The sequence below is a fragment of the Cervus elaphus genome, chromosome 1 (genome assembly GCF_910594005.1).
Source record: "Cervus elaphus chromosome 1, mCerEla1.1, whole genome shotgun sequence".
NCBI lineage: Eukaryota > Metazoa > Chordata > Mammalia > Artiodactyla > Cervidae > Cervus > Cervus elaphus.
The window spans coordinates 95,391,539-95,463,627 of NC_057815.1; the positions used below are offsets into that span (position 1 = coordinate 95,391,539).

At 41.3% G+C, this 72,089-nt stretch overlaps 1 protein-coding gene across 1 annotated transcript; it reads left to right on the plus strand.

Moving 5' to 3' along the window:
* The first annotated feature begins 17,636 nt into the window (after positions 1–17,636).
* On the plus strand, positions 17,637–57,052 carry LOC122700605 (fatty acid desaturase 2-like protein FADS2B). Its single transcript, XM_043913592.1, has 12 exons — positions 17,637–18,218; positions 28,966–29,076; positions 36,131–36,328; positions 38,856–38,957; positions 42,181–42,306; positions 46,447–46,507; positions 49,120–49,196; positions 49,359–49,456; positions 50,875–50,971; positions 52,849–52,928; positions 54,171–54,296; positions 56,647–57,052. Exons 1-12 carry the CDS (start codon positions 17,898–17,900, stop codon positions 56,705–56,707), a joined length of 1,458 nt encoding a protein of 485 aa, XP_043769527.1. The 5' UTR covers positions 17,637–17,897; the 3' UTR covers positions 56,708–57,052.
* The last annotated feature ends 15,037 nt before the right edge of the window (positions 57,053–72,089 follow it).

The window sequence follows — 72,089 nt, forward strand, 5'->3', positions numbered from 1 at the left end:
CTTCAGTCATTCCCTGTAGCTCAAATTGTAAAGAATCTGCCTGCAACACAGGGGACCAGGGTTCGATCCCTGGGTTGGGAAGATCCTCTGGAGAAGGGATTAGCAATCCACTCCAGCATTCTTGCCTGGAGAATCCCATGGACAGAGAATCCTGACGGGTACAGTCCATGGGTCTCAAAGACTCAGACATGACTGAGTGACTTAGCACACACATATGCATTCAGTCACTGCAACATTTAAACATATACCACCTCAGGGAGCAAGAAGTGTTATGAAAAAAAGAAGGAATCTCAGTTCAAATGTCACTGTCTGTGGCAGACAGTATAGTGGAGGGGATCATGACAAGGCTGGAACCAAAGGGATTTAGAGTTAAATGCTGACTCTGCTCTACTTTCTCTGTTTTCCCTGGTGGCTCAGATAGTAAACCGTCTGCCTGCAGTGAGCGAGATCTGGGTTCAATCCCTGGGATGGGAAGATCCCCTGAAGAAGGAGATGGCAACTCACTCCAGGACCCTTGCCTGTAAAATCCCATGGATAAAGGAGTCTGGTGGACTACACTCGGACACAATGGAGCAACTTCACTTTCACTTTTCACTTACTGCTTCTTTTTATATACAGATATACCTTTGTATTACTAAAGTATGTTAAAAAGTAATAAAGAATAATTAACTCAGAGAGCTGTTTCTGAAAGAGTGGATTAATATATTAAGTGCTCACTAAAACTCACTGCTGCTTTTTTTCTTTCCTCTAGTAGGTTTTTCGCAAATCTGAGGTCACCATTCATTTCTCCTTCGCTGTGATTCCATGGCTTCATAACATACCTTTATTCAAGAATTTCAAATCATATTATTATTTCCCAACATAAAACAATGTGGGCTTCCCCAGTGCTTATCAGAGTACTTGGTGGGAGGGGGAGATGTGCTAGATACTTGAATAAATAAATTAGAAAAAAAGAAAATTAACATTATAATTTCAACCATACTTTCACCAATTACGCATCATCCCTGGACGGTATCATTGTGCAATTGTGAAGACAATATATATGTCTGATTCTCACCAAAGAAATGTGGAGAGAGCAAGCATACCAACAAAAGTACAAACAACAATAAAGTCAGTAACGCAATCTTAGGTGATGCTATGATCTTACTGGAAATATGAGCTTTGGGCTAGAGATAAGATTCAAAGACATGCCATCTTGTCTTCAAATACTGAAAGAGCTATTATGACAAACGGCTGTTATGAACAACAGTGGTTTCACTTTTTTCTTTGAGCAGCCCCAAAAGACAGATGGTGTCCCTGAGGATTTCAGCCGTAAGATCATTGACTTAAGCTAAGAAGGTAAGGATATTTTCCACCTTTAGAAAATTCCAAGAGTAGTTGCTTTTGGAGGTACAAAGATCCACGACGTTTTAAGGGACCCAGTCAGGCAGTGATTGGATGGCAATATAACAGCAACATTTCAGAACAAATGAGGAAAAGGAGCTGAGAAATTTATCAGCAGGACTTGAGTTTCTGTCCTCTTATTAAGTATGTTATTCTAATTCAGAGTTTGTTTTCTCAGTTCTATCTGAACACAATTCAAGACATAATGGATACAGAGCCTATGAAGATAGATAAATCCCTAATCAGTGTTTTCGACTCATCCAAGAGGAAAAGGAAAAGAGGGATGGATTATTTCAAAGGACCAACAGGAAGTCAAGGCAGAGGATGCTGTGAAGTCATCCGAGCCCCGGAAGTCTCAGTACGCAGTGAGTAAGTCAGCTGCACCACATCACTTGGAAGTGTGTCAGAAATGCAGAATTTGAAGCCCCGCTCCAGTTTAACTGAACCTACATTTTAACAAGATCCCCAGATGATACATACACACACTAAATATTTAAGCACAAGTATAATCACTTGCATTTCCCTACATGTGAACTTCCCAGTGAATCACCTGTGTAAACAAGGACACTATGAAATGTCATTGTCTTATGACATTGAACAATGTTAAATATAAAATCGAATTCCCTTTATAGCATAACTGTGGTAGGCCAAAGTATCTGCAGTTGCATATTTCATCTCTGCCATAAATTATCTGTGGGAGATCCATACGATTGTGTTTGCTGTAGTCAAATGGTGACTGCCACTTAGTGACAGCTCTTACAGAAGTCTTAGCTTCCAACAGAAGCATGAGCCATTTCCGATTGTATTTGTATTTGTTTGCAAATTAGTTCATATAATATAGGAAAAATAATGAAATACAGTTTTTAAATAATCTGTTTTGACAAAGCATATGTCAAAAAACCACCAGCAATGGAATACCAGTCAAGTTACATCCCTAAATCCTCATTAAAATGGAGCAATTTATAAATATTTTAACAACTCAAATAGGCCAAATTAACATGCTATCCATGTTTAAGAATCACTTGTTTAGTGTGAAGCATACAAGAGAATATCTAAGTTAAGCTGTTCTATTTGGAGGATTTTAAAAACTAATTTTGGCCAAGTACTCATCATATCATTTTATGAATTTGGCTTCTCAGTGAACTCACCTCTTTGGTAAAGTCCTTTATTCATCTATTTTAATTACTTCAGAATGATACCAAAATGTGTGGACTTCCAGCCTCAGACAAGAATAATTGTCTCTAACACACTGTTCTTTAAGCATCATGAATTCTGACTGTATTCCCTCCACGATGGGTGACCTCTGTCCTGACTCACCTGAGGTCTCCTAACTCACACGTATGAAATAAGTCCTTGCCCTTTTCTGGCTCCCGTACGGCACAGTATGATGCACATATTTTCCTTGAAAGTTTTGAGTCAATTGCACTTGATGCCCGAAGAACCCTGAAACTCAAGGGTCTACATCCATAGAAGAGAAATTAAAGTGAAACAGATATGGAGTTTGACCCAATATTACTTTACAATGGAACTTTTTTCTCAAAGACAGATCTCTAAAGAAAAAAAAAAAATACTCTCATCTTGGGGCCATCTTTGAGAAGTGAAGCAGATTTCTACTGAAAAAGAAGCACTGCATGCTGAGATAAAAACTCACAGTTAAAAAGCTATTTCTGAAAGTTGATACAGATTGTTTTGGGAGATGGGACATAAATGAGGGAAAATCAAATATATAACACTAACTATACACAACACTTGGGAATATCTCACTTTAGGTTTATTTAGACTGACTAGGGAGTAGTCAGGTATGGATGTAGTAGTCATGTGTAGATGTGAGAGTTGGACCATAAAGGCTGAGCACCAAAGAATTGATGCTTTTGAACTGTGGTGTCAGAGAAGACTCTTGAGAGTTCCTTGGACTGAAAGGAGATCCAACTAGTCCATCCTAAAGGAGATCAGTCCTGGGTGTTCATTGGAAGGACTGATGCTGAAGTTCCAATACTTTGGCCACCTGATGTGAAGAGCTGACTCGTGGGAGAAGACCCTGATGCTGGGAAAGGTTGAAGGTGAGAGGAGAAGGGGACGACAGAGGATGAGCTGGCTGGATGGCATCACCCACTCGATGGACATGAGTCTGAGTAAACTCCGGGAGTTGGTGATGGACAGGGAGGCCTGGCGTGCTTCAGTCCATGGGGTCGCAAAGAGTCGGACACGACTGAGCGACTGAACAACAACAGGGAAAATCCCCAGTTGAGGAATGGGCTCCCAGAGACCACTTGCCAATATACTTTTAAGTATATAATATAGTCATGCTAAGTTGCTTCAGCCGTGTCTGACTCTTTGCAACACCATGGAGTTGTAGTTCACCAGGTTCCTCTGTCCATGGGATTCTCCAGGCAGGAATAATGGAGTGAGAAGCCATGCCCTCTCCCAGGGGATGTTCCCAATCCAGGATCAAACATGCATCTCTTGTGTCTCCTGCATCGACAGGCAGGTTCTTTATTACTAGCACCACCTGGGAAGCTGTTAGGGGTCAAAACTTATTTTCAAATATATCACAGCACTTGGTACTTCTAGGAGAAACTAGTTAATCAAAGCCTAACCTGACAGGGTATTATTAGGGCTTAACTGACCTGTGGGGAGGGAGAGGGCCAACTTTATCTTCCTCTGAACTTCCACATGGGGGAAGGGAAATACCCAACTCCAGCCCACTCTAACCTTCTTATACCAACTTATGGGGGGTGAGGAGACCCTGTGAAACAATTGTGAAGTTTATAATTCAGATACCTCAGTTCACTAAAAGACTGAGACCTAATCATAGGACATAGAACACGTCTCTTCCCCTCACACCTCACATCACAGTTACTAGAGACCCATTTACAGCAACTCCTTTTACTCAGCACACCATGTCTGGCTATCAAGAAAAAATTACAAGGCATACAGAAAGGCAAAAAATACAACTGGACAAGACAGAGCAAAGGTCAGAACCAGAACCGGCAGGGATATAGGAGTGATAAGACCAGGAATTTAAATCGGCTCTGATTAAAATGCTAGAGATCAAATACACTGTGACAAAAAAAAAAAAAAAATTTGATGAGATGATTAGTAGACTGGATGTGGCTGAGGAAAGGATCAGTGTACTTGAGAATGCAATAGAAACTTCAGAAACTGAAAACAAGAGTGAATGAGGACTGAAAAAAAAAAAAAACCAGAATGTCTAAGGACTGTGGAATAATGCAAAAGGTGTAACATATGCACAGTGGTAATATCTAGAGAAGTATTTCAAACAAAATGACTAGGAATTTCCCCATTAATGTTAGACGCAACCACAGATCCAGGGAACCACAGATCCCAACCACAGATCCAGGGAACTCAGAGAACACGAAGTGGGATAAATGCCAAAAATGAACAATAACTATACTTAAATTTTTCAAACTATGAAAATCAATAGTAAAGAAAAAATCTGGAAAGAAGCCAGGGACAAAAAATATCACCTACAGAGAAACACAAGTAGGGATTACATCAGAGTTCTTCAGAGTATACAGTTTAAATTAAGCCTCCCTCTGGCCCCAGTGAGGTTGGATGGGGAGAAATTGAGTTCAAGGGAAGAAATATGTGAATTAGAACTTAATTTACACCACTGAACACATATCGGGCTTCCCTGATAGCATATTGTGTTTAGGGTCTAATACTTTAAATATTTCTCTATAAAATCAGAAAACCAGGGTTAAAAAAAAAAAAAAAAGCTATTTATATGAAAAAAGAAAAAATATGTTTGGTCTTTTTTCTCTCTCTTCTACTTCCCCAAGGTGAAATTAAGCTCAAAGACATTACTCTTCTTGGGGGCGGGGCGGGGGGGGGGATAGTTTCCCCTCCAGAGAATTTGTAGAGGGAGAAGATAATTAGACTCCTTTCTGATAAGATATGCAGATGGATTGTGAGTGATTATCTGACACCAAGGTGCAAGCAGCTGCAGAGCTGCCTTACCCCTGAGCTTGCACCTTAGAGAGGACAAGGTTCTTTGGTTTCTGTCTGTTGTGGAACAAAGCCAGAATGAGATTGTAATGCGACTGGGGAAACACTGAAAGTCTTATTAAATGTAGAAGGTCAATCTAGGGAGCAGGAAAGTGGCCTTTCTTTGAAAAATTCTTCAAATTTTATTTAATTCTTCCTCCAAAAGCAACTGAACAACAACTCCAAATGCTTCCTATGTGAGGTAAGTCATGCTGCTAAGGTTAAAGAAATAACCTGAGAAAGGACCTGAAAAAAGTATCTGGAGAGATAATAGCTGAAAACGTCCCTAACATGAGAAAGGAAACATTCACCTAAAGTCCAGGCGGCAGAGTCCCCGGCAGAACAAACCCAAATAGGAACACACTGAGACACATAGCAAGCAAACTGACCAAAATTAAAGGTGAAGAAAAATTATTAAAAGCAACAAGGGAAAAGCAACAAATAATATACAAGGGAAATGTCATAGGATTATCAGCTGATTTATCAGCAGAAACTCTATAAGCCAAAAGGGAGTGGCATGACATATTAAAATAATGAAATGAAAGGCCCTAGAAGAAAGAATCCTCTAACCAGCAAAGCTCACACTCAAGTTTGATGCAGAAATGAAAAGATTTACAAACAAGCAAGAGCTAAGGCAATTCAGCACCACCAGAACAGCTTTGCAAACAAATGTTAAAGGAATTTCTCTAAGCACACACACACAAAAAAGACCACAACCAGAAACAAGAAAATTGCAAATGGAAAAGCTCACCAGTAAAGGCAAACATAGAGTCGTTGCAATTATTTAGTTGCCAAGTAGTGCCTGATTTTTTCTGACCTCATGGACTGCAGAATGTCAGGCTTCCCTGTCCATCACTATCTGTTGGAATTTGCTCAAACTCCTGTCCACTGTCAATGATGGCATCCAATCATCTTATCCTCTGTTTCCCCTTCTTCTCCTGCCTTCAATCTTTCCCAGCACCAGGGTCTTTTCCAACGACTTGGCTTTTTGCATCAGGTGGCCAAATTATTGAAGCTTAGGCTTCAGCATCAGTCCCTCCAATGAGGGATTTCCTTAAGAATTTCCTCTCCATTCCCCTCCAATGAGTTGATTTCCTTTAGGATTGACTGGTTTGATTTCCTTGATGTTCAAGGGACTCTCAAGAGTCTAGTCCAACACCACAGTTTGAAAACATCAATTCTTCGGTGCTCAACCTGCATCATGGTCCAACTCTGCATTTCTACATGACTACTGGAAAGGTGTGAAATCATTTGCACAGAAATATAATATCGAAAGCAGCAACTGTGATAGAGGAGAGCAGAAATGCAGTATATTGGAAATGCGTTTAGAATTAAAAGACCAACAGCTTAAAGCAAGCTTGTTTATATACAGACTGCTATATCAAAACCTCATGGTAACCTGAAATCAAAAATCTATTGGGTTGGCCAAAGAGTTCATTCAGGTCTTCAGAGAAACCCAGTTGAACACTTTGGCCAACCCAATACAACAGATACACACACAAATAAAGAAAAAGGAACTCAAACGCAACATTAAAGTTAGCCATCAAATCACAAGAGAAGAGGACAAAAGAGGAAAGGAAGAAAAAAGGCCTACAGAAACAAATCCAAAGCAGTTACCAATAGTGGCAATAAGAACATGCATATCAATAATTACTTTAAACATAAATGGATTAACTGCTCCAACCAAAACACAGACTGGCTGAATGGATAAAAACACAAGACCTGTATATATGTTGTCTTTAAGAGATCCACTTCAGACCTAGGGACAAATACAGACTGAAAGTGAAGAGCTGGAAAAGGGTAGTCCATGCAAATGTGAATCAAAGGAAAGTTGCAGTAGTAATACTGATATGAGACAAAATAGACTTTAGAATAAAGATCATTAAAAAAGACAAAGAAGGACACTACATAATGATCAAGTGATCAACCCAAGAAGAAGATACAATAATTGTAAACATATATGCACCCACCATAAGAGCATCCCAATACATAAGTCAAATACAGCCAAAACAGAAGGGTAAATGACAGTAACACATTAATGGACAGATCATCCAGAAAACAAATAAGGAAACACAGACCTTAAATAACATGTTAAGCCAGATAAACTTAGTTGATACTTATAGAGCATTCCATTCAAGAGTAGCAGAATACACATTCTTCTCATGTGTACAAGGGAACAGTCTCCAAGATTCACCACATGCTGAGCCACAAAGAAAACCTCAGTAAATTTAAGAAAAATCAAAATCACATCAAGCATCTTCCCCCACCACAGCACTATGAGATTAGAAATCAACCACAAGAGAAAAAAAAAAAAAAAACAACTATAAAGTAGATGGAGGCTAAATAACAGGCGACTAAACAACCAGTGGATCACAGAAGAAATAAAACAGGAAATCAAAAATCACTTGGAGACAAATGAAAATAAAAGCACAATCATGCAAAACCTGTAGGATGCAGCAAATGCAGTCCTAAGAGGAAAGTCTATACTGACACAATCTACCTCAGGAAGGAAGAAAAATCACAAACCTAAGAAAACCTGACATTATTCTTAAAGGACTAGAGAAAGAACAAGCAAAACTCAAAGTTAGCAGAAGGGAAGAAATCAAAAAGATCAGGACAAAAATAAATGAAATAGAAATGAAGAAAACAATAGAAACAAATCAATGAAACTAAAAGTGGTTCTTTTAGAAGATAAACAAAGTTGATAAACCTTTAGCCAGAGTCATCAAGAAGAAAAGGAAGGGGCTCAAATTGATAAAGAGATAAATGAAAAAGAAGTTACAACAGACACCCTAGAAATAAAAAGAATCATAAGAGACTATTACAAGCAACTATAAACAACTTACCAATAAAATCGACAACTTAGAATAACTGGACAAATTCTTAGAAATGAACAATCTCCCAAGACTGAAGCATGAAGAAACAGAAAATATAAACAGACTAATCACCAGTATTGAAATTGAAACTGTGATTATAAAATTCCCCCTATATGCTACATCTTTATTTATTCATCTATGTATGGATGGGCACATAGGTTGCTTCTATAGCTTGGCAATTATAAACAAGGTTGATGTGAGCATTCGGAGCATATATCCTTTTTGAAAGTGTTTTTGTTTTCCTTGGATATATACCCAGGAGCAAAACTGAGAGTTAATGTGGTAGTTCTACTTTTACTTTTTTTCTTTTTTTCCCCATAGATGTCAGAAATTAAAGAAAGATTCCTTTCTGAAATACCCAATGGCTCTACTCAAACTCAGGGGGAAAGTTGGAGGTTCACTAGGATGCAGATTGACAATAAACTGGTATGTAACGAAATTAGTCATAGTGGAATAACACTGTGTCAAGCAGAAAGAGCTTCAGCTATGAAGCCAACCACAACCAAGTTCATATCCTAATTGAGTCACTTTCCAGCTATGTGACTTTGAGGAGTTCATATCTATTCTGAAACTCATCTGCAAAATGGGGCTAAGGATCAACTGTTAAGACTGACTGAGAAATTGTAATTAACATTTTGGAACACAGCAGTTGTGCTATAAAAGGTAAAAACAACCATAAGAATCAGATCAACTGCAGTACTGAATGCAAAGGCATGAATCTGTCACTTGCAACAGCAAATGCTCCTTAGAAAACCACAGTTTGGGTCTTTAGTTTGTCACCTGAAGACTGTTAGGCCTTCAGAAATCACCTTTTGCCCTTCATGAGAATTTGCTTAGCAGACTTTTCAACTATCTTCAGACTTAAAGATTATGTAAATGATACAAGAATGCAAACAGCACATCCAAAGATAAATGAGTGCACCGAGAATTAAAGACCTAAGGACACTCTGACCAGGTGAGAAAGAGCAGGCAGGGATCTCACTGAAATCAGTCACAAGGCTTGGCACTGCTAAGGTGAGACAGGAGCTGGGGGTTTAAGTGGGGCTTGCACTCACCCCCTCACCTCCATCACAGAAAGCATATATGACAGAGTGGAGTGTGCACAACTCTGGGCCTTAGCCATCCACTGAACCAGTCATTCACTCTGTAAGCGAATACTGAACACGAGTTAGTGCCTGGTTTGAAAAATGCAGAAGTGAAAAAGGCATGCTCCCTGCCTCCAAACAACTGATGATCTAGAGGAGGAAAGAGACAATAGTGGCGACAGAAATACAAACAAGACGTGCCCAAAGCAATAATCTCACTGTGCCGAAGGAATCGTGAGAACACAAAGAAGGAGTTTCTCTCTATCAAAATTGAGCATGAAACAATACAAGTGTTTGCTTAAACTGAATTCTGAAGAATGAGCAGGAGTACCCTAGAAAAGCAGGGTGCTGTGGACTAACATAGGCATGGTGACTTTGTGATGTCACACATAGACCTTAACAGGAGTGCAGAAGGAGTGAGCGGGTGGGGACGGGAAACCACTGTGAGCAGAGGTCACACACGCGGCCTTTCCTGTGTGTCACCTGAGAACGCCTAGCAGGCTGTTTGGCAGATATGTTCACAGGAGGTAAATATTTATTATGAAATGTCATATTATCTGACGATTTAATCCCATAAACAATAGAGCAGAATCAGAAGTATACTTTGTCTATGGTTAAGCGAGAACAATGAAGACCTAACTTTACCAGAGCAAGGAAAACAGGGCTTCTTTTTATCTAAGAGCTGGAAGGAATCTCAGATATTATCCAATGCAGTGTTCAATGATCAGCCAAAAAATTGCTTTTGATTTCTAATTCAGTTTCCTTTGGGATCACTGAGTCCTTGAGAACAACATTAATGCATCACTCAATGCAAGATGAGGACACGGAGACCCCAAAAAGAAAAATGGTTGTGCAATGCATCCAGCTAATCAGTAATGTTCAAACGACCGTGCAATTGCACTCATTTCACATGCTAGCAAGGTAATGCACAAAATCCTTCAAGCAAGTCTTCAGCAGTACGTGAACCAAGAAATTCCAAATGTACAAGCTGGAATTAGAAAAGGCAGAGGAACTAGAGATCAAATTATCAAAATTTGTTGGATCATAGATAAAGCAAGGGAATTCCAGAAAAACATCTACTTCTGCTTCATTGACTACACTAAAGTCTTTGATGTGTGGATCATAACTGTGGGTAATTCTTAAAGAGATCAGAATACTAGACCGTTTTACCTGCCTCCTGTATGTAGGCTAGAAATAATAGAACGGGATGGGAAAATGAACTGGTTCAAAATAGGGAAATGAGTACATCAAGGCTGTATATTTTCACCCTGCTTATTTAACTTCTATGCGGAGTACATCATGTAAAATGCCAGGCTGGATGAATGACAAGCTAGAAGCAAGATTGCCAGGAGAAATAACAACCTCATGTATGCGGATGATATCACTCTAATGGCAGAAAGTGAAGAGGAACTAAAGACCCTCTTGATGAAAGTGAAAGAAGAAAGTGAAAAAGCTGGCTTAAAACTCCACATTCAAAAAATAAAGATCATGGCATACAGTTTCATCACTTCATGGTAAATAGAGGAGGAAAATTAGAAACAGTGTCAGATTTTATTTCCTTGGGCTCCAAAATCACTGCAAATGATGACTGCAGCCACACAATTAAGATACTTGTTCCTTGGAAGAATAGCTATGACAAACCTAGACAGTGTCTTAAAAAGCAGAGACATCACTTTGCCAACTAAGGTCCATATAGTCAAAGTATGGTTTTCCCAGTAGTCATGTATGGATGTGAGAGTTGGACCGTAAAGAAGGCTGAGCACCAAAGAATTGATGCTTTTGAACTGTGGTTTTAGAGAAGTCTCTTGAGAGTCCCTTGTACAGCAAGGAGATCAAACCAGTCAATCCTAAAGGAAATCAACCCTGAATATGCATTGGAAAGACTGATGCTGAAGTTGAAGCTCCAATAGTTGGGCCACCTGATGTGAAGAGCTGACTCATTAGAAAAGATCCTGATGCTGGGAGAGATGGAAGGCAGAAGGAGAAGGGGATGACAGAGGATGAGATGGTTGGATAGCATCACTGACCCAATGGACATGAGTTGGAGCAAACTCCAGGAGATGATGAAGGACAGGAAGCCTGGGGTGTTGCAGTCAGTGGGGTCACAAATAGTTGGACACGACCGAGTGAACAACAACAACAATCAATAATGAGGGTTAGAACCCAGATGCCTTGAGTAATATTTGCTTTATCACAGTTTAGGCACCACCTGTTTGAAAAGGCAGCCACCAGCACCATGACTCTCAGGATCTCTAAGTACAGACCCATTCACAATTCACAATGGTGCAATTTATGTTTATGGTCAGAGTTTCAGCTTCCAGTTTATCTTGAACTAAACCTAAGTCTGTAGAAAGCAAACAGAAACAGTCAGGATGAATGGGGCCAACTTACAATGATAAACAGAGGGCTTTTACAAATCCCACATTCTCTGGCCTTGTCATATTACTGATTTGTGCCTTCACATGTAAAAGAGGGGTTTGTCTTACATTCTGATTAGATGGTACCTTGAGACTTCAGAGCCAAAAGTAAAAATTGTTGTTTTCTTCATTGAAGGATGGTGGTAACTGAATTTTCACCAGGGAATTTTAAAAGCAGAGCAATCAGTTTGTGCTATTCTTTACATACATTTGATCATTTCATCAGTAGTCCCTGATGAATGGCAATTTGATGTTATCTAAAACACACTTAATGGAATAAAAAATCTAGTACTAGAACTGGGAGATGAATGAACCATAGGGTGTGGGAATTCAAGAAACTCTAAAAATCTATTTGCTCAATAGAATCATCTGGGGAACTTTCAGAAAATGCAGAATCTGGAAACACGACCTTGAACTAACTGAATCAGAATTTCCACAGGCTGATACCCAGAATTCAACATTTACAAAAGCTTTCCAGGTAACTCATAATTATCTAATCCACCCAAGTAAATTCTTGCAACATTTTTCAGAACAGAAGATTCTAAATTCAAATGATGGCATCAACTGTGGTAATCAATTATAATCCTACACGAGATATAAGGACTAGACCTGCTGTCCCTTTCCTTCCTCCAGGTATTTCTTCTTTTTAGGACCCTGCCTATTTATTGATTAAACAAATAATTATTAATGACCTAGTCTGCTAGACTTGAGAATGTGATAGTGGACACAACAAAAATGATTATTTTCTCATGGAGCTTATTGCTCTCAGTCACTGGAATACTACAAGAGATCTAGCCAGGAAATTTTCCTGAATTTATATCTTGAGTTTTTTTTTTATCTCACTTTTTGCACTTGTTACAGACAAGCCTTTGGGCTTCCTGGCCCAAGTGGTGGAGAGCAACTGTGGTCAATAACTTAAGTCTACATATCCTCCATTCAAGATAATAGCTAATTCCAAAAGAAGTTCTCTGGCTCAGCTGGAGCTGAGTAGCTCTCCTGAATCAGCCTCTGTGGCTTAGAGGTGAAGGGTCACCTTACAGAGACATAGTTGCTCCAGTTGAACTACATCATCAGAGGCCAGGGCAATTCTATTAGAAAGAGATGATGGATAGACAACTAAATACATTTCAACTGCACTTCTCTGAGGACAATTCATTTGGGCTGCTTACTGTCTGAATTTTGGCTCTGCTCAAATAATTAAGCTCTTATCGTCATTCTTTCATTATTCACTGATAAAACATTTATTATGCATTGACCTGGTCCCAAGGATAAAGAGAAGCAAGAATTGGTTAGAGATTAGCAGTGAAGGCAAACAGGCCCATATGAACATTAGTCTGTAACGAAATATTCTAAGTACCAAGAAAACACAAGAAACTTAAAGAAATCTTCATGTTTCCTTAAATGAGTCTTAATGGATATATAGACCTTTTCCTGGCCAGGTAAAGAGAGAAGGTTTCCAAACAAATCATACTGTCGAAACAAAGCTTTTGTGCAGCAGAAGGCAGTTTCATGGTTGAGAAGTGTAACAATGGCTAGAAGATTAGTCATTGTGTAAGTGATTTGCCAGTCCTGCCACTGTGCGTTATGTAAATTAACAGCAAGTTACTCAAGTTTTAGTGCTTGTCTCAGAGGATTGTTGTGAGGATTAACTTTTCTAATGCATGTGAAGGGTTTAGAATACAGTTAGCACATCTTTGGGGCTTAATAAATGATTTATTATTATTACCATTGTCAAATCATGATCACCATCATTTCAAAGAAATGTACTGTTCCTGGGAGTGTTTCTCTTACTTGTGAGAGGAGAGCCCATTTTATTTACCATCATACCACAAATATTGTGATTTGGATGTGGCCCAGGTGCAAAGGAGTAAGTTCCAAGATCATGTACATTAGGTTGCTGACAAGGTCATGGTAGATGCCATAGACTTAGCAGAGGAAATTCCATTCTTCAAAAAACCACATGCTGTTTTTACATAATCATATACTCCTACCATGAATTACCAATTCTACTTGGTTTCATGAAAGATTTTTACTGACTATACCTGTCATTCAGCCCAGTCCCCACCATGGAGTCTATAAACCAGGATCTAACTTCATTATTTCAGAATAATGTTCCAAAGCATGAACCAATCTCAAAAACACAACACCACACCACAGAGACAGCTAAATTCCAACTTTAGAATTAGTTCCTGCATATTCTCAGGACTTTGGCTCAAGGGATGAGACCAAAGTTCCCTTAGGTTTTAGTAGGAGTTAGAGAATTGTTTCTATTCCTGCCAATCCTTTATCTCTTCAGTAAATTACCAAGCATGAGGACAATATCATTTGGAACCAGAAAAATCCATCCCCAAACCACTATCTTTGTTGATTCTTTTATTTCTAGCTTTGCCAAGGACCCCAACCTTGCTTCTTCTGTACAAATAGGGCTCTTTCTGTTAAAATTTGCCAGTCACTGTATAGGTGGTTAGAAATGCAGATATAAAGGTCATGGTCCTTAGTAAGTACCCCTGGGTGAAAGTCAGATGATTAAAATGAACACATACAAAGTTGTAGGATTCAGCACAATGCTGGCACAAAATAGACGCTCAACATGAGCATGCTCACGTGAATTTTGTTTCCTACACTGAGCCATAAGACACTAATTAATTTGGCTTGACATTTAAAAAGCAGCGATTATATGTGATTCCAACTAATGAGGGTTCTGATGGGATTAATCACTGGGTATTGTTGGAGCATGGGGAAATACCTACATGGAATAAAGACCTGGCTTTTTAAATTCAACTTTTTTTTTCCTTGTTAGAAAAGCAATATATCAGAGAAGAATCTTAAAGAATAAGTTCATTTGCACAATCTCTCCACTTTTATTGCCACTCCTCATGTGTAATCCATCATCACCTCTCCCTTGGAGTACTGCAAGAGCTTCTTAACTGGCTTCTCCACTTTCATTCTTCTTGAACTTGGGCATGAACTTGGGTGAACATACATGTTCACACATGTACAATGGACAGGCATTTGAGCAAGCTCTGGGAGATGTCGAAGGACAGGGAAGCCTGGTGTGCTGCAGTCCATGGGGTCACAAAGAATTGGACATGACTGAGTGACTGAACAGCATAAAATAAAAGAAATAAAAGCAAAAGTAAACACACAGGAGACTTCCCTGGTGGTCTAGCAGTTAAGGGTTTGCCTGCCAATGCAGGGGACACAAATTCAATCCCTTGTCCAGGAGGATCCCATGTGCCATGGAATAACTAAGCCACAACTACACACAACTACTGAGCCCACACTCTAGGGCCAACAAGACACCTGCTGAATCCTGTGAGCCTGGAGTCCACACTGCACAGCAAGGAGGCCACTTCAACAAAGAGCACCCCTTGCTCACTGCAAGTCGAGAAAGCCCGTGCTCAGCAATGAGCCTAGAGTCCATACTCCACAGCAAGAAGGCCACTTCAACAAAGAGTATCCCTTGCTCACTGCAACTCAAGAAAGCCCGTGCTCAGAATGAGCCTAGAGTCCATACTCCACAGCAAGGAAGCCACTTCAACAAAGAGTATCCCTTGTTCACTGCAACTCGAGAAAGCCCATGCTCAGCAATGAGCCTAGAGTCCATACTCCACAGCAAGAGAAGCCACTTCAACAAAGAGTATCCCTTGTTCACTGCAACTCGAGAAAGCCCGTGCTCAGCAATGAGCCTAGAGTCCATACTCCACAGCAAGAGAAGCCACTTCAACAAAGAGTATCCCTTGTTCACTGCAACTAGAGAAAGCTCATGCTCAGCAATGAAGCCCGAGCACAGTGAAAAATAAAATAAATAAATAAATAAAAATAAGCAAATGGGACCTACTTAAAAGCTTTCCACTACAAAGGAAACCACCAACAGAACAAAAAAGACAACTTACTGAATGGAAGAAAATATTTGCAAATGATATGAGCAAAAAGGGATCCAAACAACATGAACAGCTCATACAACTCAACCTCCAAAAAACAGACAACCCAGTTAAAATATGGGCAGAAGAAATGAATAGACATTTTTCCAAAGAAGATATGCAGATGGCCAACAGATGTATGAAAAGATGCTCAACATTGTTAGTCATCCGCCACTGCCAAGTCATTTCAATCATGTCAGACTCTGTGCGGCCCCACAGACTGCAGCCCACCAGGCTCCCCCGTCCCTGGGATTCTCCAGGCAAGAACACTGGAGTGGGTTACCATGTCCTTCTCCAATGCATGAATGTGAAAAATGAAAGTGAAGTCACTCAGTTGTGCCCGACTCTTAGTGACCCCATGGACTGCAGTCTACTGGGCTCCTCTGTCCATGGGATTTTCCAGGCAAGAGTACCGGAGTGGGGTGCCATTGCCTTCTCCTGTTAGTCATCAGGGAAATGCAAATCAAAATCCTTTAATGAGGATTAAAGAAAAGGAAAAAAGAAAGAAAAGACAAAGCCCCAAATTGTAAATAGAAACAAGAACAAAGTAACACATACACACAGAAGAAACGAAAACAGAATGAAAACCAAAACAAAACACAAGAGAACAACCAGACAAACTAAAGAAGATAAAAAGGAAATCAAACAATTTTTTAAAAGCTAAAATAAATAAATAAAACAAAACCAAAGCAGAGTGCTAACTGAAGAATAAAGCAAAGAAAACAAAACAGATAAAAATGATCAGAAATCATTAAAAGATAATTAAAATGATTGAAAGATAAAATCTTAACACTTTTGGAAATAGCGATGACCCTTGAGAATTTGGACTTCCCTGGTGGCTCAGATGGCAAAGCATCTGCCCACAATGTGGGGGAGACCTGGGTTCAACCCCTGGATTGGGAAGATCCCCTGGAGAAGGAGACAGCAACCCACTCCAGTATTCTTGCCTGGAAAATCCCATGGACAGAAGACCCTTGTAGGCTACAGTCCATGGGGTTGCATGGACTTGGACATGACTGAGCATCTTCACTTTCTTGAGAATATTATACTAAGTGAAAAAAATCAAGCAGAGAAAGACAGCTACCATATGATTTCACTCCTTTCTGGAATATAAACTTGAAATGTTAAAACCAAACATACAGAACTGTGAAGTGGCTACTCTAGTGGAAGAGTTGGGAGGATGATAAAATGGGTAAAGAAGGTCAACTGTATGCTGACTGATGGAAAATAAAACTTTTGGTGGTGAGCATGCTGTAGTGCTTCAGAAGTTGAATTATAATTTTCCACACCTGAAGTTTATATAATGTTATAAACCAATGTAACCTCAATAGGGTGTTACAAACATGTTAAAGTCAAAAATGATTTTTTCAGAAATTTAAAACCCTTCAGGAGAAAGAACAGCTGTCAAAAGAACACTTTGCTATGTGACTCAGGGAATTCAAACAGGGTTCTATGACAATCAGAAGGGTGGGAGGGGGACGGAGATACAAGGGATATGGTCGTACCTGCGGCTGATTCTTGTTGATGTATGACAGAAAGCCACAAAATTCTGTAAAGCAATTATCCTTCAGTTCGAGAAAAAAAAAAAAATTTTTAAGTAATCTGAGAAAACCAGAACAAAAGGTAAATTTCCAATCTTAACAACAACAAAGAAAGAACATTTCCCAATTCCAGGAGGCGTTCATATCCTCCTAAATGTTTTGAAATCTTCTGCTCATGTGTTGAATGAAAACAACTGTTCCTTTCAGAGACATGGGGGAGAGCTAATGCACCTGACCCAGCATGATGCCAGTGTAGGCGGTCAGCAGAGAGGGAGCCCAGCCTCTCCTTCCAGGGTCAGGCCACACCATCCTCTGGGCTGTGATTGGCTCCAGCTCTTGACTAAGGGACATTTAATGATGAATAAGAACGCTGCTAAAATATCAGCCAGCAGAGAGAGAGGAGAGAAAGGTAGACTAATGTTCTGGGGTGAGGGGAAAGGTAGTCCAGTCTTCATCAGGACAAAAAAGACTCAGGACAGAGAAGTGAGAGGCTGAGAAGGAGCTCAGCATCAGGTTTGCCAAGAGTCAAGTTGGCTAAAAAGTTTTCTGTGTAGGTTCTTACTTCATGGAATAAAAGGAGAGGGAAAAGGTCATTCTGTAGTTCAATCAGGTGAGAATTAGAAATTCCAGGTGTCAAGCCAGAAATTCTAAAAGTACAGAGACAATGACATTTGAAGAAAAGCCTGAGGGCAATGGGAGCCTTGTAGACGAGAACCAGCTGTACCTAGGTGCGAGGCATCAGGCAAATGGGAAACCAGGAGCAAGTGGGAAAGCCAGGCTCTCTGCAAGGCAGGAGGCAAATGACAAGTGCGACTTGCCCAGAAAAAGCCTCAACATGTACACCTGGCAGGAGATCCAGAGACACAGTCAGGAGACTGACCAGTGGCTGGTGATCAATCGCAAGGTGTACGATGTTACTGGCTGGGCGGACAGGCATCCCGGTGGGCGCAAGGTCCTCAACTACTACGCTGGGGAAGACGCCACGGTAAGGAACTCAAAGTCTGCCCTCTCTCTCTCTCTTCCAGCTGCTGGGAGCTTGGCTGGGAGCTTGGCTGTCTTTCCAAAAGCATTTCAAGTACGTGTTCAAGTTCCATGATCACTCATCTCCCTCCAAAGCAATTTTTCAGGATTCCCATCCAGAAAAACTTGAAAGTTAATTAAGCCTCAAGGTCTAACTATTATTTACACTAGGTTTGGGATGGGCTCAGATGCTGACAGTAGATACTATGTGTAATTCAGGTTTAGGTTTTTGTTCTTGGCATTATGATTTTGTTTTGTTTTATTTGTTTTGTTTTGAAATGGAGTCATTGTCTTATAAGAAGAACATTACAAATAGGTGAGTAAAATCTGGAAAAAACAACTTCACCCAAGTAGAAACTTCTCAGACTCCTGCAACTGGAGTGCGTGAAATAGACAGCAATTCATCTGGCGAGCATCAAAACGTTGAACAATGTTTAAAGCGTACGGTGACACAGGAATTTAGACTTTGTAGATTTCTTTTCTGTCGTGTAGTTCATTCAGTGTGATACAGGTAATACAACCCACTTTTCTGGAAAAAGTAACTGAAATCAGGGTGGTCAAGTGACTCACCCAAGTTCACCCAGCCAGCAGATCTCAGATTCAAAACACTTATCTTTCTTAACTTTCAGTCTTAACCACTTTCCTTCACCAAAATAGCTGAAAAAATATAGACTTTCAATGGATTCCTAAAATACCACACATCATGTATGTTAAGTCACTTCAGCCACATTCAACTCTTTGCAACCCTATGGACCACATCCCACCAGGCACCTCTGTCCTTGGGATTCTCCAGGCGTGAATACTGGAGTGGGTTGCCATGCTCTTTTCTAGGGGATCTTCCTGACCCAGGGATCGAACCTGTATCTCTTACCTCTCCAGCAATGGCAGGAGCGTTCTTTACCATCAGCATCACTTGGGAAGCCCGAAGACACTATAGACACATTCAAATGCATGACCTCACTTAAACTTCACCATAAGGAAAGTGAATAGTATTCCCATATTAAAGAAAAAAAAAAGACTAATGCTAAAACATGAAAATAGTGTATCTCACAGTCCACAAATAACAGTGACAAATTTTTAAATCAGATAGGTTTTATACCATAAAGCCCTTTATAGCTGATCTTAAAAATAAAATTTCCATTTAATATTTAAGAGGGAGGTTTCTCAATCCTTAGAAGCATTTAGGAATCCCTTCTAAAATATTCTGTAAGAAAGTTGGTTTTAACCCAATCAGGAACTTTTCCTCCATATTATACACATGAAGAAAAGGAGAATAAAAGGTGTTAAATAAACTAATTCAAGATCAGAAAATTAGCATATTATAGAGTAGAAATTTAAACAGATTTTTTACATTACCCTTGTTGTTTTCATGTTAGTATATAATTTTTCCAACTGCTGTCAAAGCATACGATTAAAAATATTGATTCATGAAGCTCTGCTCTGTGAGTGTTACCTGACTGATGAAAACAGAATACACAAGCATGCGGCAAGTCTGCAAAGTAAGAAAGATTTTGTTTTTTGACACTAGCAACATCTTTCCCCAATTCTCATTTTCCCCAATTTCTCAACTTCTCTGTCTAATCGGGGTCTTCTACCATCTTCTCGTCTTGATTCTGCAGTCAGAGGAATGCCTCTCTGAGCAGACCCTTCCACATCCCCACCACTCCGGTCTGATCTGATATTTTTAAGACAAAGCTCAACCTTTTCCTGGGAAAGTGCACATGAGCCTGTGGCCCATAATGGAAGTCTCACATGTGTCAGGAAGACCCTAGGAAGCCAGAGAGCTGAGGATAGAAGAAGCCAAGTGACAGGCATTTGTGCAAGAATCAGGGGAAAGATTAACAAAAATAAAGGGAAAAAATGCTTGTTGATGTATGACAGAAAACCACAAAATTCTGTAAAGCAATTATACTTCACTTAAAAAACTAAAGTGGCAAAAAAGAGGAAGAAAATACCACAGATCTCATCTCCACAACACAAAGAAAATATGGACAATGCTTTTCTAACACAAGTCACAGAATCAGCTCAGAGGATGTGTTAGAAAAATATGTACCTTCAACCACCTTAAATATAACTGGTAGACCTAGCTTGCAGCAAGCAGCTCAGCTGATGAATTTGTCATTTGCTGGTGCGTTTTTTCTCCCAGAAGTCAGAGAAAGACCATGATTCTGCATCCAATTCTAGTCAAGAAGGAAGAATTGAACATTATGGGAAAATACACACAACACCTCAGGATTTGTGTCTTGAGGATGAACACCCTGAGCATGGTCAGTCATGTGCCCCACACTTTTAGAAGGCAGATCCAGAATGTTCAGAGAAAAGTCTCCAGGGGATGATGGCTAGAGAAGAATGGAAGCGTGCCAGGAGAACTCTGACAACCACGGTATTCCATGGCCTCTCAAGAGTACATGGAGCCTGAGGTGCAATATACTGGTTATATAAGCCTGGGAAAGTCCCTGAAATGCTCTGGAACTCAGCTTCATCATCTGCATAATGGGGACGACATCACCCACCTAATTAGAAAATGAGACTAAAGCTTGTAAAGTGTTTAGCGTAATGCCAGACACACTTTTCATTAAATCATAGCTATTATTATTCACATCACAGCATCCATAGCCTCAGAGATGTGATTCACATTTCCTGTTTACCACCTGCTTAGAAATCCTGATTGTCTGTTGCCAACTGGGAACAGAGGAATACTTGGTGTAGAAACGGCATGATCTCTAGGGAAGGAGAGGAGGACATTAAGTCATAGAACCTGAGGTCAAATGCTCTCTCTCTACAGCCTAAAAAGTGTTTGCAAGCTGTGCCCTGAAAGGCAAATGTGCACCAAATATGATCTCTGTGCACAAGCCCTGGATCATAGCTGCACCTGCCCAGAGGGGGGGGGGGGTCTTTCGTTATTTACATAGAAACTCTTCCCTAAGCCTCCATCCTTCTCATGAAAAGTACATAATGATACCAAGGTAGTTTGTTCCATCGGGTCACTCATTCATTCATTCATTCATTCATATGGTCAGTCATTCTAAAACTTTTTTAGGTGTCCACTCTAATGATTAAGAGTACAAATTTGGGAATGAAAGAGGTGTGGTTTGCATGTGGGCTCCACCACTTACTAGGAATGTCCCGAGGAGCTTGCTAAAGCTCTTGGAACCTCAGCTCCTTTGTCTAGAAAGTGGGATAATGATACTTTTATCTTACTATGGTTGTCAAAGTTGGCAGAGATAAAATAAAGGTTTTCTTCTTATACCTGGCACAGATCAAACACTCAAAAAATTGTGTTTATTATTACTTAGTTATTCTGAGATAAGTTGTCATTTTGTCCAAGGAATAGTATTAAGAAAAGTAAGCCTATTATACAAAACACAGGCACATCAATTCCTGTTATTGTACATATTAATCTGATTTTTTCAAATTATATGATTTAAAACTAATGCACAATGCTCATAACTAAAGTCAAGGCTTAGATCTTCTCACCTAGAAAAGCTTACCTAGGAAAAGCCAGAAACAGCCTATAAGTCCAACGAGAGGAATTGATTATATGGATTACAACATGTCCATATGAAGCATGCTGCATGCTAAGTTGTGCTGAGTTGCTTCAGTCATGTCTGACTCTGGGCAACACTATGGACTATAGCCCAAGGCTCCTCTGTCCTTGGCGATTCTCCAGGCAACAACACTGGAGTCGATTGTCCTGCCCTCCTCCAGGGGACCTTCCCTACCCAGGGATCAAACCTGCATCTCTTATGTCTCCTGCATTGGCATGTGGGTTCTTTCCCACTAGCACCACCTGGGAAGCCCCAAATTTTATATCAGTAAGTCAACAATATTTCTGGGCTCCACAAAAGAAGTAAACACAATCTTGTGAGGTGTGCACAAGAGCAGCATGTTCAGAACAAAGAAGTCAGGGTTATCACCCAATGTGCATGGTCAGCCACCTCCTTGTATCTGAACATCACACTCTGAGAGGGACACTGAGGAGCTCAAATTCTTCATCAGAGTAAAAATCCAATATGACAGGAAAGAGATGACAAAAGCCTAGAGGAAATATAGCAAAATTTATTTCGTCTGCTTGGAAGAATGCAAGGTGGAAGAGGAACGAGCTGTGTGAAAGTCCAAAAGAGTCATGTGGAATCACAGAGGCAAGGCTGGGGCGGGGCAAGAGAGGATGCATACAGAGGTGGGATACAGATCAGGTTCACATCGTGAGTAAGCACCAGCAGAATAGGTGTCCCGGCTTGGCCACATCCTTTGCTTAGCACAATCCTGGTCAACATGATGGCTTGAGGATGAGAAAAGAAGGAGGAAGAGAGGATGAAGGGTGTGGGAGGTAAAGAAAGAGACAAGAGAAGGAGGAGGGGGAGAAAGGGTCCTGAGTTCTGAGCGAAGGACCCTGGATTTTACCATCACTGTAGGTCTTCCTCTCCTCCTGCTGCAGGTAATGACACTTCTCCAGCACAGCCTCCCTCCCTACATGCAGTCCTACAAGGAAACCAACCAGGATTCCAACTGTTTATAAAAGGAAAGTTGTCATCAGTAATAACTGCATCTTTTGTGGGCTGTCAACATTTTTTTTTTTACTTTAAAATTAAAATTTAATTTGATTCTCATTTAAATGATGGTTCAGGTTGAAAAATAGGTATGAGAGTAAAGAGACAAGTGCAGTTAAAGTGCTAATGGGTGACAATGGCCATGAAGAGGGACTCTTTTTCAAACGCCAGCCTGGAGGTTAAGTAAAGGTTGAAGATCAAGAAGAGTTAGTCAAGGCAGAATGGGAATTTAGAAAGATGGTAACGATAACCCTATATGCAAAACAGAAAAAGAGACACAGAAATACAGAACAGACTTTTGAACTCTGTGGGAGAAGGTGAGGGTGGGATGTTTCAAAAGAACAGCATGTATACTATCTATGGTGAAACAGATCACCAGCCCAGGTGGGATGCATGAGACAAGTGCTCGGGCCTGGTGCACTGGGAAGACCCAGAGGAATCGGGTGGAGAGGGAGATGGGAGGGGGGATCGGGATGGGGAATAAGTGTAAATCTATGGCTGATTCATATCAATGTATGACAAAACCCACTGAAATGTTGTGAAGTAATTAGCCTCCAACTAATAAAAAAATTAAAAAGCAGAAAGAAAAAAAAAGAATGGGTACAGGTGTCCAAATGGCTGAGTCCCTTTGCTGTCCGCCTGAAGCTATCACAACATTGTTAATAGGCTATGGTCCCATGTGAAATAAAATAAAAAGAGTCAAAATGAAGGAAGGAGTCCAGGGAACATGCTGAAGTCCTGAACAAGGCACTGACAACAGGAATGAGGGCGAGGGGATGGATAACCAGGAGACATAATTTATAACAGGGGATAAGTGGCTGGGTAAGTAAGCAGGAGTAAGGAGTCTAAACTGCCTGGCGGATGTCTATGTAGGTAAGTGGGTGGCAGTTGCCCTTATGAGGTAATGAAGCCAGGATGATGAACAGGTTTGGTGGGGACAGTGGAGAGAGAGAGTCTGGCCTCGAGTTCAGTTAAGTATATCACAGGAAAAAGTCTCAAATGATGAAAGTTCTCAAATAATAGAGTGAGTTATGGCAAAAAAAAAATAATAATAATAATAATAACCCTCTGTTTATCCCTGTGGGTGGAGGGGAACCTTGGTGACTTCATGTAAACATTCTCCACTCCAAAGTGGCTCTTTTCCACAACAAAGGCAAAGACAATATTTTCCCCATAAATCAGCCTACTCAAAACTTGTGATCTTCCAGAAATACGAGGGACCTTGATTTAGCGTTTGCCTTGAAACAGGTCAGATCTGAGAAGAAACAAGAAGAGGAACTATGCAAGGTGTAGGACTCGGTGTCCGTGGTTGGGTATTGAATATTCTGGGGAGTTTTGTTTTGGTTTTTTTGGGGGGGGGGGGAGGGGGTTGTCCTGCAAGGCATGTGGGACCTTAGTTGCCCAACAGGGATTGAACCCACACCCTCCATTGGAAGCATGGAGTCTTAACCACCAGACTGACAGGGAAGTCCCTGAGTGAGCTTTTTGAGCTAAGTAAATCAAAATCTATGTTCTAGTTACATTGTTTTGTAACTATATACATATATTCACCATGGGTAGGTTTTTTTTCTGAATTTGGGGAAATTTCAACCCACTTCAGATGAACCAAATAATAATTATATAAAAATATCATCATTTAATGGCATGTGATTCCAAAGCTTAAGCTTTTTGTTGCTAGGCTAAGTCTTCAGCAAGGTTTTGTAATGACTGAATAAAGGAATGAAAGAATAAATGAGCCCATGTGGGAGAATAAGTAATATCCACAGTTAGAAAACAAATTGAAGCTTCAGAGATTAAGCATTTCCCCAATATAAACAACACACTGCACTGCTCCCTATGCTGTATTTTAGTGTAAACTTAATAGGCACACACTTTGGTTGATTGCAGAACAAGATTTGGCAAAGGGAGTGCTCCTGGATTTCAACCCACACGTGCCCTCTAGGCCAAGTGCCTTGATGCAGGGCACAGCCTGTATACAGTAGGTAAATTGTAAGGACATGATCCTTCTCAGGCCTTCTCACTTCACATACTTGTCTCTCCCAGTAGGGATCATACTGCTCTTCCAATAAAGGACACCTTTCCATCCCCCACTAAATAACAGCAAAAAATCAGCAGGATTTCCAAACTCACTTGTGAAAGCAAAGACAATCACATCTTTCCTCTGTGTTGATACTGTTTGGGAAATAATCAGTCTTAAGAGAAGCTACAGTGTAAATTTATGAATAGGTTAGGAAATAGCGATGATGGTTGAGAAGTGAATCAAAAGATAACAGACGAAAATGAGAGATGATAAAGTAATTAAAAGGTCAGAAAATAGAGATGCTGAGAGTGGGGAAGAGACAGCAGTGCTTAAGACCCATATCCTTTGAACTCAATACTTCTCAACTTTCTCCTTGTTAGAGAAATCATATACTGCTCTATTCATTCACCCTTTCCCTTATTCATGAGACATCTCTTGATCACATGTCATATTCCAGGCACAGCAAGAAACATCAGGTATAATTTAATCAATAATGCATGGTCCCAGTCTTCAAAAAAGTCAAAAGCCACTAAGAAGGCCTTTGTGAATACACAGGTTCACTGCAACATCATTTGAAAAGCCTTAGGAACACAGTGTCATGGGAGCCCAGAAGAGATCATAAATAACTTTCCTGACTGTGTTAGGAAGGCATATTTCATTTGGTTGGTGAAGAATGAGAAGGAAGTTTAAGTAGAAAATAAATGGAGGAAAGCAGTCAAGACAAGGGGAGCCATATGTATCACGAAGCTTCAGAACTACACAGGGTCATGGAATGTTTATTGAACAGGGAGACTTACACTGGACAGGATGAGGCCTGAAGGGTATGGTGAGAGGTAAACCTGGAGAAGTAGGTTGGGGTCACACACAAAGTGATGCACGTGATTAAAACCTAAGGTGGGAAACACCTTTACTAACTGCCTAGCATGCATGTACTGGTCTTAATATCCTCCCAAAACAACCTCGTGTCACCCTTCTTTCAAGAAAAGAACTGTACATGTTAAGGCTGGAATAGACCTTATGGCTTCCTGGCTTTAAAGCCACATAGCCTTGAGTTCAGGCTATGGTTTTTCCAGTGGTCATGTGTGGATGTGAGAGTTGGACTGTGAAGAAAGCTGAGCACCGAAAAATTGATGCTTTTGAACTGTGGTGTTGGAGGAGACTCTTGAGAGTCCCTTGGAGTGGAAGGCGATCCAACCAGTCCATCCTAAAGGAGATCAGTCCTGGGTATTCATTGGAAGGACTGATGCTGAAGCTGAAACTCCAATACTTTGGCCACCTCATGTGAAGAGTTGGCTCATTGGAAAAGACCCTGATGCTGGGAGGGATTGGGGGCAGGAGGAGAAGGGGAAGACAAAGGCTGAGATGGTTGGATGGCATCACCGCCTCGATGGATATGAGTTTGAGTAAACTCCAGGAGTTGGTGATGGACAGGCAGGCCTGGCATGCTGCGATTCATGGGGTCGCAGAGTCGGACATGACTGAGAGGCTGAACTGAACCGAACTGAAGCCTTGAGTTCAAATCCTGGCTCTCCCACTTACTGTGGAAATGTCCTGAGATTTGGGGTCTTTATATGTATAACAAAAATGATGGAACCTCACAGAAATAAGTTGATGATGCTGAGTTGGCCCATAGAGCACCTTGTACACAGGAAACACTAAAAAAAAGGTGTTACTCCCTCTCCCCTTCATTTAGTCCAGACTTTCTTCAGGAGGAGCATATTTGACAATGTTAATTTTTTAAAAAATAATTCATTTTTTAAGGTCTTTTGAGAAGGAGATTATACAACTTACTCAGTATCCAGACTCTAATAGGGAGTTCCTTCAAACTGAATATTCTAAGACCACCTAAGCCACTTTTGTGCTGCCCATTAATACAATGAAAAGAGTTCCACACAGCAGGGCAGTTCTTACTCTTCTGGAAAACTCTGTGGGTCTTCAGTCTCTGTTGTCACAGTACTGACCTGTGAATCTTGCTGAAGATCAGAAGAAACAGTGAACCCAGAGGAACATTAGCGTCAGCACACTGTTCCAGGGCTCCGGATGACTGCTCAGAGTAAGATGCAAATCCAGGGCCTCACCCTCCTCTACACTCTGATCTTGATCCCTCAGAGTGTTTCTCACCCTCATCTGTTCCTTAACAACAGGCAGAACATGATTTTTCAGTATGGGCCACCCTGAAACATTTAGTCACATTGGTAATCACCGAATGACTCTCATCCTGATTAGGTAAACTAACTTTAGAGTCATTGAATGTGACACGAAAACACATCTTTGAAAGCAGCATTTCCCGAGGGGGTCAGAGAAAGTGTGCAAAGGCAGAATGAACAGTAGAGCCTGGACTGGTTCTAGCAGATGCAAATCCCTTCTTACATCAGTCAATCTAGAAAAGTGAGTCTAAAGAGTTGAGATTGCACCCCTCTGAATAACCTCATTCATTATATATATATATTTTATATATATATATACACATACAACCTACACATATGAAAGTGTTTTATGTGTAGGCTTGTATGTAGTTCTAGATATACCTAAAGTTGCTTTAGATTTTGAAGATGGAGGGTTCATTATATTCACTAAAATAATACCGAGCTTACTCCACATTAGACATTGGAGTATGGAAAGAAAATCTCTGAACTGTTTTACTTTATTGAAGACAAGGAAGGAAGGTAGCTCTTATCCCTCTGTCTTAGTTGCTTAGTCGTGTACAACTCTTTGCAACCCCGTGGACTGTAGCCCACCAGATTCCTCTGTCCATGGAATTGTGCAGGCAAGAATACTGGAGTGGGTAGCCTTTCCCTTCTCCAGGGGACCTTCCCAACCCAGGAATCTAACAGGGCTCCACCACATTGCAGGCAGATTCCTTACCATCTGAGCCACCAAGGAAGCCCAGAGGTATACACATAGGAAAGAGAACTAATATGTCTGAGAATTTACTATAAGCCACTCAGATTCTAATCAGTTCACTCAATTTTTATAATAACTTGATATATTGAGTAGCTATTACTGTCACTCCTGTGTTAGGGAAGAGAAAACAGGAGCATGGACTGGTCAAGAGACTTGTCCACAATTACACAGCAAGTATCGAACTTGGGTGGAGGAAGGCTGCTCGGGGATCCGGTTTCTTAATCAGCACTAGGCAACACCACCACTCTAAAGTATTGTGTATGGATTCCACACATTCAAATTAAAACCTTGGTTATTTCTCTTCATACTTAATCCTTCCTATTCTCAAAGTCATAATAGCAAGAAGTCCATTATCTTTCTCTTGGAGAAGCCTCCTTTCCCCCCAGAGCAGTTTAAATCCCTGCAGGAAAAAAAAAAAAAAAGACTGTCTCTTATTTCCAAACTTAAGCAGGACATGGGAACCAACACTGCTTCTCATAGCCACCTGGAGTTACTACTTAAAATGGGAATGGATTTGGAAAAATATAGTGGGTCAGCTCTATTTTGTGCCTGTCTCAAGCCCCTACAGAGAATGCTATGGTGTTTTTTTGTTTGTTTTGTTTTGTTTTAGAAAGAGTGCTAAGGCTTCTTCAGTGATAAACTTAGCCAAGAAAGTGCCACTTTAGACAACTAAGGATTTGAGGGCTTTGCTCCGATGCTCTCTTAGACATTTGTTATCATCATCAACTTTAACTTGTCTTTCCTTGGAAATAACTTAATTCAAGAGCCTCTGTCCACTGGTCCTTGACCAAGAACTAAAAGGGAAACTCTGATAGATGTGATTTCAATAGGCAGTCTTGGTTGCTGCATGCCCCAAATAATGTGGGCAACTTCCACACCATGCCTGAGATTTGACTCTAAAGATTCACCATGGCCCATAATCTCAAAGCCAACTACTTCTGGTGCTCAATAAAATAAACAATGATCTCTTCCAATGCTTGGGGATCAACTTTCTACCCAGGACTTGCCTAGTAAGCCATGCACTCAATGCGTGGATCTCCAGTGTGAGGCTTTCATATAGGAATTCCAAGGGTAATTCTCATCAATGAACTTGAAGTGTCAACCTAGAGTTAGAAGTAAATGCTCTATAACATGGTTTGTTCTAATTCCTAAGCTCAATACAGAACAAAGTAAGGAAGCAGAGATATCTGTGTGTAAGTGTGTAATTTTTAAGCCTCTAACTTCTTTCTGATTCACAGGATGTCTTCAGAGCCATGCATCCGGACCCTGACATTGTGCAGTTGTACCTTAAACCACTGCTCATCGGAGAGCTTGCTCCAGAAGAGCCCAATCAGGAGAGAAACAAAAACGTGAGTGAGGTCTCAGGACTCAAGAGTATGCAGAGGGATGGGGACGAGGTATATTTCAGGGCCAACTTATCATTTTCTGTGGGAAACTAGCCATCCTGCCTGGGAGGACCTTCAATAGCATAAATGAGTAGATTCCAAGTACTGCAAAGCAATGTGATCCTCCTTAGAGCCTCAGAATTCTTAAACCTCTGAGAAACAAAGGAATGGAATGCTTGGCCCTGTGCCAAACAGTAATTCCTGTTTCTAACTACCTACTTCTTGCCCCGCAGCTTACACATAACTTTCTTGTTCCATGTCTGCTTATAACTGCTCGATGCTCCCTGCTGAACCAGTTTCCATGAGAGCAGAGACTGCGTCAGTTTTGCTCATCCCTGAGTCCTCAGTACCTACCGGCACAGGATTGGACTTGTCGTAGGAATTCCATAAATAGCTGTTGAATCAATGATGTGACTATATCCTAACTATAGTTCCTTTTACAATTGGAGAAATTACAGTTCCAGGAGAATAAACTACCTTCTGAAAAGCAAAGAACGGGAACTCCAGTTCACCTCTTTCTGGCTCCAAACCTTTGGGTATTCCCCATGAAAAGCACCACTTTTCTTTCGCCAAGAATTTGGTTGACTGAAAAACTGTCTTCAGAGGGCAGGGCCTCCATAAAACTAGAATTCACTAGAATGGTTGCACAGAAAGCTTAAAGGGATTTTAGCTAATATTAAGCACAGCATTTTTTTTTTTCTTTTGCACTTCATGTTTTAAAACAGCTTACAATTGTACCATTCTTTTGAAATACTTTGTACAAAGTGGTGATCCAGATATCACTGTGAGGCAGAAAGAATAAGAATTACATTTCCACTTTAAAAAATGAAGAAACAAACTCACAAGGGGATAGGAGGAATCTGAGGAGACAGGACTGGTTACGTGCAGGATGAAGAGGAATACTTAGGCTGACTCCTCAGGCCCATTTGCATCCCTCAAGGCTGTGTGTCAGGAAGCAATGCACTGTATTGAGATGAGTGTGCCCTCAGGCAGACAGCCTGGACACAGAGCCCGGTTCCTGTGACAAGGTGTAGGAGCCGAGATGCTGTTGTTCGGTCAGTAAGTCACGTCTGACTCTGCGACCCTGTGAACTGCAGCACGCCAGACCTCCATGTTCCCTCACTATCTCCCAGAGTTTGCTCGAACTCATGTCCATTGAGTCCATGATGCCATCCAAACATCTCATCCTCTGTCGCCCTCTGCTCTTCCTGCCCTCAACCTTTACAGGCACCAGGGTCTTTTCCAATGAGTTGGTTCTTCCATCAGGTGGCCAATGTATTGGAGCTTCAGCTTAACCATCAGTCATTTCAATGAATACCCAGGGTTGATTTCCTGTAGGATTGACAGGTTTGATTCCCATGCTGTTCAAGGGACTCTCAAGAGTTTTCTCCAACACCACAGTTCAAAAGCAACAATTCTTTGGTGCTCAGCCTTCTTTCTGGTCCAACTCTCACATCTATACATGACTACTGGAAAACCCACAGCTTTGACTATATGGACCTTTGTTGGCAAAGTAACGTCTCTGCTTTATAATATGCTGTCTACCTTTGTCACTGCTCTTCTTCCAAGGAGCAAGCATTTTTTAATTTGATAGCTGCAGTCACCAGCTGCAGTGATTTTTGAGCCCAAGAAAATAAAGTCTGTCACTGTTTCTATTTTTTCCCCATCCATTTGCCATGAAGTGATTGAACTGAATGCCATGATCTTCATTTTTTGAATGCTGAGTTTGAAGCCAGCTTTTTTACCCTCCTCTTTCACCTTCATCAACAGACTCTTTAGTTCCTCTTCACTTTCTGCCATCAGAGTGGTATGATCTTCTTATCTGAAGTTGTTGATATTTCTCCCAGCAATCTTGATTCCAGCTTCTGCTTCATCCAGCTCAGCATTTCACATGATGTACTCTGCATATAAATTAAATAAGCAGGTGACAATATACAGCCTTGACATACTCCTTTCCCAATTTTAAACCAGCACATTGTTCCAAGTCTGGTTCGAACTGTTGCTGCTTGACCTGCATACAGGTTTCTCAGGAGGCAGGTCTAGCTCTCCCATCTCATTAAGAGTTTTCCACAGCATGTTGTGATCCACAAAGGGTCAGAAGAAACACTAAACCCAGAGGAATATTAGAGTAGTCAGTGAAGCGGGTTTTTTGTTTTGTTTTGTTTTTCTGGAATTCTCTTGCTTATTCTATAATCCAACAGATGTTGGCAATTTGATTTTTGGTTCCTCTGCCTTTTCTAAATCCAACTTGTATATCTGAAAGTTCTCAGTTCATGTACTATTGAGCTCCAGTTTGAAGGATTTTGAGCATTACCTTGCTAGAATGTGAAATGAGAACAATTATGTGGTACTTTGAATGTTCTTTGGCATTGCCTTTCTTTGGGATTAGAATGAAAATTGATTTTTCAAGTCCTGTGGCCACTGCTGAGTTTCCCAAATTTGCATACCAAGTGTAGCACTATAGTAGCATTATCTTTTTGGGATTTGATATAGCTCAGCTGGAGTTCCATCACCTCCATTAGCTATAATCACCTCCATTAGCATTGTTCATATCAATGCTTTCTAAGGCCCACTTGACTTCACACTCCAAAATGTCTGGCTCTAGGTGAATGACCATACTATCCTGGTTATCTGGGTCATTAGAGTTTTTTTGTATAATTCTGTTTATTCTTGCCACATCTTCTTAATATTTTCTTTTGTGTTAGGTCTTTACAATGCCCATCTTAGAAAGAATTGTTCCCTTGACATTTCCAGTTTTGTTGAAGAGATCTCTAGCTTTTTCCAATCTATCATTTTCCTCTACTTCTTGCTTTGTTCACATAAGAATGCTTTCTTATCTCTACTTGCTATTCTCTGGAAATCTGCATTCAGTTGGGTATACCTTTCTGTTTCTCCTTTGCCTTTCCCTTCTCTTCTTTTCTCAGCTATTTGTAAGGCCTCCTCAGACACCATTTTGCCTTTTTGCATTTCTTTTCCTTGGGGATGATTTTGATCACCACCTCCAGTACAATGTTACTGTGATTTGTCATGAAATCATGGGACCGGATGACATGATCTTCATTTTTTGAATGTAGAATTTTACACCAGCTTTTTCACTCTTCTCTTTCACCTTCAACAAGAGGCTCTTCAGGTCCTCTTCACTTTCTGCCATAAGGGTGCTGTCATCTGCATATCTGAGGTTATTGATATTTCTCCCAGCAATCTTGGCTCCAGCTTCTGCTTCATCCAGCCTGACATTTCACATTATATACTCTGCATAGAAGTTAAATAAGCAGGGTGATTACATACAGCCTTGATGTACTCCTTTCTGAATTTGGAACCACTCCATTGTTCCATGTCCAGTTCTAACTGTTGCTTCTTGACCTGCATACAGGTTGCTCAGGAGGCAGATAAGGCATTCTGGTATTCCCACCTATTGAAGAATTTTCCTCAGTTTGTTGTGATCCACATGGTCAAAGGCTTTAGCATAGTCAATGAAGCAGAAGTAGATGTCTTTTGGAATTCTCCTGCTTTCTCTTTGATACAACAGATGTTAGTAATTTGATTGCTGGTTCCTCTGCCTTTTCTAAATCGAGCTTGTACATCTGGAGGTTCTCAGTTCACATACTGTTGAAGCCTAGCTTGGAGAATTTTAAGCATTACTTTGCTATTGTGTGAAATGAGTGCAATTGTGCAGAAGTCCGAACATCCTTTGGCATTGCCTTTCTTTTGGATTGGAAAGAAAATTGATTTTTCAAGTCCTGTGGCCACTGCTGAGTTTCCCAAGTTTGCCGGCATATTGAGTGCAGCACTTTCACAGCATCATCTTTTAGGATTTGAAATAACTCAGCTGGAATTCCATCACCTCCACCAGCTTTGTTGTTAGGGATGCTTCCTAAGGCCCACTTGACTTCACACTCCAGCATGTCTGGCTCTTGGCGAGTGATCACAACACCAACATGGTTATCTGGGTCATTAAGATCTTTTTTGTATAGTTCTACTGTGTATTCTTGCCACCTCTTCCTGATATCTTCTGCTTCTGTTAGGTCCATATGGTTTCTGTCCTTTATTGTGCCCATCTTTGTATGAAATTTTCCCTTGGTATCTCTAATTTTTGTGAAGAGATCTCCAGTCTTTCTCATTCTATTTTTTTCTTCTATTTCGTTGCACTGATCACTGAGGAAGGCTTTCTTATCTCTACTTGCTATTCTCTGGAACTCTGCACTCAGATGTGTATATCTTTCTTTTTCTCCTTTGCCTTTCACTTCTCTTCTTTTCTCAGCTATTTGTAAGGCCTCCTCAGATACCACTTTGCCATTTTGCATTTATTTTCCAGGGGGATGATTTTAATCACTACCTCCAGTACAATGTTATGAACCTCTGTCCATAGTTCTTCAGGCACTGTCTGTCAGATCCTATACCTTGAATCTATTTCTCACTTCCACTGTATAACTGCAAGGGATTTCCCTCAAGTCATACCTGAATGGCCTAGTGGTTGTCCCTACTTTGTTCAATTTAAGTCTGAATTTTGAAATAAGGAATTCATGATCTGAACCACAATCAGTTCCCAGTCATGTTTTTGCTGATTATATAGAGCTTCTCTATCTTTGGCTGCAAAAAATATAATCAATGTGATTTCGGTATTGACCATCTGGTGATGTCCATGTGTAGAGTCATCTATTACGTTGTTGGAAGAGGGTGTTTGTCATGACTAGTTAGTTCTCTTGGCAAAACTCTGTTAGCCTTTGCCCAGCTTCCTTTTGTACTCCAAGGCAAAGCTTGTTACTTTGTAACAGGCATACCTGTTACTCCAGGTATCTTTTGACTTCCTACTTTTGCATTCCAATCCCCTATGATGAAAGAAAGCTAAGCACTGAAGAATTGATGCGTTTGAACTGTGGTGTTGGAGAAGACACTTGAGAGTCTCTTGGACTGCAAGGAGATCCAACCAGTCCATCCTAAAAGAGATCAGTCCTGAATATTCATTGGAAGGACTGATGCTGAAGCTGAAAGTACGATCCTTTGGCCACCTGATGCAAAGAACTGACTTATTTGAAAAGACCCTGATGCTGGGATAGATTGAAGGCGGAGGAGAAGGGGACAAGAGAGGATGAGATGGTTGGATGGCATCACTGAATAAATGGACATGAGTTTGATTAAGCGCCAGGAGTTGGTGATGGACAGGAAAGCCTAGCATGTAGCAGTCCATTGGGTCGCAGAGTTGGACACAACTGATTGAACTGAACTGATGATGAAAAGGACATCTTTTTTGCTATTAATTCTAGAAGGTCTTGTAGGTCTTCAGAGAACCATCCAACTTCAACTTCTTCAGCATTAGAGGTCAGGGCACAGACTTGGATTACTCTGATATTGAATGGTTTCCCTTGGGAATGAACAGAAATCATCTTTAATTTTTTATTTTGCACCCAAGTACTGTATTTCAGACTCTTTTGTTGACTAGCACACTTGTATGATCTATTAAAGTTATCTATGGCCACCAGAATTCTGATGTTCATGGGGCCTCTAGAGATGAGACCATCCAGACTTTTCTCAGGGATTGGATCATTTAAAAGTTTTATCAGTGAATTTTTAAATGAATTTTCTTGCTTCTAGGATTATATTCATAGCTCTTTTTTTATTATTATTTCAAAGTTCTCTTCTCTTTTACATCTGAACAATCCAGTTTTCATTGTTATACCCTGGTCACTTTCTCAACAGTCTGAGTTTCAAACCCATTATAGTCATTAAGCTAAGAAGATATTTCTTCCCAGGCCTTTCACTGACTCTCGAGTATGATGTGCAAGTTTGTAAATCAGTGCTAGCACTTGACCTACATACATAAGCACAGTGCATCTACACAGAATCAGGACTCCTCCAACCAACGGACACACACACTAATACCACAGGAAACCCTGTCTTACTCCTGTAGAGCTTCTGAGCATCTCACAGGACATTCATCCTTTGAGCTAATCTAAGTGAACTCTGTCATTCATAAAGAAGTCTTTTGCACATGCTAAAGACTGGCATATTGATATGCCAGTCATAAAGCCACTGCCTGGGCTTAGGATACCTACTTACCTGAGCAACCATGAGAAGAAAAGAAATGAATATTGTGATAAGCCAGCCACTTATCTATGTTATCAGCTGATAACTTAGAAAGTAACACAGATCCATGTAGATAGCAAAGTTCCCCAAAGTATAATCAGAGATCAAACAACACATTGATTTAAAAAGGCAACTATTATTAATAGATACACACTTCTACATATAAAACAGACAAACAACAAAAACCTACTGTTTGGCAGGGATCTATATTCAGTATCTCATAATGGTCTAGAATGGAATAGACTCTGAAGAAACAATATGTGTATATAAACACACATATATATCATTTGCTGTATACCTGAGACCAATGCAACATTGTTCATCACCTACATGTCAATAAAACTCTTTGTTCTGAAAAGTAAAAAACTACTTTTGGGGGGTTTCCCTGGCAGCCCAGTCATTAAGACTTCTCCTTTCAATGCAGTGGGTGCAGGTTTGATCCCTCATCAGGGAACCAAGATCTCACATGCCTCACAGACAAAAAAAAAAAAAAAACATAAAATAAAATCAATATTGTCACAAATTCAATAAAGACTTCCAAAGAAATGATCTGCATCAAAAATTTTTTAATTAATCAGTTTTAAAAAGAGAATTGTTAGAGATATGTATCTCTTCATTGAAACCCCCCACCTCCCCCCAAAAAAAGAAGTATAAGTCCCATAACAATTTGAGGACACTTTACAAATGACTACTCATCTGCCTCTTCTCCAGAAAAAAAAAATTTCATAACTTATTTTAAGCATTTTGCTTCTGTTAATTTTTTAAATTTTTTTTGTTTAAATTATGCATAATTATACTTATTAAATAAATAAATGTATATTCATAAAATTAAAGCATCATAGATTTAATTATTAAAATAGATTAATAATTATGTTCATCTGTACTCCCTCTCCACTGAAGGAACTAATTCCTTTCTTGAATATTTATCTCACAGTCCCAGTTGGTGGAAGATTTCCAAGAACTGCGGAGGACATTAGAGACCATGAATATGTTCAATGCCAACCTGGGGTTCTTCTTCCTTCACCTCGCCCAGGTCTTGATCTTGGAAGCCCTGGCTTGGGTAATAGTGTGGCATTTTGGCAATGGCTGGCTTATCACAATGCTCATTTCTCTTCTTCTCACGGTTGCTCAGGTAAGTAGGTGTCCTAAGCCCAGGCAGCGGATCTATGGGAAGCCTCAGAATTTTTTCTTCCCTCTTTACACTGGTGTCAGTGGCTGCCCAGCACTTCCTGGCAAGCTACTCATCAGTGTCTGACACCAGCAAGTTATCAAAACCCACTGGGCCCCAGTTCTCTCATCTGTAACACGGGGTAGTGATTTTTTTATGAAAATATTCTCAGGAGAACTAAACAAGTTACTCTGTAGAGTACCTAGCACAGAGACTGGCATGTGGTAAATACCCTTGACAGTTGCTACCCTTTGCCCGATATTATCCACACAATGTCAGTAACTGAAGTTCTGTTCTAGACCATGTAACCTTTGCCTTTATCTTTCATTCATTAAAAAAACCAACATTTTTAATGGTTGTTCAATGATTTTATTAAGACTATATGCACATACGTGAACTTATTTTTTTTTTCTTTTTAATGGCTCAGTTGTTTCCAACTTTTTTAGACCCCATGGACTGTAACCCACCAGGCTCCTCTGTCCATGGATTTCTTCAGGCAAGAATACTGGAATAGGATGCCATTCCCTTTACCAGAGAATCTTCCTGACCCAGGGATCAAATCCGAGTCTCCCACATTACAGGCAGATTCTTTACCGTCTTAGCCACCATGAAGAAGGAAGCCCCACATACAGTTCAGTTCAGTTCAGTCGCTCAGTCGTGTCTGACTCTTTGTGACCCCATGAATCGCAACATGCCAGGGCTCCCTGTCCATCACCAACTCCCGGAGTTTACTCAAACTCTTGCCCATCAAGTCGGTGATGCCATCCAGCCATCTCATCCTCTGTCGTCCCCTTCTCGTCCTGCCCCCAAATCCCTCCCAGCATCAGGGTCTTTTCCAATGAGTCAACTCTTTGCATGAGGTGGCCAAGGTATTGGAGTTTCAGCTTCAACATCAGTCCTTCCAATGAACACCCAGGACTGATCTCCTTTAGGATGGACTGGTTGGATCTCCTTGCAATCCAAGGGACTCTCAAGAGTCTTCTCCAACACCACAGTTCAAAAGCATCAATTTTTCAGTGCTCAGCTTTCCTCACAGCCCAACTTATCCATACATGACCACTGGAAAAACCATAGCCTTGACCAGATGGACCTTTGTTGACAAAGTAATGTCTCTGCTTTTTAATATGCTGTCTAGGTTGGTCATCACTTTCCTTTCAAGGAGTAAGCGTCTTTTAATTTCATGGCTGCAATCACCATCTGCAGTGATTTTGGAGCCCAAAAAAATAGTCTGACATTGTTTCCACTGTCTCCCCATCTATTTCCCATGAAGTGGTGGAACCAGATGCCATGATCTTAGTTTTCTGAATGTTGAGCTTTAAGCCAACTTTTTCACTCTCCTCTTTCACTTTCATCAAGAGGCCCTTTAGTTCTTCTTCACTTTCTGCCATAAGGGTGGTGTCATCTGCATATCTGAGGTTATTGATATTTCTCCCGGCATTAATTCATACCTATATGTATGTATCTATATATGTGTGTGTGTGTATTCACTATTTATACATGCTGTTTAATAATAAAAGATTCTACTTAAAATGTTATATATATAATATGTATTTTTTAAAAAATTCCCTGAGACCCTAGCCAAAAGCCTCACTTCACCAATACTTATCAATACATCAGTCTATGAAGAGAGTCTACTTATTATTACATGATAATAGGATCATGGATTCTGCAGAAATGGCAATCAGCAACTGGTGTGTAGCAGGGCAATTGATAAATCCTTTGAATGAAGCACAGATCTCTGAAGAGGGCCTTCTATGCCCACAACACTGCATTGTGGACACAAAGGGAAATGCACCTGACCCTGCACTTGGGCAGCAGTCATCCAGTGGAGGAGATAGATGGTCATTTAAATATCTAGACACAATACAAGGCAGAAGGGAAAGAAACAAGCATGCGCTGTTGGAGCAGAAAGAGGCATCTAATTCTAATTGAGGCAATTGGGGATGGTTTCATGGAGAATTAACATCAATGTTAATTACAAAATTTTATATGCTAATTTTTTTCTTGAAAAGTCAACCTGCTTTATTCTTTGAGAAGCAACTTTTGGAATCAAGAAAGGAAACAAATACTTGTTTGACTGCTTAGGATTATCATGAATTTTACATCTATTTTGCCTGCAAGACAGCTGAATGAGCAAGGTATAATGTTATAATCCCTGTTTCTCAGACAAAGAACTGAGTTCAGAGCCACCGACTAGCTTGGCAAGAGTTGTATAACTTGTAAAGTGGTGAAGGACAGTTCAGAGCCCTAGTCAGCCTGACTCCAAAGGCATCCTCCTTCCATTTCACACTGGACGATTCTGACAGTAGAGAGAAGAATCTAGGCTTAGAGAGCCACCTGTGCAGAGGTACAGGGACGGGAAAGCACTCAGCAAGTGTGACAGATACAGAGACCTCCACTGTTCTCATGGGGTCCGAAACCACCAGCGGGCCCACTTACTGCTTTCTTCTTTCCTTGTCGACTTCTCTGACTGCAACCCTGTCTCTTCCAGGCTCAGGGTTCATTTCTGCAACATGACTTGGGACACCTATCCATATTTAAGAAGGCCAAGTGGAACCACCTGATGCAAACATTTGTGATGGGTCATATCCAGGTAAATGTTCTAGGGCTATGATGGGATTCTGAAAGTCATTTCCCTAAGCAGTGGTTTCTACATATGCTTATCAGCAAAAATTTTTAGCACACATCCCAAAAGTAAATGTAAATATACAAACAATGTAGTGAATATATATACGTATATATATACGTATATATATATATATAACATAACATTATAACATATATGCTAAAATTAGAATTTTAACTGTTTAGGAGGAAAGGTTTATTTTTATTAAGAAGTTCTATTTTTTTCTTAGCCAATAAACTATTTGGCCCAATCCCTGGGACACCACTAAAGAAACACCTCTCAGGAGATATACCCTATAAAGTCATGAGTAGGGATATTCTTAGAAGGGATCTGGACATGTACCTCTGGGGGGCTAGGGGAATCCAGCCAACCATTTTAGCCCTGGGAGGACTATGTATAAATAAAACAAAACATGCAGAATAGAGAAAAGTTTAACAAAAGAGAGAAACCACAGAAATTTACATGGCTCTGTTTAAGAGTTGAGGGTTGCAAAACCCAGACTGCTGGAAAAAGCAGGGGCAGTTGGCCTTATCCCCCTCACATATGCTCCAGGAGGACAGGCACACTGTCCTATGCACCCCTGAAATGCAGCGCCTAGCAGAGTGCCTAACACGCAGTAGGCCTTCCATAAGCATGTGTGGAATGCATGAAGGGATGGATGCAGGAATGGAACGATGGGTGGAAACCTGATAACAGTACAAGGATTGATGACAGCCGGTTTCAGCCCTGGCTCTGATAACCACTGTGCAACCCCGAACAAGTCAGATTCCATCTCTGGCTCTCAGAGTTCTCATCTCTAAAATTAGGACTTCAGCTGGATCTCAGGTTTTCTCTGATGTTCTAGGATTCGGTGAGAAACCAAATGACAGAATGATCTCTGTTCATTTCCAAGGCAAACCATTCAGTATCACAGTAATCCAAGTTTAGCTAACTCTGCTAGCCTTTGCCCTGCTTCATTTTGTACTCCATTTCGGTATTCTTGCCTTGATAACCCCATGAACAGTATGAAAGGCAAAAAGATATGACAGTGAAAGATGAACTCCCAAGTCGGTATGTATCCAATATGCTACTGGAGAAGAGTGGAGAAATAACTCCAGCAAGAATGAAGAGATGTAGCCAAAGTGAAAACAACTCCAAGCTATGGATGTGACTGGTGGTGGAAGTAAAGTCCAATGCTGTAAAGAGCGATATTGCATAGGAACCTGGAATATTAGGTCCATAAATCAAGGAGAATTGGAAGTGGTCAAACAGAAGATGGCAAGAGTTAGCATCGACATTTTAGGAATCAGTGAACTAAAATGGACTGGAATGGGTGAATTTAATTCAGATGACCATTGTATCTACTACTGTGGGCAAAAATCCCTTAGAAGAAATGAAGTAGCCATCATAGTCAAGAAAAGAGTCCAAAATGCAGTACTTGGATGCAATCTCAAAAATGAAAGAATGATCTCTTTCATTTCCAAGGCAAACCATTCAATATCACAGTAATCAAAGTCTATGCCCCAAACACTAATGCCAAAGAAGCTGAAGTTGAATGGTTCTATGAAGACCTATAAGACCTTCTAGAACTAACACCCAAAAAAGATGCCCTTTTCATTATAGCGGACTGGAATGCAAAAGTAGGAAATCAAGAGACACCTGGGATAACAGGCAACTTTGGCCTTGGAGTACAGAATGAAGCAGGGCAAAGGCCAAAAGAATTTTGCCAAGAGGACACACTGGCCTGTCACAGCAAACACCCTCTTCCAACATTATTACTCCTGTATATATTCCAAATATTTTCACTTTAACATGAAAGAAATATAAAAATTATTGATATATTTTACATTTCTTTTTTCATTCTGAGGCTTTGAATCTAGTATGTATTATATACTTACATGGCCTGCCTCAATTTGAGTGTTCAGATGCTCAGTGGCCACACATAGATAATGGCTACTCTACTGAGCACTGCAGATCTAAAATACGTGTTAATCAATTTTTGAGAGATGTCAAATATGCAATAAAAACTATGACTATTGCGTATTTTTCTATAAATGATTAACATAATAGAGGAAGAGAAGAGAAATTGAATATCTCAATATGCCAGCATTCTACTTACAGCATCTCATGTTTCCTCACACAACCCATACAGGTAAATGTCATTATATTATACTATATTTACTGAAGATGAAGTTGAACATCAAAGGGTAGATAATTTTCCCAAACCACAGAGAAGCATTTATACACCCAGTGGATGCAACTAAGTTGATGTGCTTCCAAATCCTTTTCTCTGTTAAAAACGTTCAGATATTCACTGAAAGATAGAAAATCCCAAACAACTTAATCAGAGGTGATATGAGCTCGGCATCAACTAAAATGCTTTTATTGTCACATATTTAATGAGATCATTGAAGCTTGAACATGTGATGATCAGAGGCAAGCCCCCATAGGAGATGACTTCAGATCCATGACTCTTTAAAATATTCATTGAAGTAGGAACCCTGGGGCCATTTCCTTCCCAGAACTAATTAGTTTTAGAGCTGAAGATTCTTTATTTATAAAATAAGAAGTGTACTCTCTGCTCTACCTATTTCATATTTCTTTTTAAAAGGAGGACAATAAAAAGAAAGATGGAAAGACATTTCAATGGTTTTTATTCTTCTTCATTATCAGGAGTTGTTTTACGCTGGAATTTGTGTTCCTGGATAAGATAATTATTTGCTGGTAGGCTTTTAAAACCTCTAGCCAAAGAATCATGCTGTGACCCAGGCATGAGGGACAGCATGTTCCAGGAATCCATATCTTAATTAAACTTTGGAGATGTAGGCAGAAAACTCTGATTATTACTATTCATGCGCTAGTCATGTCCAACTCATTCTGACCCCATGAATGCAGCACACCAGGCTTCCCTGTCCTTCATCAGTTCATAAAGTTTGCTCAGACTCAAGTCCATTGAGTCAGTGATGCCATCCAACTATCTCATGTTCTGTCATCCCCTTTTCCTCCCGCCTTCAATCTTTCCCAGCATCAGGGACTTTTCCATTGAGTTGGCTCTTCACATCAGGTGGCCAGTATTTTGGAGCTTCAGCTTCAGCATCAGTCTTTCCAATGAATATTCAGGGTTGGTTTTCTTTAGTTTTGGAAAACACTGATAATGAAAGATATTTCAGGAGAGAAATCTTGCAGCTAATGAATGTTCTTTTCTCCTCAGGGCCTATCTGCAAAATGGTGGAATAACCGGCACTTCCAACATCATGTCAAAACAAATATCTACCCCAAAGACCCAGATATTGATGTAGGCCCACTTTTTGTTATTGGAGATTTACAACCTGTCAAGGTATGTTTAGAAATCCTAAGCACTAGAGAAATGTTTCAGGAAGTCGTTCTTGGAAAGGTCTACACCTTTGTCTTGAGGAGATCAGGCTGGAGATTCTGACTTTAAGCATGATTTCAGAGCATCTCTTCTTCTTTTAAGTCCAGGATATAGATTTTAAATAAGTGAATCTGGTTTTGAAAGAAAGAATAAAATGTGGAATGAATGACTAAATGATCTTAAAAGTCTTTCAGGCTAAATCACTCATAGAAGGCATGGCAGAACACTCAACAAGTGCTAAATTACAAAACGTCTACATATATCAACTAATTATAGCTGTTGGAAGAAACTAAGTTGTTATTTTTATTTCTATGTTCATTTTGGTTCATTTACACATGAAACTCAGCTCAAATGCCTCATAATACACTTAGGACCTCACCTCTAATTCAGACCTCTTAAGCAACAGAAAAAGGAAGACAAATTCCAGAATGTCTCAGCTGTTGACTTTCTTAAACCTCAGCTTAAAAACCAGCATGTAAGGATTATTACCAAGATTTTTAGAGTCTGCTTTCAACATAGAAGGTATAAGGATAACCCAGAAAGGTATCCTTCCTTGAGAGGAAATGATGAATCCTGAGAATTAAGTGCTTAGGCAGAGGCTCTATCTCCTTCTGGAAGAATTTAGGAGCTTTCTAACAACAAAGGAGTGTAGCTTGGTCAGTTGCTGTGTGGATTTTGTGGTAACCAGAATTGTGCAACTTTCTGAAAATAGGTTTTCCCAGTTTGGGAAGACAACCTTCTTCCAATTAGGAGAAAAAGTCTCCTGCCAAGATATAAAGAAAGAAAGAAACCTTGTAGTCTTCACTCAGTTGTTCTTCACCATGACTCCACAAACAAGTCAGAGCTCTCTGAAGTTTGCGAACTCCTGCAGTGAAGTCGCTCAGTCATGTCTGACTCTTTGAGGCCCTATGGACTGTAGCCCACCAGGCTCCTCCACCCATGGGATTTTCCAGGCAATCATACTGGAATGGGTTGTCATTTCCTTCTCCAGGGATCCAACCAGGGTCTCTCACATTGCAGGCAGACTCTCTACAGTCTGAGCCACCAGGGAATCCCTGTGAACTCCTCGGCTGATCACTAAACTTATGACATTTTGACTTCTCTCCTCATTCCCTCAAAGCAATGGAGATTTGTCTCACTGGAGTTCATGAGGCAGCCTGACTCCCCCCAGAAGTGTCTTTCATAGAACTGTATCCAGATCACATGCTGCCTCTTCACAGAGGATGGAGACATCATCACTTCTCCACCATTCTAGAGACATATTCCTCGAGCCTTAGGTTTCTGTATACTTTAACTTCAAAGCAACTGCACAACACATTACTTAAAATCATTTAATCTCTAAAATTCAATTGTTTCACAACAAAACTAATAAGGATAAGCCCTAAACATTTCTGTTCTTCCCATTTTACTGTCAGTTTGTACCACGTTCTTCAAATATTCATTCCTTCAACAAGTTTTAATTAAATCCTCTAGGGGCCAGGTCCTGTGTTCATACTCTGGAAAAGTTAGACTTCTCCTTTGGAACAATACTCAAAAATCAACCCTTCACCTATATTAGCCAACCCTCCAAAATTTCCCACCAACTCCCTCTTTCAAGTTTCAGTTCAGTTCAGTCACTCAGTAGCAGCCGACTCTTTGTGACCGCGTGAACCGCAGCATGCCAGGCATCGCTGTCCATCACCAACTCCCAGAGTCCACCCAAACCCATGTCCATTGAGTCGGTGATCCCATCCAACCATCTCATCCTCTGTCGTCCCCTTCTCCTTCCCTCAATCTTTCCCAGCAACAGGGTCTTTTCAAATGAGTCAGCTCTTCGTATGAGACAGCCAAAGTATTGGAGTTTCAGCTTCAACATCAGTCCTTCCAATGAACACCCAGCACTGATTTCCTTGAGGATGGACTGGTTGGATCTCCTTGCAGTTCAAGGGACTCTCAAGAGTCTTCTCCAACACCACAGTTCAAAAGCATCAGTTCTTTGGTGCTCAGCTTTCTGTATAGTCCAACTCTCACATTCATACATAACCACTGGAAAAACCATAGCCTTGACTAGATGGACCTTTGTTGACAAATTGATGTCTCTGTTTTTTAATATGCTGTCTAGGTTGGTCATAACTTTCCTTACAAGGAGTAAGCATCTTTTAATTTCATAACTGCAATCACCATCTGCAGTGATTTTGGAGCCCAAAAAAATAAAGTCAGCCACTGTTTCTACTGTTCCCCAATCTATTTGCCATGGAGGGATGGGACAGGATGCCATGATCTTAGTTTTCTGAATGTTGAGCTTTAAGCCAACTTTTTCACTCTCCTCTTTCACTTTCATCAAGAGGCCCTTTAGTTCCTCTTCACTTTCTGCCATAATGGTGGTGTCATCTGCATATCTGAGGTTATTGATATTTCTCCTGGAAATCTTGATTCCAGCTTGTGCTTCCTCCAGCCCAGCGTTTCTCATGATGTACTCTGCATACAAGTTAAATAAGCAGGGTGACAATATACAGCCTTAACGTACTCCTTTTCCTATTTGGAACCAGTCTGTTTTTCCATGTCCAGTTCTAACTGTTGCTTCCTGACCTGCTGCATACAGGTTTTTCAAGAGGCAGGTCAGGTGGTCTGGTATTCCCATCTCTTTCAGAATTTTCCACAGTTTATTGTGATCCACATAGTCAAGGGCTTTGGCACAGTCAATAAATCAGAAATAGATGATTTTCTGGAATTCTCTTGCTTTTTTGATGATCCAGCAGATATTGGCAATTTGATCTCTGGTTCCTCTGCCTTTTCTAAAATCAGCTTGAACATCTGGAAGTTCACATTTCACGTATTGCTGAAGCCTGGCTTGGAGAATTTGAGCATCACTTTACTAGTGTGTGAGATGAGTGCAACTGTGTGGTAGTTTGAGCATTCTTTGGGATTTCCTTTCTTTGGGATTGGAATGAAAACTGACCTTTTCCATTCCTGTGACCACTGCTGAGTTTTCCAAATTTGCTGACATATTGAGTGCAGAACTTTCACAGCATCATCTTTTAGGATTTGAAATAGTTCAACTGGAATTCCATCACCTCAACTAGCTTTGTTTGTAGTTTCCTACCACTTAAATCCAGATGGGAGTAACTGTAAATAACTATCATTATTTTATCACCATGACATTTATTTTTATTCATGATAGTAAGAGAAAGAAAGGTCAAGTCTAATATCCAAATAACAGAAGAAATATGTAGAAGGGAAAGTATTAAAAGAAGAGGAAAGGCAAAAATCAAACATGGCTCACAGTGTTGTTGTTGTTGTTTTTTTTTTTTTTTCTTTTTTGCTCACAGTGTTTTAACTGACTGAACATATGGTAAAATTATAGAGATTTGAATTATCATTCATTCATTAATTACTTCAGCTAGATGTTTATTAAGTGTCTCTTAGGTAATAGAGATAAACCATTACTTCTATGCCTCCTCTCAAGATATTTGCTGCCCTTGTGCATTTGGGTACAGACTAAGTTAACTAAGAAGACCCCTGGAAAATGACTCAAATTTCCAGTGGTAAGATTATATATTATCATGCCTTAAAAATGAGTAAATCACAGGATGAGATCCACGATGGAATTAAAGGAGGAAAGATGAAGTAGATACTAGAGGTTATGACTATGTGTTTTATAATACAACCATTCAACAAATATCTGTTAAATGGATGAATGGATACAAGTAGCCTGAGCTTAAAGCAGAATTCTAAGCACATAGGTTGAAAAAGACCTTGAGAACTTATCAGAAATATTTCTCCTCCATCACCGTTCCATTCCACACCAGGACAAAAATTTCAAAATGGCTCCCATGGATATAATAATAAACGATTACAATCCCTGAAGTCAAATGGAATAAGCCACCGCTGCAAGAATTGCCCACATTTAAATAAAGAAAAAGGCACCACAGTATTTCCTCCCCCTTCAGTTCTGGTTCTTCAGTGCCTTCAGTTTGACAGTAAATGAACTCTGACCAGATGGCTCTTTCTATAGAGATTCTACACACACACACACACGCATGGGCACACACACACACACGACCTTGAGTATAATAACAGAAGTCTGTATTGTTCTTACTTTAGTTTTATTTTCTCTCCATTCAGTATGGCAACAGTAAAATCAAATACATCAACTACGAGAAGCAGCACCTGTACTTCTGCATGGGTGAGTCACACGTGGAGCCACAATCCTTATCTTCCCATTTCCTTGAAGCAAACTGTTGTCAAACCAGAAGGCATGACTGAAATCCTCCCACAGAGAGACGATCCCATGTCTTGTTGTGCCTCAAAAAAGCAGCATGCTTTATTTCAGACTTACCGGAGTGAAATCTGAAAAGGAAAATAGAAGAGTGATTAGGCATTCTTAATGGGCATCTCATCACTCTGGCTACTGTACAGGGAAGGAGATGTTCCAAGAAGGATGGGAGGCAGGATGCCAATCAAGGGGTCTGGTATCTGTGATTCTCGTCCTGGATAAATACAATACTTATGAAGAAGAAAAGGATAGTGGTATATGGATAGGGAGGAAAAATAGGAAAAGAATGCTCAAGCACTGACTGTAGGTAGAGTCTCATGAATAAAAGTCACCTGTAGAGCTTCTGTGTGGAAGAAAGTTGACTGTTCCCACAGCTTACATACAGCTGGAGAAGGTATTTTAGTGGACAGACACACACACACACACACACATATAAGATAGATCTGGATATGTTCTAGGCTTGAGAGAAAATAGGGTAGCTGAATAATGCTAATACCAATGAAAATATTAGAAGCAAAAATGTTCTGCTCTTAACCAAGTCAAACTCATGATAGATCACAAAGAAAAGTTTAGGACCCCAAAATATGCTCATCTAAAACATGCTTACTCATTTGTAAAAGAAACCCAAATTAGGGAAGATTCCAAACATTTCCTGTAGATCAGTGGTCCTCACCTAAGAGCGTAGTTGCCCCCATTGGGACATTTGACACCGTATAGATACTTTTTTAATTATTGCAACAAAGGTGGGGGGAACGGTACTGACATCCATGGGGCAGCAGCCAGGGATGTCATGAAATGCCTTACAGGGCACAGAACAGCCCTGAACAGTAAAGAATTATCTGACCCTAAGATGCCAGCAGTGTTAAGATTGAGAAGCGGTTGCAGATGATCTGGCTCACCCAAACATTGGCCACCAGTGGTCATCTGTCTCCTGCCTGACCGGGGTGGCCTGTGAGTCTGTTTTCTGAGACATGAGGCTCAAACACCACTGCAGCCTCTTCCAGTGCTAGAATTCTGAGGACTTCTCCTAGTGCGGTTATTCTCTTTCATGACCAAAAAGGATATGGAGGACATTGGTGCCCCTGTTTGAAAGGGAACTATTCCAGCCCAGACAGATGTGTATTCACATAAGAAAAAACTGTTGGGGTCTCTTGTCTGAACTCTCCTCCTGTGTGTAGTAAAACAATACAGCCTTAGCTTATGAGGAATGGGTGAATATTGTAGCTTCACTGCAGTATGCCCAGCTTACAAACCACATCGTCCTCAGGAGCTGTTTCATTTTGTCATTTTCTTTCAAATGTCTTTAACTTAGTATGACAGGTACAAATGAGTCCTACTCAACCCGTCAAAGACAGATGAAGCTTGACATTTCATAAAGGTGGCGAGACAGCTTCCATGCAGATTCCTGTAGTAAGGAAAGGTACTTCAGTACAAGCTGAGCTCAACTCTCAGAAAAGAAAGTTGGGAGACTTTTAAAACACTGGGACATGCTAAAGGAAATTAGGGAAAGAGGATAAAGGGAGGGAAAGCTGGTCATGTGGTTAAGCCATGTGTGTCTTCTCACTGGTGCTTATCAAAGTCAAACTCCTTACCCTCCCAAAGGCCTCAGGACACAGCCCGATCCTCCAAGACTGTACTTCAAAGAGATGACTCCCATGTCCTTGAGAAAGACATTTCTGGATTAGGGACAATCCATTCCAGAGGGACACAGTATGAATTTTATAATTGTAAGTTTTCTAACAAATGATTGAATAAAAAGAAGGTCAGAAGCCTACTGAACAAGTAGTAAGTTCTTTGGACAGTCTTGAACTTTCTCAAGAACTTTAAGGGGGCTGGAGTCATCCCAGGAGCATGGCCCTGAACTGTTCTTAGAAACGATTTCTAACATTTGTGCAAGTCTCTTAGTGTGTAGGGTGGACAAAATCATCTGTGCTGACAGTTCACAGGCTTTGAAAGTTTACAGGTCAAATGTGAAGCCTAGTCAGGAAGGGGGTCCAGAGCATCCAACTCAAGTTTGATCAAGGAGAGAGTTGTCAAAATCTGAAGGTTGTCCATATGACTCCTATGTGCTCCAAGCAACTTCACTGGAGAGATGCAGGCAAATAACTATTTGGCCAGACACAGTATGCCCGCTCTGTATCTGCCACCTTGACATGTTGTGACAGGGTCCAACACGAAGGATCGTGAAGGATTGAAGGATTCCAGGGACCTTGAGAAAACTTAAAAACTCAGAGCAGAAGCCCTTCCAGGATGCCTTCATCAAGAATGACTCAGATCTTCAAAGCTTCCCTAGTCTCCTTAAGGGAGCTTGAACCAAAGTCCTGGTTCAGCCTCAGAGACTCTAAAAGCCCAGCAGCATCCAGGAGGTGGTTGTGGATCTCCACCTTGCATCCTTTCTCAGGGGCAATATTCCAGGGGTAGAATGTTAAGGAGATCAACTCCCACTAGCTTGCATAGGAATCATATCTGCTCATTTGTTCACCATCTTTTTGTTTTGTTTTTGTTTTTGTTTTTGTTTTCAGTTGGGGCCCCCCTTCTCATACCAGTATATTTCAACCTGAAATCCATTCTAGAGATGTACCACGGAAGGGCCTGGAAGGTGAGTAACTCGATTCCTTCTCTAAAGCTAGATCAGGCTGGTAGAAAAGGGGAAAATGTAAATGCTTGGTCCTTTCCAGATGCAGCTTCCTTGAGTACCAGGATATAAGATTTAGCCAGTTTTATTTCCACTAGCTTAACTTTCAAGCACTTCTTTCCACAGGACATTGCCTGGGTCAGCAGCTTTTACATTCGCTATTTCATCACATTTGGTCCTTTCTATGGAATCTTCGGAACCATGGGGCTCATATACTTAATCAAGTAAGAAAACAATAATATTATCCTACTCTTATTACCCGGATGGTCCTCTTACCTTTTTCTGATATTTATGATTAGCAATGATTAGCAGATTATGACACCAGACTTCATTCTTTTAGCTGAGACATTTCCAAGAAAATGTAGGATAAAACAGATGAAATAGTTGAATGAGTTTCTTGGAAACTGAATTTGCCCAATCTTGCCTTTTTTCCCACGTGATTAATTCCCAATTGCAGTATAGTAATCCCTCAGCATCTGAAGAGGATTAATCCCTGGACCCACCTAAATTATCGAAATCCAAAGATGTTCAAGCTCCATAGTCATCTATCCATATATGTGGTTCCACAACTGTGAATTCAGGCAACCACTAATCTTGTAGTAGCGTATGTGTTTACTTAAAAATATCCACATTTAAGTGGACCTGCATGTTTCTTAAAGGACAATTGCATTCTGCCTGATCACCAAGTCCTTCAAACTGTAATCCAGCTGGACATCATAATACTTACCTAAGATAATAGGAGGCCAGTCTTTTAAAAAGTTATTTTATGACTAGAGATTTTCCCCAAATCAGAATGACTTTAAACTTAATAATCCTCTTCAACTTCCCAATATATTCCTTCCTCATTCATTTGCATTACTATTCATAACCATAACAGTAGCTACTATGCATCAGGCAATTTGCTAAAGGCTTTACATGCATTATCTTATTTGATGTAATCAAAAATACACAACCAGGCAATGTAGATAGTATCAATTTCATTTTTCTGGTAAGAGAACTAAAGTTCAGAGAAATTAAATCACTTACTCAAGAGCAAATAAGGGCCAGTGACAGTGCCAAATCACAACTTGTACCCAGTTCTATCTGATGACAACAGCCAAGCTGTTAAACACATTGCATATATCCTTAAGTTGTTGTTGCTTTAGTCGCTAAGTCATGTCTGACTCTTTTGCAACCCTATGGACTGTAGCCTGCCAGGCTCCTCTGCTCTGGGGGTTTCACAGGCAAGAATACTGAAGTCGGTTGCCAGTTCTTTGTCCAGGGGATCTTCCTGACCCAGGAATCAAACCGGGATCTCCTGCATTGGCACATGGAATTTTTACCACTGAGCCACAAGGGAAGACTGACCTTCAGTTATCTAGGGTCTTCTGAGCCTTGCACCAACGCCTTCAGAAAATACTGGGGACGCTGCTCTGGTACAGTAGGCTGCAAGACAGGGAGTGTGACTGATACCTAGTGTGTAATCTTCAGATATAAAAGGTCTGCAAAGATGAAAATCAAATAACCACCACTTTATTGGAACCTTTGAGTCACTGCCATTTCCTCTAATGCTTGGCCAGATCTGCCAGTGGGTATGCAAGCCCAGTGACTGGAACTGAAACTCCCCAAGGAATGATCTAAACTTCCTTTTATTCTCTTAAAGCTTTCTTGAGAGTCCCTGGATTGCATATGTTACCCAGATGAGCCACATACCAATGAAAATGAGCAAAGAGGAGAACAAGGACTGGTTCAGCACTCAGGTAATAATGCTGTTCTTGGGAAAGCATCCACCAAAGCATCCTGATTACCACCTGCTTACCTCATATAATATTTATTGGAGGCTTGCCAGGCACGTCAACTGTTTTGCATGTAGTTACATTAGATGTAGCTACATGTAGCTACATGCTCAGAGTATTCCCACTATACAAATGAGAAAATTGAGGTATGAAGAAGTTGCATAACTTGTGTAAGATCATACAGCTGATAAGTGGTAGAAGCAGGTTTGTTTTATTTATTTGGCCACACATGCAAGGTCTTAGTTATCCTACCAGGGATCAAACTTGTGTTAAGCACACAGTCTTAACCAGTGGACCAGTGGGAGTTCCCTAGAAGCAGGTTTTAAACTTCAGCAGTTTGATTTCAGAAACTTTGCTCTTAACCAAGGCTTAATAACCTACAGTCAGAGGGCCAATCTAGTCCAGTCTGTGTTTTTGTAGTTTTATTGGAACACAGCCACACTCATACATTACATATTCTCTATGATAGCTTTCATTCTAAAACAGCAGAACTGTGTAGCTGTGATGCAGAATTAAAACATTTACTGTGCGGCACTTTACAGGCAAGTTTTACTAAACCTGCCTCAACATGATACAGCCTTTCAACAAATCTCACACTCCTAGAATAACAGAAGGAAGAACCCTGGAATCCTCCTCATTTCATTGTATAGATAGTGGGGCCCAGAGAACAGCCTCTGCATTCTCTGCAAGCATGCTGCTAACAATTAAAAGACTTGTGACCCATGCAGAATACCACTGCCCCCTAAGCCTGACACTGGCTGTGTTGTGTAAACTGGAGAATCCAGGCATCATACTGCTTCCTTCTTCATGCCCATTTCCAGATTCAGTGGGCACTCCACACAGCAGTGGTTCTCAATCATTTTGGTCAAGAAACCACTCTTAAAAGTTACTGAGAACATCAAAGAGCTTTCATTTGTGGAGGATATATCCACTGATACTTACTATATTTGAAATTGAAACAGAGTTTTAAAGTATCTATTAATTAATTTAAAGCCAATAAAGGTTAACATCAGAGTGATGACATCATCCTATGTTTAATAGCCTCTGGTAAAACCCATGCTATAAGCATGCATGAATGAGAATGAAAAAGGCAAATACTGTCTCAGAAGTATTATGGGGATCATTTTGACCTTGAAGATCCCCTGAAAGTGTTCTAGGGAATCCCAAGGTGCTCTAACGTACACTTCGAGGAACCCTGACATAGAGCATATGCAAAAATAACGTTAAAAATGGCAACAACCCTAACAAGAATTAAATCTTAGAAAGGCACTGAATAAAAGTCACATTCATAAGCGTTCCAAGTAGTCTGGAGAATCCCATGAACTTCTTCTCAGTCTGTCTTTGAATAAAATAAAATACATGAGATTAAAAAGGAAGCTACTTGTATATATTAATAAATGTATTTCTATGCACAAAACCCTTGATTAAAGCCCTTGTATGCTTTATTCCCCATTTAGAAGTCCTTTAAGTCTATCCTGTGGTAATTATATTCAAACTCCTATAATTTCTACCAGAGTTCTACAATCCCACTTCTATCTGCCAAAGTCCTTACTTGTGATACCTTAGTCTTCTGAATTTGAGGGCAAATAGTGACTTAGTCCTCTCAGATCCTATTTACTTCTTCATATCTATTGCCTTATCTATACTTCTTAGCAAAATGCCTTATTTCCCTTATAATTATAAGGTCCCTGAGACCTGGGACTAATTTCTATTCATCATGGTTTGTTACACAAAATGCGTACTCAATCAGCACTTGTTGAATGATGAATAACTAAAAGAGTAACTAAATCTCTTGTTTGACATGAGTTCATTTACATCTAACGTAAGCTTTTTCTTTGCAGGTCTTGGCCACCTGTAATGTTGAACAGTCCTTTTTCAATGACTGGTTCACTGGGCACTTGAACTTCCAAATTGAGCACCAGTGAGTACGAGAAATAGTTCACGATAAAGGGCAAGGGCTGTCACTAATAACTGCCCTCCATATAGTCCAGGGAGGAGCAGTAGACTCACCATCTTAAGGGAAAAAAATGAACCCGGGCTCTCTAAAGGATTAACAGCAATGATAAAGAAAGGAAGAAAGAAATGAAGGAAGTGTCACAATTGCGAGTAAATGGAGTGAAATCTTGGAAAAGTATCAGTGACTCAGTTTCCAGATTCCTATGGGCTTAGGAATTGGTGATTTCTTTGCATTTGCTTTGTTGGCAAAACCTAAGGAAAATCAGGACACTTGGGTAACCAACTTGTGTTCAAACTTAACTATGCTATACTTCAAATATTTACTTATCTGTGTCTTTAGAGCCAAGTTTACAAAATAAATGAAGTGGAGTCCCTGCTGCAATTTCTAAATGGTATCCGTAAATACTTTATCAATGGGTCAGTTACAGAGAGGAAACGGGTAGTTCACGCCTTGATGCAAGTTAAAACATTGAGGCAATTTCTCCAGAGTATCAGGGACGAGGCTTTCCACATTCTCTTTGTCTAAACCATGTGAGTCTATGATAGTCAAAGAAGGAACAAGACTTTTATTTGTTCAAGGAATTTTTTTCATTCTATTTCTCATATTAGGGCTTGAAAATTTCAGCAAAACAAACAAATAAACAAACAAAAAAGATTATTACTCACAGCTTTATTAAAGGAGAGGTTTACATCCAAGATGGTCATCTGGTTGACTAATGAAAATTTGGAATTAAAAATCCACCTCTCCTCACTTCTATTTCTTTCCTAGGACTTTTAGCTATTTACCATGACTTAATATGCATTCATCTATTCTTGCTAAGGAAGTTAGAAAGACAGAGACTAAGACAGAGATCAGTAGGGGTGGGGTGGGCAGTTCAGTATCTCCAGTTCTCTGGGTAGTTCTAAATGGTAGAAAGTTCTAAATGGTATACTTTCATTTGATCAGGCCAAAAATAAACAGCTGAAGGAGCTAAAACGTATTCTCTTAGTTCGTCTTAACCATCTGCCACCCAAAAGGCTTGTAGTGGGTTAAAGGATAAGATGAGTCTGCCAGCAAGTTTTTTAACTTTCCAGAACAAAAGTATTGTGCAAGGTCAAGGTTGGGTCTGCGTGGCTGATATCACTTTATTTTGCAAAGGGGGAATGCAAACTTTGGATTTCTCCTTAGGTCTGAGAAGTTTTATATCTCCTTTCTGTGTTTCCCTAGTCTGTTTCCCACAATGCCACGCCATAATTATCACAAGGTGGCACCTCTGGTGAAGTCACTGTGTGCCAAGCATGGACTGCCATATGTGAATAAGCCCATGTTGAAGGCATTTGGAGATATTGCCAGGTAATAACAGTCCCTCCAACCCACAGCTCTCATTTTCCTTCACTGCTTGTCCCCAGACTCTTTACTGCTTTATGAATCATTCAGCCAATGGCTATTTATTAAGGAACATCCAAGTGCCCAGCATGGACATGAGGCTCTATAAGGAGCAACACTAACACAGAAATGATAACAGTAATTCCTACCACTTACCTGCTGCCTTCTGGGTACTTCTTAGTGAAAATGCCTTGATGCCCTACTAAATTTCAAGCTTCTTATAAATCAGGGTTCTTTATTATTTGCCTTTGTATCACCCACAGAGCCTTGATATGCTTTAGAACTTAACCAATGGGAGGGACTCTCAAATTATCTAGTCCAGGGCTGCAGACTAAGATGCTTGCAGGGTCTGGTGGTGAGAGGGTAACAGGCAGGAAGGCCAGGGGTCTCCAAATGGAGGAAAGAGGCTGCAAGTGCCAGATATTTTTATCTGTCTTAAGCAGCGGGAGGAAACAAACTATCGATATTTTTTTCCTTCTCTACAAATTTAAAAGGAGGTTTCTCTTAAAATGCTGTGTTGCCATGACACCTGGTTTCACCTGAAGCTAACTATTCTCAAACCTTGAGTTAACCAATACGTTTTTCTGATGGAAATGTTTGTCTTAAGCTCTGTTAATGTACCCCAGACTCTGTCTTCAAGTTGGTTCGCCAAGTGGCTCAACCTACTTGACAAACCGGTATGTTATAGTCAGATATTGTTCCCCTAATCTATGTAAATGAAACTATTTGTATGGTAATCTGCCCTTCTACAAGATTCAAGTCAATCGCTTTATGGCCTGGGATGAATTATCTGGTGCCATTTTGAGTTTTAAGACATTCCTTTCTTTTCGTTAACAGACTGCTAGTGGCTATATAACATCCAGCTGAAGACTAGCAGGGGGTGCTCTCTGCCCCATTCTGATGCCTATGTCAGAAGCTTTCTCTATCTCCTTTATACTTTAATAAAACTTTATTACACAAAAGCTCTGAGCGATCCAGCCTCATCTCTGGCCCCAGATTGAATTCGTCTCCTCCGGAGGCCTAGAATCCCAGCATCTTATCGTTCAACAACAACCTTTCAGTGGGACAGGCAGGGGTGACTCTTCCTATAGGAACTGAGAATCCATACTCATCCTGAAGCATTCATAGTTCCCTAGAGAATCCTGTGCTCATCAAACTAACAGCCAAAACTTTGGTTGTATAATTTATCTTAAAATTAGGAAAAAGAAAAGCAAGAGTATCTTTTTAAAATGAATAAATAAGCCAGCAAGGCTAGACCTGGTCAGATCTGACCCCTGAACAGTGACCCATCTTCACTTTCTACCACTGCCCTCCTCCTTTCCTGCCCTCCCAATACCTGGCCTCCCTTCAGCTGCTGCCCCTTGCCACGACACATCCTTGGTCACCTTTTCTCCTACCTAGAATAATCCCCCAACTCCCTGCCCCTTGCCATGACACATCCTTGGTCACCTTTTCTCCTACCTAGAATAATCCCCCAACTTGCCACCTGCCTCCTGTCATCTTCTCAAGTTCCATTCACCCTCCAAAGCTCACCTAAAAGGTCTTTTCTCCATCTTGGTTCTCCCTTGCCCCCAAGACTAAACCTGTCACATGCTCTTACAGCCCCTGTTTCTTTTCATTTCTGATCCTTGTTACAATCATGATTTAATAGCATATTGGGTAATAAATTATGTAATATGTATCTCTCAATGTAGACCAGAGCTCCAGGTGGAAAGACTCTCACCACTCCTACTCACAGCTGTATCACCAGAGCCTAGAAAAGTCTTTAACTTTACAAAGTAGGAGATGTAGGTGGATACAGGATAGGTTGGTATACGTATATGGTTTATCTTGTAGAGACTCAGTAGAGATTTTTCTTTTAATATGGAGAAAAGGATAAGTGATGTTTTGGAGTACAGAAGAAAAATAATTGAAAGAAAAATTCAATCTCTTCCATATAGAAATGGTGATGGACTGTAGACTGCCAGGCTCCTCTGTCCAAGGGATTTCCTAGGCAAGAATATTGGAATGGGCTGACGTTTCCTTCTCCAGGGGATCTTCCCAACCTAGGGATAGAAACTGCATCTCTTGCATCTCCTGAATTGGCAGGCGGATTCTTACCAATGAGCCACCTGGGAAGCCAGAAAAGGTGGACTCACATTCTAATACATAAGTCAGTGTATTTGACTCACCCTACTGGCAAAATAAAAAGACATTTTTCAGATACAGCTGAAAATGACGATGTTGCCCTGAATTAAGTAAAAAAGCAAATGTTCCATGAAGTAGCCCCTTTGACCTGAGTCTCAACTACTCACAATTTTGTCTGCTCCTCTCGCAGGGCCCTGAAGAAGTCCGCAGCCCTCTGGATGGATGCTTACTACAAGCATCCAGAAACATGATGTGGATGTGCGTGAGTCTGTGTTAAAGAGGAAGCCTCAGGCCCCAAAGTGTCACTTGTGCTAAAGGTCATGATACCAAACCTCTATAACGCCTGACTTATTTGCAGTTTCAACCTTCCCCAAAGTGTAATTTTAATCAACTGTCTGTAATTTTCTGATCAACTATTTGTAATTTTTTTTTGATCAGCTATCTAGGAGGTAATCTGTTGTGTTTTGTCCCTTCTCCATCCTTGCCCCCAGCCCAGAAGAAGAAGAAGATAAAACCCTTGTCATCCTCTCCCCACCACCAAAAAAGATGTCTGTCCTAAATATACTTTGCTGAGAGCTTCCTTGCCCCTCCCTTCTTCCAATAAAAGCCTTCCATTTGCCCAGCCTCTCAAAGCCCCATTTGATTAACTTTATTCATGTCACTGAATAAAGCCAATTAAATCATCAAATTTACTCAGTTGAATTTTTGTTTTCTAACAGCTTGTTCAATAATCTCCCCAGAGGAGGAGACCCAAGGCCTGCAAATTTCATGACTCCCCAGATCACTGAGCACTGGGTTAAAATTCAGATTATCCATCCTGCAGATCATTTCCACCCTGTGCTCTTTGGCCACAGGAATAAAGATGGTTTGATTGGCCAGACTTCTTTCTGTCTCTGTAACCAAGCAGGACCCTATGGGGCCTCCTGGGAACAGCTCCCCTCAAAAGGTGATCATGGCACATCCTCTGCTTTAGCTCCTCTCTGAGGGGCCAGAAAATAGTTGCAATTTTCCTGAATTGTTTTGCATATAGGAACCTATCCCCCCCCCCCCCCCCCCCCCCCGCAAAAGGAGGAACTACTTTTTGACCAAGAACTGAGGATGGGAACCTCTGTGCCTCACCATCAACCAGTCAGAGAACTGTACACAGGCTGATCCCAAACCCCAGGACCTCCCCCTCACATGCCCTTACAAGCTGCTTTGCCAAAATCCTGGGAAGTCTAGACTTTTCAGGGCCTGAGCTACCTCCTCTCCTGGCACAGCCGTGCAATGAACTTTTCTCTGCTCCAAACTCCATTTGAGTTTCCTTGGCCTCACTAGGCATCAGGTACAGGAACTTGTGTTGACATGCCTGTATACCAAGTGGTTCATGAAAGTTATGTTACAGCCCTACCTGCAGTTCTTCAACAGACTCCCATGGCTCTTGAAATGAAGATGAAAACCTGGTGACTGCCAACAGACTATACATATCGGTCCTCCCCCATGGGCCCTGCCCCACCTTATACTACTTGCCTCTTCTTCAGCCCAGGTGGTTTCCTTCCAGGCTCACACACTCTTCTGCTGAAGGGTCTCGGCTTCTGAATCCAGTGTCTGAACTGCTCTGTCACCAGCCCTGCCCTCACTCCTCACCTGGTTAGTTGCCACTTACCTGCAATCCTGGAACCACAGAACCACCCCTAACTGGTTCTGTTTCTAACAAGTCTCTGACACTTTTTCAAAGACAAGAGAACCAAATGCAAGCCAGGCAGCCAAGGTGAGTGCAGAAGAGAGAATCATTGACCTCAAATAACGCCTAGAACCAAAGGTCCCACCACAACCCCCAGGAAACCAAAGGATCAGGGCATGGCTGGAACTTGAATGCCAGAATACTTTTAGAAGTGAAGGGCCCATGGTCCTTGAAGATCCCATGTTGAAACCTGAACCATATTTTACCATAGATGACCATGTTCCAAAGCTCACTGATGGCAACCTGCTCCACCAGCATTTCTGCAGACCAACCCAGCCACCACTAATTCATAAAAGTTTAACCAGACCCAAGATCAAAGACATAGATTTGAGCCCTGCCCCCCATCTCCTTGCCAGTTAGCCTAAAAATAAAACTTATCAAAAGCTGGTGCCAAAATGGCAACCCACTCCAGTACTCTTGCTTGGAAAATCCCACGGACAGAGAAGCCTGGTGGTCTATAGTCCATGGGATCACAAAGAGTTGGACATGACTGAACAACTGAGTATATATAGTGTTGGTTTTTATGCACATCAAGCAGTGAGCCCTTTGCCTGGTAACAATTTCAGGGAAGCTTCCCTATTGAGTCAAGACCTCCTGTGATATACTCTGTAGCTCTGTAGTAATTACTAGAGGTATAATTTTACATCCATTTGTGTAATTACTTTAATAATTTGTCTTCTACGGTAACCTGCAGCATCCATGAGAGTAGGAACTGCCTCACATGACACAGATGCTCAGTAAAGATGTGAATAAGGAAGGAAGGAAGGAAGGGGGTGGGCTGAGGATAGGAAGGAGGGAAAAAATGAAGTGTCAACTTAAAACTGGCACTTGCCTGCTACCTCTACAAGCAATAAATCATGAGCCATTGCATACTTTCATAAGCCAGGAACACCCATTCAGATGATGGTTGTTGTTATTAACATAACAAGGTTTCCTTCCATCCTGGCCCCATCAACAGCAAGAGCAGCCACAAAGTCAAATAGACTCACAGGACAGAAATACACTGAACCATTTTAATGATGACAAGGGCACATTTCCTTAGATGAGAGGATTGTGAGTCACAAGTGAGAAAATGATTTCTCCTGTTACCACAGACAACACCTGGGAGGCACCTTCCACTTCTAACTTTACTCAGTCCCCTGGAACCAGCAGGCAGATCTCAGGCTGGAAGAATAGTAGAGAGTCATGGGTTCTAGTTTTCCAAACTTCTAGTCAACCATATAAGTGCACAGTTCTCTACGGGAAATCATACCAAAGAGAAGTATATCACTTGTTGCTTAATCAGTATATTGTAAAGGATTTTCTTGACTATTTCCCTGTTAATTATCTACCCTAAAGATACAGGAAGTACTAAATTAAATATGAAAATTTTAATGTACTTTATTAACATCAATAAAGATTAAACGTAAATTCTGTTGAGAAAAGGAACACTCAGATACCCTTTCTTTCTAAACTTCATTTATGAAAATGTGCAGTATTGAAAGGATTTTACAATGAACATCTGTCTAACCATAATCAAAATTTTGAAGTTACATTTTTAGTAAACTTGTTTTATTTTATATTTATCCATGTACCTCTCTATCCATTACTCTATCCTTTTTATGTGCTTCAAAGTAAATTTCCAGAGACTTATTTTTAAAACTAAACCTCAGACTATGCAAAGAATAAAGTTCATTTCTCATCTTCAATAAAGAATTGGGTAGCAGTTTCATCTTTAAGGGAGTTTTATGGGAATTTTGCTATGTGAAGGGAATATAACATGGTTAACATTGTGCAAAAGAAATTATTAACTCAAAACAGAATAAACCTTCTTGTGCATGCATTTATCCTTCTCTATTTTTTGATTATTGATATATATGTAACTCCTTCATTCTCTCTCACTTGGCAGTATTTATTGGTCACTTACCATGTGTCAGACTGAGGCCAGGTGATATGAAAAAGAGTTGCAGCGGCCTGGGCTCTTGGAGCTTACAATCTAGTTGGGGGTGGGTGGGTGGGGAAAGTCATTAAGAAAAGGTAAATGGAAGAAAAACCAAGATCATCACAAATGAAGAAAACAAAAGGCTATGTGAGAGAGTGATAAGCAGGGACTAGTTTCAATAAGGGGGGTATAAAAAAGTGACTACAAGAATGTGAAGAAGACTGCCATGAGGTCTTGATGAGCAGCATCATTAGAAGCAAGTGCAAAGGCCCTGAGATGGTAACAAACTTCTGTTCAAAGAACACAGCCGCCCATATGACTATGGAATAATGTCCCAAGTTTTTCCCTCACTGTCACTTCAACTTCATTTCTTGTTGTTTTTTTTTTTTTTTCCATTTATTTTTATTAGTTGGAGGCTAATTGCTTTACAATATTGTAGTGGTTTTTACCACACATTGACATGAATCAGCCATGGATTTACATGTGTTCCCCATCCCGATCCCCCCTCCCGCCTCCCTCCCCATCCCATCCTTCTGGGTCTTCCCAGTGCACCAGCCCTGAGCACTTGTCTCATACATCCAACCTGGGCTGGTGATCTATTTCACCCTTGATAATATACTTTTCAACTTCATTTCTTCAGTGTATTTTGCCTTGGCTCTTCAGAGGCATTCAAAAACAATTTTCCAGATAAGGATCAAGGAAACTGCATAGCACATAAAATCATAGCCATTATCTTGTAATAACTTTTAATGGAGTATAAACTATAAAAGTGCTTCCCTGGTGATTCAGCAGTAAAGAATTCGCCTGCCTGTGAAGGAGTTACAGATTTGATCCCTGGGTTTGGAAGATCCCCTGGAGAAGGAAATGGCAACCCACTCAAGCATTCTTGCCTGAGAAATACCATGGACAAAGGAGCCTGGCAAGCTAAGGTTCACAGGGTCACAAAGAGCGAGATACAACTTAGCAACTAAACAACAGCAACAAAAAACTATAAAAATGCTTAAGCACTGTGATGTTCACCTGAAACTAACAGAATATTATGAGTAAACTATATCTAAATTAAAAAAATAATAAAAGTAAATTTCTATCATTTTATTAATGTAAGCATAGAGTTCTCTTTGGAAATCCTCCCAGATTTAACTGACCAAGTTAAATCTCCTTTTACAAGCCCTTGCGTCCTGTGCACCTCACTAGCACAACTTGTTTTCTGCCTGTGTGCCCACTGAACACCGAAAACTCCATGAGGGTAGTGGCCACCCTGTATGCTGCTACTCACAATTTTATCACCAGCCCCTGTCCAATGTTTAGCACTGACCAGGTATTAAATAAATGTTTTAATGATAATTAGTTAATCTATCTTCTCATGACAAGCATTCCCAAAATTGCTTGTAATTGCTGCCTAGAATCCAGTTATCATTCTGATGCTCTCTGTTCCATATGGTGTCTACCCCAACCAAAAAAAAAAAAAATTAAAAACATGCCTTGTTTTTGTTGGTCGTTCAGTGCGTACAACTCTTTGCAACCCTATGGACTGCAGCACACCAGACTGCCTGGTCTTCAACCATCTCCCAAAGTATACTCAAACTTATGCCCACTGAGTTGACAATCCTCTGTCACCCCCTTCTCCTCCCACCCTCAATATTTCCCAGCATCAGGGTCTTTACCAACAAGTCAGTTCTTCACATCAGGTGGCCAAAGTATTGAAGCTTCAGCTTCAGCATCAGTCCTTCCAATGAATATTCAGGACTGATTTCCTTTAGGATAAACTGGTTGGATCTCCTAGCTGCCCAAGGAACTCTCAAGAATATTCTCCAACACCACAGTTTGAAAGCATCAATTCTTTGGCACTCAGCCTTCTTTATGGTCCAACTCTTACATCCATACATGACTACTCAAAAAACCACAGCTTTGACTATATGGAGCTTTGTTGGCAAAGTGATGTCTCTACTTTTTAATATGCTGTCTAGGTTTGTTATAGCTTTTTGTCCAAGGAGCAAGTATCCTTTCATTTCATGGTTGCGATCACCATCCTCAGTGATTTTGGAGCCCAAGAAAACAAAGTCTGTCACTGGTTCCATTTTTTCCCCATCTATTTTCCATGAAGTGACGGTACTGGATGCCATGATCTTAGTTTTTATAATGTTAAGTTTTAAGCCTGTAATTAGGAACCCTCTGCTCAATTGAAAAAGGCTACAGAGAGTGACTTGGGTTTTCCTTTCACTGGTACAAATATTGGCTTACACTAAAAGAATCTGCATTCTGCCAGATGACTTGTTGGAGAAGGACTAGGTAGCGCTAAACATAAGAGAGAAAGGCTGCCCTAAACCTCAATGTGAAGTTTCCAGCCCTAAACTTGGGCTCTCTTAATAGTTACACACCTATTTCTCACTTATTCTCTGATCATGAGCTTGCGCCTTCGTTTCTAGAGAGTACCTCCTTTATTCATAGGTAATCGAATGAAATGCAAGGAATTACTTGGGGTTATAAAGAGTCAATATATGTTAGAGTGTCAGTACCTTGCCTAGCCCTGACCAGCTTTCATGGGCTATTGCATCAGCTTCCTAACTGTTCTCATTATTTACCCTCTTCTTCCATCATCAGCACATTTGAACTCAATGTCCTAGCTACCTGGCAGCTCCCAGACATCTGTATGAGGAGGATCTACTTATTATCATAGTCACCATCCATCCAATCCAATTTATGCACAGAATCCCTGTTCCTTCCTCACCAGGAGAACCTATCATTACCTAAGCACTAATCCATTTTCGGTTCCTTCATAGTTTTCAACACCATCCAAAATTAGTTATGTTATCTTATTTCATTGTAATATAAGCTTTAACATAGAAATCTGGTAAGTGAATGAATGTAAGTATACCCTTGTCATTTATAAAGTGTACAGAGAGTGGAAAAATATCATCAGCTCCTTGAGAGCAGTGGTTTTGGACTGATTTGTTATACCTCCAGCACCAAACCTGCCCTGAGTGCCTGTTCTTCAAGGACTGCTGTTTTTCTATTCAAGTACTGATCACATCTCAGAGTAGTCCTGCAGAGGGTACAAGGTCCAGACCTGCTGGAATTTCTGTAGTAAAAAGCTACCAGCACTATCCAACGGAATAGGATTTGGAGGACCTCAGAGAATCCAACATGCAACGATGGAAAACCTGGTATTGTGGCTAAGGTGCATAGCAGGAACATGGAATATGGACCCTCTAGTGTTTCACTCTCAAAAAGCTGACAATTTTATGAAGAAGACAAGAATAATATACATTTAAGACGAAAATAGAAATTAAGATGGCTAGGGCCGTGTCCAACACAGAAAGGGCAGCAGGAGGTGTGAGCGGGAGAGAGGAGGGGTTGTGGAAGGGAGGGAAGGGGGCTGCTGGGCGCCTGCGCCAGCGGCCAGCATCCACAGCGGCAGGTCCAGTGCTCCAATGGCAGAATATGTGGGGCAAAAAGAAGCTACCTGAAGAGCCACAGGCCCCGGTCAGGCCTGAGGCCAGGGTATACAGCTAAGGTAAGAGGCCTGCTTGACTCCTTCTCACTAGTCCTGGAGAAGCTACTGGAGAATCAGCACCCGTCACCCCCACCACGACCGCCATGAGGCACGTCCCATTAAAGACGAGTGGAAGGAAAAACTGGAAGAAGAATGGCTGAGACAGCCAGCACCATGGCCATCTCAGCCTCCCTCACGTGGCGTGTCTGTGACCAGACCTTGCCAGGTGACCGCGACATAATCTACCTGCAGTACGTGGCCCCGGGCGGGTTCCTGCTGGAGAACGGCCTCCCCCAGGCCTCAGCCACTTGGCTGAGAACCTGCCGCTGTCCGTGGCCGAGGTTGAAGGGAAGGAGTCTCTTCCAGGGCATCTCCGCTGGTCCTCCATCGCCCTCTTAGCCCTCAGAAACCTGTCCAGCCGAGGTTGGTGCTGGGTCCTTGGGCAGGACCACCTCCTGTTACCAAGTTGCAAGTCCGTGTGCCCAACACACAGTAAAGTCAAGCAATACTAAAACGTAGGAGTTTGGAACAGAGCAAGACTGATTACAGGTTCATGTAAGGGGGTGAGTGGTTTATGCCCCAAAACCCCATAGTCACTGAAAGCTTTCAGCGCTGCCCTTTGAGAGGCAAAGTGAGGGAAGGGCGTGGCTAGTTGTTGCAAACTTCTTGGTGTCAGATCCTTGTTTCTGAAGTCAGGTTACGGCCAGGCAATGATGTCACTGTAAATCTCTATGACATGAATGCTATTCTCTCTTCTGACAAGGAAGGGCCCAACTTTCACCCTCCAATGTCCTGGTCCTGGCGAAGAGGAGGCAGATCTCAGCTGACAGTTCCTTCAGGCCCAGGTCCCCAGACCCCACCCAACTGTCATCGCTGAGGGAGCCGGGGGCCCAACCCGAATGGCCCTCTGGCTCCTCAGGCCGCCCAAAGCGGTGGAGGTGGGCTCCTGCAGACTATGACACAGGCAGGATGCCTTGCTATTAGGTCACAGAGACAGGGCTGGAGGAGAGGGTTCGCCGCTTCCTCAGGCCTGGGACTGGCTAGTGAGTGGCCTGGGTGAGGGCTCTGGAGCCACACTGTAACAGAGGGCGGTAAGCGCAGCCCTCAGCAAGGCAGCCATCGCTGTGGTCATTATCCTCAGCCTGTTCCCAAGCAGCGGGTCCTGCTCAGCCACTGACGGCGCAGCGGAGGGCCCCGCCCACAAGCAGCCCACGGTTCGGAAAGGACAGTGAAGGGACTGAGACTGTGGAGTGGGAGTCGCGAGGCGGGCAGTGAGGGGAGGGTCAGAGCCTGGCGTTCCCAGGCGAGGTGGGCTGTGAGTGGAGGGGCGGAGCCTGGCGTTCTCCCCAGGCGAGGCGGGGAATGAGGTGAGGGGCGGAGCCTGGCGTTCTCCCCAGGCGAGGTGGACTGTGAGTGGAGGGGCGGAGCCTGGCGTTCTCCCCAGGCGAGGCGGGGAATGAGGTGAGGGGCGGAGCCTGGCGTCCTCCCCAGGCGAGGTGGACTGTGAGTGGAGGGGCGGAGCCTGGTGTTCTCCCCAGGCGAGGTGGGCTGTGAGTGGAGGGGCGGAGCCTGGCGTTCTCCCGTAGTGAGGCGGGCATTGAGGGTAGGGAAGGAGCCTGGCATCCTCCCCAAGGCCCTCCAGATCACCTGGCCTTAGGCACGTGGGTTAGCCGGGGGCCCAGAGGACAGGCTAGGAGCTGTGCTCTGTAGGGCGTCAGAGGCCTCACCGAGGCCACTCTCCAGCCTTGACCCAGGCCTCGAGGAAGCGGTGAACCTCTCCCTGATCATGGCCGCGGCACCTGATTAACAGTGGCAGTCTGCCTATGTCCCGTCTGTGGTCTCTTCCTTGGGGTGGCCTGAGGAGCCTGAGGGCCAGTTGGGTTGGGCCCCTGGTTCCCTCAGCAATGACAGCTGGGCAGAGTCTGGGGACCTGGCCCTGAGGGAACTGCCAACAGAGATCTGCCTCCTCTTCGCCAGGACTGGAACACTGGAGGGTGAAATTGTGCCTTGTTACCCTTTCTGGGCAGGACAAAGCATAACATTCATTTGGTAGAGACTTACAGAAACATCGTTTCCTAGCCATGACCTGACTTCAAGAACAAAGGATCTGGCATCAACAAGTTTGCAACAACTAACCACATCCCTCCTTCACCTCTTGCTCTTAAAGGGCTTTGCTGAAAGCTTTCAGAAACTTTGGAGTTCTTAGGGCATGAGCCACCTGTCTCTGCATGGTCCTGTAATCAACCTTTCTCTTTTCGAAATTCCAGTGGTTTAGTATTGTCTGGCCTCACTGTGGCTTGAGCACAAGAACTTGTGTTTTTGGTAACACTACAGGACAGAGCCCCCAGCCTGTTCTCTGGACCCCTCAACTCACCTGCTGGCCCAAGGCCAGGTGAGCTGTAGGGCCTTGTGGAGAAGGCCAGGTTCAGCCTCTTCCCTCACTTGATCCCTCATTACCATGATTCCACTGTTGTCTGAATCCTCTCACTGTCATTTCTTGGCCCTTGGTTGCTTGTGGGCAGGACCCACTATGGCACCAACCAATGGCTCAGCAGAACCAGGAAACCTGTCCATTCGAGGCTGGTGCCTGGTCTTTGGGCAGAACCACCTCCCTCGTGAGAAAATCCATTGCTCAAGGTGGGCTGCTAGTGACCACACACCCAGTGAGGCCCCATCTCCCGGGGGAGGTCCTAGTGGGCCAGCAGTGGAGAGAAACCTGGCCCAAACCCTTCAGCACAGCATGCTCCTCCAACCCGGGGACCCCAGCATATGTCAGGGAAGCAGCAGTCAGAGACTTTATGTTGGTTACTGTGCTGCAGGTGATCAGGACAGTACAGTGAATGGTGATTTCCTGAGGGCTTCTTTACCTCCAGTGTACTTTGACTCTAATTACTTGGAAGCTCAGGCAACAACAATAATAATAATGCCAGTTGACGTTTATTCTGTGCTAGGCATAAACACATAATCCTCACAAAATTCGATACTCTTATCCCTGTTTTATAGGTGAGGAAACAGAAGCGCAGAGAAGTTAAGTAACTTGTCCAAGGTTACACAGCTGGTAGGCAATGGAGGCAGTACTAAAACCATGATGTCTATCTCCATAGCCAAGTACTGCTTCAGTTCAGTTCAGTTCAGTTCAGTTGCTCAGTCGTGTCCGACTCTTTGCAACCCCACAAATCGCAGCACACCAGGCCTCCCTGGCCATCAACCAACTCCTGGAGTTTACTCAAACACATGTCCATCGAGTCAGTGATGCCATCCAGCCGTCTCACCCTCTGTCGTCCCCTTCTCCTCCTGCCCCCAATCCCTCCCAGCATCAGGGTCTTTTCCAATGAGTCAACTCTTTGCGTCAGGTGGCCAAAGTATTGGAGTTTCAGCTTCAGCATCAGTCCTTCCAATGAACACCCAGGACTGGTCTCCTTTAGGATGAACTGGTTGGATCTCCTTGCAGTCCAAGAGACTCTCAAGAGTCTTCTCCAACACCACAGTTCAAAAGCATCAATTCTTCGGTGCTCAGCTGCCGGGGTCCAGCCTCGGCAGGATCCAGGGGGTACCCTCAGGATGAACGGTGTCGGCGAGAGATAGAAGACACGTGAGACCAGCCTTGATAGGGCCCAGTCTGCAAGGGAGAGAGAGAGAAAGAGAGAGAGAGAGAATGACCAGACGGGGGTGCAGAGAGTTGGAAGAGTCTGGCCATGCTTTATTTTTTACCATGGCTTTTATACCCTAAATTAGTACATTTCTAAGGGGAAGATAGTTTAACATTACGTCAGCTTGTCCTTCACGAAACCAGGGTGTTTTCTGCATACTTCTTTGTTTATGAGGGTCTTGTACATTATCTTCTGGCCTTGGGGCCTATTAACATTTTATGCAAGTCAGGTGAATGTAAACCTATTTTCTGTTTCTTTGGTGACCTTAACTGAAAGGTAGCAGTCTCATAGGGCAACAGTACAGAGTAGAAGTATAACCTTGTTAACACAAAAATTAATCCTTCTGCAGAAGTTGTCAGTTGCCTTTATCTAAGAAGTTTACCCCACACTGACTCTGTGACTTTGGTGAGGCAGCTTCTGCCTAGCACTCCTGGCTGACAATTAACAACCATCTCATTGTTACCACACTAGGGCTAAATTCTTATTTCTCTAGATCTTTAACTATATTAACAATGGTTTCTATAACACAACCTTAGCACATTAAAAGCAAAAACACAGCAAGAAAAACACAGCAAGCAAAACAAAGCAAGCAAACGTCAACCCAATAACCACCATTAGAATAATTTTTCTTATGTTTTCTAATAGGACTCCTCCACCCCTCAAAAAGGCTCTATGTCTATTAGGGCTTTTATATAATCAGGTTCTTTATGCTATTTTATGATTAGGATAATATAAGCAATCATGCATATTAGTACCAAGGGCATAAATGCATTTGGCTAACAAACTACCAGCAAAGGAGTTTAAATTAAAACACTCCTTTCACCCTGGATAATCTCATAAAATACCACTACCCAAAAAACTTATAGATTAAAGTTCTAAATTGATTCTTATTTGGAAAGAAATCTGGGAAGGCCTTCTGCCTATGTTACAGAAATTAGGGAGTAGTCCATTGAGGCAGGCATCAGAAAGACATATATCATCTTTAAGGTGAGCGCCAGGGGAAGCTTTTTGGAATCCCTGAAAACCTGATCTGCCTTGCCCATCAGGTTTTCTCCTCATGACCTTGTCATGGGTGGGATCTCGTGTGCTGGCTCCCAGCACTCAGCTTTCTTCACAGTACTGCTTAGTGTCTACTAAAAAATTCCACAAGATGAGAACTGTGAGTTAAATATTAGGGCACAATGAGGACTATAGCCCAGGAGACAGCATTTCACATAGCTCTGAGAAACTGCTCCAAGGAGGTGGGGGCAGGGGGAGGTCAGTATACATGTGATTTTGATGAAGGGAGAAGACATGAAATCAAGAACATATTTTTTGCAGACGTTTGCTGCCAGTTACCAGAAGCAAATATCACCATAAAGGATTTTTTGTTTTCTTCTAGCTAAGTAAGAGGAAATGTAAGAATTGGGGTCATAAAATACTCTTCTGAAAATATTGGAGTCCTGTTTTGTCAGTTTTTCCCAGCGCACAGAGCGCCTCATTCCTGATATCCATGCTGAACTCCGTCCAGGTTTGCTGAAGGTCAGCAACTCCAGTGGCTCATAATTTTACACTTGCAGAGTAGATGGCAAGTGCTAATTTGTAGGTGACGTTTGCCACTGGCATGAAGAAAAACTTTCTGTAGCCCAGCCAGGACAAATATCATATTTAGATTTCCTCCATCACACTCTATTCCTTTTTCTGTTTTGCCTTAGAGTGGATAGGGTGTTCATTTATTTGTTTTCACACCTCTTAAATATGAACCCACTACCAGAAACATGGCCCGCTTTTCAGAGGGGTCTGCTAAGCTTTCTACAGGTTAGTTAGGAACATACAGGCTGATGCTTTTGGAAGGATCCCAGGAGCTGGTACGGAATGCAGGAATCTTTCAAGAACCTGTACCAAAGGATTGTCATGCTCTGTTTTTTTTTTAAATCCTATTCTAGAAAATTTTACAAATGCAAAATGTCTTCTACAATGAACGTCCACGTAACTATTACTCAGCTTCCATAATTCTTAACTGATAACCAATCTTGTTTTCTGTAACATCTTCCATCCCCCACATCTGATTATTTTCAATCAGTTCTTAGATATTATATAATTTCATCCAGAAATATTTCAATATGAACATAAAATATACAGATTATTCTTAAAAACATAACAAAAATATCATTTCACATATCTGAAATTGACATCGACATTCAAATGTTAAAAAGAAGCAGAAAAAATAAAATAAAGACAGCAATAATTAAGACTGACTCTAGAGAATCAATGTGGTCTTTCAGAATAAGAAAGCCCTGGCAACAATGCCTGCTGGGCTTTGGCCACTGTGCCTTGAACTTCTCATGTGGTAAACTAAAGGAAAGGGTTAGAATGGTAAGTTTTCACCTACCTCTGATAAAGTTCACCTACCTCACTAAAAGTTTTCATAGTGAGATGGATTATCTTGTACCTATGAGTCTGAGAACCATTTAATGTACCCTCAAAATTTCTATTAATATCTTTAATAGCATTTCATCTATCTCCTCTACCAGAAAGTACACTTATTGACCATCAAGAACTTACCTCTTATTCACTGTCAGATCCTCAGTTCCTGGTGGAAAAATTATAAAGAATCTTGTGTGCTGAGCAAAGGAGTTCGAATTTTATCCCGAAAGAATGAGGAGTCGGGGAAGGAATTCAATGAGGAGATGTATCACCAGAGTGTCTTTAAGAAAGATAAGATTTGTGGAAGGTGAGAATAGCAAGTGGGAAGTCAATTAGAAAGTTACTTTTATGATCCTGAGCCTAGGAGGCAAAGACATGAACTAAGGCAATAAATGGTCTTCCAGGTGGCTCAGTAGTAAAGAATCCACCTGCCAAACAGCAGAGGCAAATTCAGTCCCTAAGTTGGGAAGATCTCCTGGAGAAGGAAATGGCAACCTGCTCCAGTATCCTTACCCAGAAAATCCCATGTACAGAGGAGCCTGTCAGGCTATAGTCCATGGGGTCACAAAGAGTCAGAAACAACTGAGCAATTAAATAACAACAACAGCATCCTTAAACCCACAAAACCTAAACTCTGAAGTCTCCAAGAGGTTCAGTAATGTCCATATTCACTAGGTTAATGGGAGATACCACCAAGCTTTAGACATAGACAGAATGATTCAGAGTTCATGCTTCAAAAATTACTGTGCCATACAGCCTATTACCTTGCTCATCCTCTTGGGGAAAAAAAAAGAAAGAAAGAAAGAAGGCAGTCATTTAATACTGGGAAATCACCAAATGTAAAAGGAGGCAATAAAATATGAATTTATAACAGCATTTCATTGTTTAGCCAGCGATAGCCAGAGTCCCTGCTAGGGCATCTACTCCCTGGTGGAGAAAGGATTGGAATTCTGCAGAATCACTCAGCAACTGAGCTCAAGAACATATAAAGTGTTCTCTAAAATCATGATCTAGAGCTACAGGGTAACATCTGTGAGCTTTCTTTTAATACCTGCTGCAGGGTTAATGTTACAGCAAAAGTAGAAATGAATAAATGGCCTTAAGCACAAACCAGTCAAACAGGTCTTTAAGAGTTAAACAACCTTGGTTATTCTTTAGTTATTACTACTGACAAACACTTGTAACTATTTGTCTTTCACAAATCTGATTATTCTGACTCCACATGAATTTTGCTCAGCACTTGGCATTCTTCTCCCCCTACACTCCCTCGTGGTTCAAAAAGGAGTTCATGAACTGATAACCCCAGAGACACCAGACTCAGATACTCAGCTGCCTGACTCCAGCTTTGGCCATAAATGTAGCAGAAGAAAAAAATAATGCAAGACCTTCACCACTCTGATCCTTTTCAGCTACTCCAAACCCCAAATCCTAACTGTAAAACCTCTCCCTATTTCCCAGGGAGGAGGGCACAGTTATTGAGTCCCTAACCTGCTGTGTTCCTTCTTTGCCTGGCAAAGTCTTTCTCTTTTCTCCAAAACTCTGTCTCTGTATTTCTATTCAGCATCAGTGTATAAAAAAGCCAAGACTTTGTCAACATTAATAAAGTATGCAGGAAGTTAATCATGTTAATCAATTGAGGCTTGTGAATGTCTCTGATGATGATAAGGACAGACCTTAGGTTAGGAACCTGGCTGTATAAAGCCCCAAGAGTCCTTTAGGTACATGGTAATGAGGAAAACTGCATCAAGGGAAAAAGAAAGAGGGGCACCCAGATTTGGAGACGTCTTCCAAAAAGAATAATTCTGATGATCCTTTTCATGACAATGCCCCTAAGGGTCCAAAAGGCAAGTGCATGTAGACTCCTCACTTGCTCTTCCAATACTACAGAGGCAGCCCTGTGCAGTGTCATTACCCCTACTCTTCAAACGATTTAAGGTGAAAAACCCAGTATGCAAAGCCAGATTATTCAAAGTCCAAGATTAGCTCCTGGTTGGAACAGATGGTTCCCAAACTTATGGTAAACAAGGGCAAAGTCCCTAAAGGACAGAAACTTGAAAAAAAAAAAAAAAATGTTTAATGGTCTCAGCTGGGAAGCTCAATTCTGTACACTGAACTCAGTCCCCAGTAACTGAGATTCTCATACATAACAATGGTTCTTAATCCCACAGCCCTCAAAAATACACCCCCCCCCCATTTGCAGCAGAAGCAAAATATCACCTTGCCACAAGTGTAGAAAGGGATATTCTAACATTAAATAAGATTTTCTAAAAAAATAACTACTGTCATATTTTTTCTAAGCAGACACTTGCTTTAGTGTCTGGAAGGAAAATCCAAGCCTATATGTCAGAAAAACACACCAGGAATTTTATTTCTGATTCTTTGCAGGCTCCAGAAGAATCTTCTTCCAGAAAAATCAGAAGTTAAAATTAGTAGCAGGATT

Coding starts and splice junctions, on each gene's coding strand:
- LOC122700605 (XM_043913592.1), top strand. CDS start 17,898: ATGACATTTGAAGAAAAGCCTGAGGGCAATGGGAGCCTTGTAGACGAG. Junction 18,219..28,965: donor ACGCTGGGGAAGACGCCACG/GTAAGGAACTCA, acceptor TCTGATTCACAG/GATGTCTTCAGAGCCATGCA. Junction 29,077..36,130: donor ATCAGGAGAGAAACAAAAAC/GTGAGTGAGGTC, acceptor TTTATCTCACAG/TCCCAGTTGGTGGAAGATTT.